This window comes from Patella vulgata, chromosome 4 (genome assembly GCF_932274485.2).
Source record: "Patella vulgata chromosome 4, xgPatVulg1.2, whole genome shotgun sequence".
Taxonomy (NCBI): Eukaryota; Metazoa; Mollusca; class Gastropoda; family Patellidae; genus Patella; species Patella vulgata.
In genome coordinates, this window is record NC_065882.2 from 41,903,459 (window position 1) to 41,964,640 (window position 61,182).

A 61,182-nucleotide genomic window follows, 5' to 3' on the forward strand; every position below is an offset into this window, starting at 1 on the left:
GACACAATGCTTATATATTGTTGTTGTTTTTTTTTAAATGGATCAAAGTTAATTAGACTGTACTCAACTCTTGTTTATAGAGAGACCGGAAAGAGTGGGGGTGTTCAAAATATCAAAATACGGGTATTAATACGAAATTCGAGTTATTGTGTTATAAATTACTGGAAAGTATATCTCTTGGGCTCTTTGAATCTGTCAATTATTTCCTGGCACATTCATGATTACGCACGGTCGTCTAGATAGTTTCTTATAGTGTGCCAGTTTGATTTACTGATATCGTGCGGTGAATATCCTTATAGTGTGCTGGTTTATAGTGTGCCGGGTTTCCATATATGTTAATAAGTCACGTGATATCCTACATTTGCATATGAAAGTTGATAATGTGCGAAAGATGTTATGTAGAAAGCTTGAAGGACAAATGGGACGTGGCAGAGCGCAAATGTAAAATGTAATGAGAGAAATGTAAAGTGTTGACACGTCAAAAAATTGTACATACCCGTCTCGCTAAATTGTACGGGATGCTACGTTTCGTGTGTGCAGAATGACTTGACCTGATGTTTAGATATTGATGCGTATCCGTTCTCTTATAAAACAAGTCCGTTTCTATTTCACCACTATCCGAAAGATCTTAGCAAATATGTAAATGTAAATAAAATACAGATTTTTCCATCCAAATCTTAGTATTTTTGGTATATAAACCTGAGAGTTGAATTTAGAAACTTAAATATATATATAATAAAAATAATACCCGCGGTCATGAAACAATAAACGAGACAATGGGGGGTAGCTCCCACCAAGGATATATCTCGAGAACAAAATAATACAGAGGGTATGCGAAACCTCTCCCAGAATTGTACACGATTCGAAAGCAGTATCATTTCTCGGACTTACCTATCCAATATTGTGCACAAAACAATAGACATGTACCAGTACTTCTAAATATTTCGCACACGTTATATTGGTACATTGTTAAAAATAATAAGGTAGTTTATACCAATTCAGTTGGAAAGTAGTTGCCACCTGATAACATCCAAATAGTGTGGACCATTACACCAATTCAAGTGGAAACTAGTAGCCACTTCCGTAATGTAACCTGCCTGATATACATGTATTACATTCGGATGAGTATAATGTTACACTTAGATTAAAGGAGCTAAATCGCTAATATTTGGGACCTAGGAATTTGACCCAAATGGGTCGCAACGCATATAATAATGTACTCTGATTGTATATAAACTGATTTACATTCAATTGTTTCCGTTTTGACTCTTAATTTCAAATCAGTTATGTCCAGCGAAATACGGCCTGTGTCTCAACCCTATAGCAATTTCTAGCGTCTGGTTATTCCAGTCTATTGAGCAGGTTCTCCAGTTGAATATGTCTAGCCTCGTTCTTTCTGGTCACTTGTTGCAAATGACGCTAAAACGCACGATGGTACACGATTCGTGTACCAATGGTAAAATGTTTATTTTGTCTTAAATATTGGATATCAGAAGCCTGTCTTTTCTTGGTAAGATCACAGCATCAACGTTGATTTGAATTGACAAATAATTCGTATTTTCAACGTGTATGACTTTGGATGATATTGAGTTAGAGACTTAATATAGCTACTTTAAACATTACCCCTTAAGGATGTATTGTAAATTACTTCTCCATTTTAATTATTACTCCAACGTTGGTGTAATTTGTTTTGCTGAAAACACTGTTGTAGAACATTGTAGGTTGGATATTTATTTCTATTGAAGGATAACGTTGCCAATATTATTTCAATGTTCACGGTACAAACTGAACATGTCAGCAGTTCAAAATACGTATTTTAGTTTTACAAATTGCTATTTTTATTCCTCCACAATACCATTGTCACAGTAAATACAAAGTACAGGGGCCTACACTTTTCAATAATACAAAATACAGTATAATAGTTATTTTGCACATTACATTCTGTATTTAAATAGACAAATGCATAATAGAACTTGGCGTATTAGAACATATACCTGATATGGGATCTACGACGAAGCTCATTTGCATATACGGAATAAAGTCCGGACTAGGACTGAAATTAACAATTTACGCGATCGATCTACAAGGTCAATGGGCAGAGATCAAACTGGCATGCAATAAGTCACCATATAATAAATCAGCTCACCATGCAATAAGAGCGAATCAAGCCAGCATGCAATAAGGAATTCGCTGGATGACCATGACTTCTGTGAAATCGTGCGCTCGGTATGCCAAATCCGAACCTTCGATAAGCCCCACATTTTTACTTCATACCCCCCCCCCCCCCCACACACACACACTTTTTTTCAAAGTAGGGAGAAAGAGGGTCGGATGTTACGAAAAACCGAATTCCCGTTTATACATTGTCATGGACGTAAAAGATCCCTTGGAAGTTGGAATTCGATATAAAAATAGGCCATAGTGCCACAGCCCGGGCAAAATTTCCCTTATAGTACACTGTATGGCGTATGTCCGTCTTCATTATCCCGGTCGGACCAGAACAGTAAGACGTCAAACACAATTTCATTTCAGTTCATTTCATTTTTTAAAAGTATGTAAATATAAATTTGAAAAGAGAAATAACTTGCTTTTTAGTGATACGCAACATGATATCTAGAATTCGTATTAAGACTGGTACATGTATGTTTACTTTAAATATCACCCACCCCCGTCATTTAATAGAGTTTCGTACCACCCGACTTTGATTGTTTTTCTTTCCCCTTATCAGTGATGCAGGACGGATGGCCTGACAGGGACAACTGTCTATTCATTCGGATGGGACAAAAAAACGAGGTCCCGTGTACACATTACTGTGCACGTAAAAGATCCATTGGCAGTATATAGCGCCGCTGTCCGGGCAGATTTTCCCAAATAGCACACTGCATGGCGTATGCCCGTTTTCATTAGCCCAGTCAGAGCAGAATAATAGGACGTTAAACCCCATTTCATTTTATTTCATTGATCGTTTTCCGAAGGTCTGTAAATATGAGTAACGCCCCCTTCTACTGATCTTGACCTTGTAGATTGATCGCGTACATTATTAATTTCCGTCCTAGCCTGGGCTTTTTTACGTATACAAATGAGCTTCGTCGTAGATCCCATATAAAGTATCAATCTGTTTCACAGAGGATTACAAAAGTCTTCTAACACGTGACTTTTCATCACGCGGCGCGATGCGACTTAATGAGCCACAATTAATATTAACTTTTTTCCTCCGACAAATTAAATTCTAAAACATTTTTTTTATGTATTAGAAAAATAAATAAAGACGTTTGACGTATTTGTAGGTAAAAATTATTTCCTATTGAGTGTAAATGGGTATTAAAATGAGTAAAAGGCTCCATTCAGCCCGAACCAGTAAGGTGTTCTGTGAACAATGCACGCGCCATTGAGCCAATGATTGACGCCGCGTGATGAGACGTCACGTGTTGAATGTAGTCATCTTTTACAGAGATATTAGAAGACTTTCGTAATCCCTTGTGAAACAGATTGCATTAAACTGACAAATGTCAAGCAGACTAATTCAAATTCAACTGCTGTTGGGCAATTAGACAATCAGTATCAATTTACAATAAATATAAATCATAAGGAAAAATCAATACACATACCCTTACAACTTAACTGAATAATGTGGTTTATTCATTTATGCACCTCATCTGAATTAAGAATAATTAATTACGATATAGTACTTGGTAATATTTTGGAACATTTACACGTCTTTAAGTTTAAACAAGCTAACATAATCTATACTTGAGGCGTTATTAAAAATGTATTAAGATTATTATACATGATAATATTCTGGAAGACTTATATTCGTTACGAGCAAACACTATAAAATGGGTTATACCTGTGCAATTAACGCTATATTTTACAAAAACACTCAAATTGGAGTACACAGAGACTTTGGTAACGCAAGATACAGTGGAAAATTGACACTTTATTCGGAGGAATGTTTCCCTAAATGCAAATGCAATAAAACACTTGTAGAAGTGTAGCTCACCACATACACCCTTTAGCGGCTACAATTACACCTATCCTCGTATTCAGTACTCATGAATATCGATTACTCTTTTGCAACCCAATAAATGGTGTAAAATTAACACTGTTGTAGGATATATTCCCCATTAATAGTTGCACCCTTTGGTGTAAATGCAGTATAGATTATCCAAAACACCCCACAATTACACCTATCCAGGTGTTCAGTGGTCATGAATATCGGTTACACTTGTTGGGTGTAGCTCTTTTAACTGGTTACCCTTGCAAAAGTGTTACAAGTTAAAAACGCTAGTTGTGGTGTCAAATTTACTCTTAAGTAACACTACGTATAGTTTTTAATTACACCCATTTCTAACAGTGTATAGGTGGTATTGTTTTAGACAGAACTTCCTTGTATCATATAATAACGTGTTTCATTCAAGTGAGGAAACTCTTTTAAACTATTGGTCCTAAATGCTCTAGATTTGGAAAATAGAAGTTTTAAAAAATATTGCTTTATTTCATTTAACACAATATACAAACAGAACAAATTAAATAGTTGGCTATGTTTAAAATATAAACAAGTATACATTATTATATGAAATTATGTTACTTGCAAGTTTATATGTTAGAAAATACCATAAAGCATATCCGTATATATGTTGTTCATGACATGGCAGTCTGTCAACAATTGCTTCACACCTAGAAATGATGCACTGGACCTACACCAATTATCACACATTACAGCGAATCATACCAGAAAGTCGTATTTCAATCACACAGCAGCTTCTTCCAGTGACATGTCCATAACCAAAGCTTGTTTTTTCATACCGTGACGGATTTTCACTACTGGCTTACGTTTTAGTACTGATTCATTTTTACAACGACCATCATCGTAGTCTAGTTCCAAAATCTCCCGAAAATCCTCTAATACTTCTGATGAATCACTGTTCTCCTCAATTTCAGTCACCGAATCCGTTGACGCACTGTTCTGTATATACCCGTTTGGAAGAATGAATGCCGATTCTGAAACAGAACTGTTTGTGCCGTCATTGTCTACAAAATCATTATCACTACTAAATGAACGATTTAAGTGCTTATTACCCAAAACACTGCCGTCTTCGTCTGACAGACTAATAATGTCGCCCGAGGCGCACACCAGTAGGTCAAGTTCTGCCCCTTCGTCGTCAATTTTATCCAAAGAACTCAGTGAACGATAGGATGTTAGACGACCAGAAACATCCTTATCTACATCAACAATACACTTATCATTAATGTCCGAACACATGGTATCCGTATCTGAATCCACTTCATCATAATCGGAATTACCATTGGCATTCATGCCTTTTTCTATATCGTTAATTTCTTTGTTAGCTGCATCAATTATTCGCGGTGCTGCTCTATTTAATACGAGTGTTTCGTTCTTATTCTTCACTGGTTTTATTTTCTGTCTCGTTGGTATTACAGGTCCCCAATCTTCAAAAAGGCTGTTTGTGGAACCCTTCTCGTCTACACCACTGCTAGTCCTAGTGATTTCATCTTTTAACAATCTTCCAGGAAATGTTGCTTTGCTAAGGTTTCCAATATATTCTATATTTATATTGTCCTGATTTGATGCACGCTGGCTTGTATCACAATCTGAATCAGTGGTGTTACCGTCATCTTTCAGCATTATTGAATTCTCAACGGTGCTCTCGTCTTCTGCCATAGATATCGAATTCTCAAAAGTACCGTTTTTATTTTCAACAGATACCTCATTAACGTCAATACTGTCTTCAAAAAGAGAAGAATCTACAGTCACATCCTGGTCTAAAACCGAATCTTGGCTTTCGGTACTAGCAGTGTACGCCGCGGCTTTTTTGATAACAATTTTATCGGAATCTTGTTCCAGCTCATAAGGTGATCCCATATCAACACTGTCATCATCTGGTGTAGCAACGTCTGACAGATTTGAAGCACTTTTCTTTTTCGATTGCACAAGAGCCTCTAATGCTTCTTTAGATTCTCCATTTTCTGGACCCCAATCAAAGTCAAATTCAGATTGGGCATCAACATCCTCTATGTCACTCCCATTATCATATAAAGAAAAGTCGAGTCCATCTAAGGTTGACATTTCGGGTTTAAGGGTAAATGATATTTTGATTGCTTTTGCGTACTTTTCACTTCTGTTACTGCAGAAATCAAATGCTCGTGTATACTCGCTAGTAACTTTAAAATCTACTTCATTTAGAGCTATGGAAAAACGTATTTTTGATTTACATTCGAGTTCTAATGGAATTGGGGACTCGGCGTCAATGGAACACGCCAGAATTGTCTGTTCTGAAAAAATATGATCACACTGAATAGTTCCCGTGAAGGAATAGTTTAAAGCCGGCAAGTCGCCCTGTATATGACGTAATGTTAACGGAAAAATAGAACCACCCGTTTCCATAAGTTGTGTCGTGTTAACCACACCTGGGGCTTCACTGTTAATATCTTTATTCACGTCATAAAACAATCCTCGATGAGAGAAGGGAATGATGTATTCCTCCTCCTTGCTGTCAGTACATCTCAGGTGGTGTTTATCCTTTGCTGCAAAATGATTATGACTAGGAGCATCTAAAGGTCCATTCACAAAACCGTCTTTACGTAAAACATCTCCTGGTTTAAGATAATGATGTTCTAATACCCCACTACTTTCTACGCTGCTCATAATAAACGCAGGTACCCGTGTAGCTGCCAGAAAATAATCACCATCACTTTCAGCTACTTGTTCAACATTGGTGTGACGTGGTAAAGCATCGGACTCACTGTTCACAATACCAAACCAGCCTAAAAAATACAATGAATACACATGCGGTATATAAATGAGGAATACTTGGTAATATTAAAGCCGAAATTAGTAGCCTACACAATTCTTGAACGGTGTATAGTTCGTCATTGGAGTTTTTAATAGTCAATAGATACACCGCCATATTAAGCCATCGTTTGTGAGTGTCTGACTAGTTCGACGAACTTTCGTCTACGTCCCCATTCTTGGAAAGCGAACTTCCGAAGAGAACTGTATTTAGAGAAATAAAACAACTATGGCAGTTGCTTCTTTTAAATCATCATTAGATTAAGGTCTTCCCCGTCCCTTTATTTAGCTCTATAGTCTATAAGGCCATTTAAATTAGTTTGTTGTATCAAATCACATGAAATAAACAACTAAAGAGAAAAATTCGAATTTATACCCAGAAGAGTATTATTTACGTCAGAAAAGTTTCTAGAATTAAACGACCATTAAAGAAGAAATCCCAGATAATTTTTAGTGAATAAAACCGGTCAATTCGTTGTGACGATTTTTTAAAACTTTATTCTAGTCCTAGTATTGCTATTTGAAATAAATATTTTGTCATTTGGTGTACATTTTATTTACGTTAAAATCGTGGACCACTTCGTCAATTCCTTAATGACATAGCCAAATTTACCATAATTCCATTACTTATAATAAAGTACTTATAGAACAATACTATTTTTATTATCATAACCGTAGTCTCCATTGCCCTTGGCTAATGGTGACCTATAAATATAGATAAGTAAACTATTAGTTTAAATGGTATGCTAAAGCCACACCCATTTATATCAATACTTTACAAATGGAAATATAATGGAGATGACCAGCATATATTATCATCTGTACACTGTCGTTATTTACACTACTGCTCTCTTGACTACGGGGGGGGGGGGGGGCGGCGAATGGTTAGTCGTTATTTACACTACTGCTCTCTTGACTACGGGGGGGGGGGGGGCAATGGTTAGCGCGTACGCGCTGGATCACAAGGTCTGTCATTGAGTCATCTGGCGTGGTATCGCTTCCCCGGTTGTACGTGACAAGGAGTAGGGTCCGGTTTTCTCCCACTGCTAAAGACCCCTACGCGCAAGCGAATTATTGAAATAAAATTTAACCATATTATGTTAATCCCGAAATGACCTAGTTTGTGTCGAGTGGACATTAAACCCGATTTCTCTTTCTCTCTGTCTTGACTACACAGGAATAACAAAAAACACTCTCGAAATTTACCCCTGTTATATTTTTAGAAACTATTTCATATCATGTTATGAACTGGGCGTGGGAATCTTATAAAACTAATTTGTAGGATATTTTGCAACGTCACGTGATATGACACGCATGTATATGGAAGGATATCGCTGTCAATATTAAATGCTCTGCTAAATTGCCCTTTCTATTGATTGCGTGTAAAAAGTACAATGTACGAAGTCTTAATACCGGTAATGATAAAGTCAAATTACATGTACCTCTAAGGCCAAGGTTTTGACAAATTGCATTTGACGTTTTACATTTAAATGCAATTTGTCAAATATCAAATGTTTTATTGGAAAATGCTGTTTTTGACGTGTCTACTATTGACATTTCCCGCATCAAGTTTTACAGTTGCGTTCTGCCGCATCTCATTTGTCGTTTACGCTTTCTACATAACATCTTACGCAGAGCACCAGCTTTGATATGCAAATGTAGGATATCACGTGCCTTAACATATACGGAAACGAGGCCAGATCAACCTGGCACACTATAAGCCAGCACACTATAAGATATTTACATTGTCTGCGATATCACCTCGGTGGAAGCTGGCGTTAATTAAAGCTATTTCTCACACACAAGACATTTACCCCACGATATTGAGGCAATCAACATGGCAACCTATAAGAAATTCACGGGACGACCGTGCCTGCAATAAAATCATGTGATTGGTATGTTTAATCTGAGCCTTTGAGAAATAACATAAATTATCAGTATAGTCTATATTTAGCAATTAGGTTATTGTCGGACAGCGACACATTTCTTTCGACAAAACAAAGAGGACTGTGCTTTTCAATGATATATAACATGATATCGTGAATATCGTATTATGGCCCATATTTTGACATTGCATACCCTCCTCCTATCCGTCCGTAAATCATGGTAATATAGTTTAGTACCATTCAAATTTGATCGTTTTTACAAGGTAAGTAAATTTCTTATAGTGTGCCAGGTTGATTTCCCCTTATCGTGTGCTGGCTTTTAGTGTGCCAGTTTGATCTCGGCCTCTTTTCCGTATATGTTAATAAGTCACGTGATATCCTACATTTGCATATCATAGTTAGTGCTCTGCGTAAAATGCTATGTAAAAAGCGTGAAGATCAAATGAAATGCGGCAGAACCCAAACGTAAAATGTAATGAGGGAAATGTAAAATGTAGACTCGCCAAAAAAACAGCCTTTTCCAATCAAACATTTGTTATTTGACACATTACATTTGAAGTTTTACATTTAACTTTGGCCTTACAGGTATTTTGACTTCATCATTACCGGTTTTAGGACATTGTACATTGTACTTTTTACATATAATCAATGGAAAAGACATTTTAGCAGAACATTTAATATTGGCGGCGATATCCTTCCATAAATATGTGATTGGAGGCGTTTATAAAAAAGGCATTTTACCTCATTATATATATGCTCCAATTGCCATGATTTTTCGCATTGTCCATAAAAAGGTGAATTGTATACATGTCGGTATAATTTTCTATAGACAATAAACACCCATTCATCCAAATAAAATGACGCAATTGATCAAAGACGACATAAACATGTGAAATACGGGATAGAAGAACACGGTACCACTCTCTGTATATCTCTGTATTGAATTAATCTAAATACTGTTGTTTAGGCACATTTAATCTGTTTGCTGCTTTCCCATACCCCACATCTTTATACTCAAAACTGCATAGTTTTTACAATGTTTAGGCGGCTATCCGAATAAGGGACGCCGGCCCTGAATTTCGATATAGGCTATTTCATCCTGACGATAAATTTTTTAAACCTCTTTAAATTTCAACAGAGTATAAGTTCGGCTAAAGGGGGTAGCGTTGTGACATCTATTTCGTCACCACGGTTTTAAGATACAGAACCAACCTACTGTGATGTTCTTGTTTACATTTCATTGGGAGTTTATTTCTCCACAGTTTACAGAATTTTCGTTCAACATTAAAATTACTCTACTCTATCCCACCGGTACCCAATAACAGCTGGGTACATACGAATAGAGGAATGAAGTTTCTTTTTCCAGGACACGGAAATTCGACATCAACGACTGCGAATCAGTAATGAAGTGTGCGGTTACAGATCTAGCTTAAATGAATAAAATATTTGTTTATTAAACTAGCTAGCTCGTTAACCGCTGCGCCATTTTCCTCCATTACAAACTGAACAACACCAACAAGTTTATTTTACAAATCTCCCTATCTAAAAATTCTTACGTAGATCTATTAGTAAACATACGAGTCCCTGTAGTTATTTTGATTAAAACATTTTCATCTAGGTTGTTCCATCAGATTTGGTTTTATTTTCAAGACTGTCATACACGAATCATTTCGGACTGAATGGAAAAGGGGGTTTTATACAGATCTTTCACATGTTATTTTAACAAGTGAATGTAGGTCAGTATTTCCACAATAAATCTTGTTCTTATTCTTTACATTTCAATTACGCCCTCTACAGTCCATCTTTGTACTAAACTAACCTTATAGGTTAAGTGTGACTAACCGTATGAAAACATCGAACCGTCTTAAGAAATTCTACTTCTCCTTTCAAAATATATTTATATAAGATAAAAGGCTTTTCATTACAAAGGATGCTCAAAAGAATGGTATCTTATTTCTGTATCACGAAACAGAGCACGCTAAAGCAGCTCGACCAACGTCATAAAAATACACACTGACTTACCTTCATAATCCTCTGGTATAACTAATGGGGGTCCAAATTCAATATACTCCGATTGTGTTTTATCTGGTCGAACTGTTCTAGCATATATCTTACTCACTGATCTTACAGTATATAAAAGTAATGGCTGTTTTAGATCAAAATGAAACTTTGACCAAAGAACTGAACAGGAATCTGCCGAACACTGGACAACACAGGGCAGTTTGAATTTAGAAATTATTTCCCGCAGAGTATAAGACTGAGTACTCCACTGAAAATCCACATTGGCTATCGATTCACTTCTCTGTATTGTTGGAGTTAGTTTTTTTGACAGTCCCATTCTGACGGGTGAATTGATTGACAAATTTATAAACAACACACTACATTTGAATTTAGATCGTTATGACATCAGCTGGAAAGACAAAATATTATCCACCATCCACACAACATCAGCCACCTAGAAATTGTTCATCCATAACATTGAAAATTGTTGACTTCAGATCCAACTGGCCTCTTCTGTATTAGAAGTGAGATACAGACGACGCATCAAACCGTATAACCCAAATCTTCTTCATCTTATTTATTAAAGCCAGGTATATCCACCTCACTATATTGCACGCAAAGATTGTTAAAACCGCCTGTAGGGCATAAGCCTAGATTATACCCTTTGCGTTCCGCTTCGTGAAACACCTCGAAATAGAGGTAGAGAAGACTTTATTGTCATGTTAATATGACCGAAGGAATGTAATGTATATAATATAATATATAGATATACATAAGTAATAGGAGATGACGACACTAATGTATACATAATCAAATATGGTGCACACAGTGGCGTTTGTGGGTCATCTTACCTACACTGAGAAAAAAAAAATTGTAAATACATTGTACGTGGTTCGAACAATAGAATTCAGTATTCTAGATACAAGACTTAAAAATTATGATATAGGGTGACGGTTTGATTAATGATAATGGACTAAAATTGAACACGCATTTTTGCTTGACGCTATTAGCAGTCTTAGGTTGGGCCAATGTCGGCAATGGTTGGCCAGCGAAGGTGTCTTTGTTTGCTGTCTTTTTGGGGCAAATTCCGGAACCAGAAGTGCGATAGGTCTGAAACTTGAGGCCGTGGCCCAGAACGGTCCCACAAACTGAGCCGCATAGTTCAAAGCCCCCAACCTCCGTCCCTTGGGGCTCCAGTGCCCCCTATGGTCCTATTTCAATCATTATTTTTTCTAATTTTTTTCTATCTTCCCCGAAACAAGTCCTCGCGGCTACCCCCACTAAATCGACCCTTGTGCGTCACGTGGTGCCCTTGAAATCTTCTGCGGAGGCCGGAAGTTGGTCATAATGGTGATTTGACCTTGACCTCTGATTGTCAAACCAAGGTCACCACGAGACTCCCAGGGGTCAATTTAGTTTAATAGGCCGCGACCTCAAGGTGGTCGGATCCGGTTTCGGATGGGCGAGTTATCTGCCCTTAGACCACATCGCTTCAATGCTCAGCTATTTGACTTTGTAGGGAAATTTTCCCAAAAAATGTCTTCCGATCACCCCAGGATTTGGCGACCCGATAGACCGACCCCACATTTGTTCTTCATTTTTTAAAATCGCCAACCGAAAGTCGTTACCTAGACCCACTAGGGGCCCCGGAAGTATTTTGGTTTTTAACCCCTAGGGCCCATCTAATAAAGTCAGGACCACTGGATCTTTACCTTTGGACATGTCAACTTATCCCACGTGACCCCGGTAGGTCAAGGTCACCAAAATATCTACTGACTCGGGTGCTCCCGGGCACATGGGACCCCAGGTCCTCGCGGCAAATCAAAGGTCATGACCTTGGATGGGCAATTCACTGACCTTTCGAATGGGACCTTGACCTTTGACCTGACCCTTGACCTTGGGATCGAAAAAGTCCCAAAACTTCATGTACCACCCAGACTTTCGCCAATAAATGTTAAGGCAATTTAGGTAAAAAGTCACATTCAAAATCCCCAGACTATCAAAAAAGAAAATGAAAGCGGAACTTTCAAAATGTTATTTGGAAGAAAATATTTTGCTTTCTTGTCAGTAAAATAAAGGGTCCGAAATTCGATGACTTTTAAGTATAATAAAACATTTTCATTTTCTTGTCATTGAACACGGTAAATTTGTACTGCATTGATTGCGGATTAAAACACTTCGTCAGGTCCCACTCGGCGGTGTGCGACATCGATCATTTATTTGTTTAATAATTTTCCGGGAATCATAGGCGTACGAGCTAGGGGGGAAGGGGGGGGGGCAGTTGCCCCCCTAACTTTCGGGCAAGCTGACTTTTCGGGCAGACGGGTAAAGTGAAAAAAAAATTGTTATTTCATCTACTTGGCAAAATAAAGTGCCCGAAATCTAATAAAACACTAATTTTACGGGCTGGAATAGCAGTAAAACGCGTTTGCGGCCGTCAAATATTCCAAAATTTTCTTCGGGGGTCCATACAAGGTCAGTTCAACTTCTTCACCTCTCGAAGAAAACCGGAGCCGCTGTCTGTAACCCTGAAATTTTTTCGGGCATTTCTAGTTTTTCTTCCCTAACTGTCATTGAGCCCTAATAAAACACTAATTTTACTTTTCTTTTAATTGAATACCACAAATTTGTACTGAGTTGACTATGGATTAAAAAAATTTTGTCTGGAGCCACTCTACTTTGTGCGACATTTTTCGAGCATCGATTATTATTTGTGAATGCAGCTGCAACGGTCTGATTGGATGGTTGGAATTCAGAATGGGATTTCGGTTACAAAACCATTGGATACTTTTAGAGTTGCTTACACGGGCTAGAATAGCAGAAAACGCATTTGCGGTGGTTAGATTTTCAAAATTTTGTCGGGGAGGGTGAGGCCCCGAGGGTAAGGCCCCCCATACCCCGCGACGATTGATTGGTTGTTTGGAATTCGTGTCAGCCAAGAAGGCTATATTGGACCAAATTGAAGTTGCTGTATTCACAGACTGGAATAGCAGGAAAACGCGTATGCGGCTGTTAAATTTTCAATTTTTTCTCCAAACGGTCCTGTCTCCGTGGACTGTAAACGATTGATCCTTTGATTGGAATTCGAGTCAGCCATCTTAATTAGGCTATATTAGTAGACCACTTTGAAGTTGCTTTGTTCACGGGCTGAAATCGCAGGAAACTATGTTTGCAGCCGTCAAATATTCAAAAATTTTCTTGGGGGTGGGGGGGGGGGGGCAATACAAGGGGAGCTCTGCTTCTTCGCCTCTCGACAAATATCGGCGTCGCTGTCTGTACACCCGAAATTTTTTCGGGCATTTCGGGTTCTGCCCCCCTAACTGTCATCGAGCCCGTACGCCTATGCCGGGAATCATAATTTCTTTTAATGCATTAAAGTTATTAATGTAATAAACAGGCGATACTGGCCTATTTCCATGCTGCTGAACACACGGATTTGGAAAGCAAGAAAAGGCGTTTGCGTCCGTCAAGTATTATACAAAACGTATAATGGACTATCAACGAGATGCCTCTTCCGCGCCTAAATGTCACGGTTTTTACATCCGGTGTTTTTCAATTGAAATAATAACACAAAGCACAGAAAATGGTGAGTAGTATACTGCGTTGCAGTGCGGCGTTTGCTACACACATTCAGTGCATAATACGGGCCTAAAACAGGAATTACAATGCGCTTATCTATAGAAATTGACGTATGATCTCGGGTACAGTTTTACTGGTTAACGACGTAGATCGAGATTTAATAACACAATACAATTAAGGCTTATTGTAAAACAACAGTGAAATTCAGTGAAAATTTTGCTCAATCTCACTGAAATGACCAAATTCCAATGAAATCTCACCAAAATTTCACTGAAATAAAAATATATTTTGGTCTATTACTGAAATATCACTGAAATTAAAAGTTTTTTTGGTCTACTGAAATTTCACTGAAATTACAAAACATAAAAATGACATTTTTTCATTGCAAATATTTTAATAACGGCATACATGGATTTTACAAAGAATTACAGTTTGTAAGTTGTGGAAGAGAGCATTTTGAAATTATGATAGTGTCTGAAGATGAAATGTTTTTAATTTCCATGTTTTTTTTTTCTTTGTATATGTTGAGCGCAGATTACCCTCCTCGGACAGATTACCCCCGCGCATGCGCTAATCTGCGTCTAATTTCCGAAGTGAACTTTGTCCGGACTATAAATTTAATGGATACCGCGATATCACTTAGGTGGAAGCGGACGTTAAATAAAGCTATTTCACACACATGATAATCCGCCTAATCTTACTCGGTATTCACCATGGATCAGTGTGTTAGTATTTGTCATTTTAATGATTACATTTTAATGAATTTTGTGACCGTCAGTTTACTGGTACAAGTACGAGAAAATTGATACGGAAAGAAAAGTATGACCGCATAGGTGACTACCTGAAAAGAAGAAGTAGTAGAACTAGAAGGGCTTTGAGTTATAAAGCAATTTCCGTCGATAGGTCTACGGTAAGATTACCAAGTTACGAATCTATTTTATCTGTTCACTGATCGTTTCCGACGTGAAACTGAAAGAAGAAGGTAGCCTAAATCAAAAGAAAATGCCTGGAATCGAGTGAATTATTGAATATAGTAGATTATCCAGTATTTTCATTCATTCACTCCAGGGAAACTGATAAGTGATATGGCATTAATTTCTAGTACCTAGTGCAAGGGGGCTTTTGAAATTTGCGATTTTTCCGTAGACAATTTCGGCCATTAATATGGATGAGCTATCTTGTCTTGCAACAGATTTTTATTCATTTTGATACAATAATAGGACACATATCTTGTGTCATCTAACTAGTCTAGGCTATAGTAATCCATTTTTTCTTGCACTAATAATAATAGTAATATTACTTATTAGTAACTACTCATAAGGAATAGCCAAAAATTGTATTTTAATCCCATACTCATAATACTATTATGAGGGTAACCCTAACCCAACCCTAACCCTAACCCTAATAGCAGACTAAGGCTTGCTTATGTTATTATTGGCATTTTAAATCACCTGAATAAAACCAATCAGACTGAAAAATGAAAGAACAAAAGATTAATTTTTATTCACCTGGCTAAAATATGTCTGACATTAGTGACAACGAATAGACTATTATTAGGTCCTATTTTTTTATCTTCACATTCATATTAACCTAGTAGTACTAGTAGGCCTATTTATATGAGCCCCTTTAACCTTGCAAAATCATTGACATTGAATTCTTAGAATGAAAATGAAAGGATAGTGTGCTCATTTGTTGGCAATAATAATAATGATTGAAATGGAAGATAGCAGGATAAAAAAATGTCCCTTCTCAGCCATCATTGACGAGTTTACCACAGCAGTGAAAATTTAACCAGACCCTGTTTCACAGATTATAATTTCAAGACCTAGGAATGAAAACAGAAATTTATAAATTAGCCTGTGATGGCTAATTTTAACGGGAGCAGGTCGTTTCATCCCACTACCGGTTCATCTTGGGCTGTTTCATCCCAATTTTACACAGGTCCTTTCATCCCACTTATAGCGGGTCCTTTCATCCCACAAATTTAAAAACAGGTATTACTTGAATTTTAATATTTAATTTATACATTATTACCAATAACAATTAGTGTTGTCACGATTAAAAAATTCTTGAATCTGTTAATCGGCCAGCCAAAAATCGTATCGGTGCCGATTAATCGTATGCCGTATAAATTCTATAATGTCAATGTCTGTACTGCCTTCCGAGGTTTTTTTTTCTTGTGATTGTTTGTTCATTACGTAAATTATAAAATGACGCGTGAACACTGAATAGCTGATGGTGCTAAAGAGATGTTGGAATAAATCGTTTAAAGTAGCTAAGTCTCTAACTCAATATCAACTAAATTCTTCGAAATTGAAAACACGAATAATTTGTCAATTTAAATCAACATTGATGCTGTGATCTTACTGGGTAAAGAAAGATAGGCGTCTGATATCTAATATTTAAGAAAAAAATAAACATTTTACCATTGGTACACGAATCGTGTACCATAGTGCGTTTCAGCGCAATTTGTAACATGGGACTCGAAGAACGAGGTTAGACATATTCCACCAGTCATGTCAAACGGTGACGACATGTTCTTATCTGGAGAGCATGCGCAATAAATACTATCGGTGTAGACTGGAATAACCAGACCCTAGAGATTGCCATTGAATTGAGACTTCTGGCGTATTTCGCCGCACATAACTGGTTTGAAATTAGAGTAAAATGGAAACGGTTGAATGTAAATCAGTTTATATACATGCATATTACATTATTATATGCGTTGCAAGTTGCGATCCATTTGTGTCAATTTCTAGGTCCCAAATATTAGCGATTTAGCTCCTTTAAATTGGCAATAAACAACATTTACTAATTCATTAGTTTTGATATTTAGTTACGTGGTTGAGCTGAGTAAGACATTCCCGTGTTCTGATTTACCCTTACAGAAAAATCAGATACTGGCAATAAATTACAATTCACTAGTACAACAATTCCCGTACATAATATTTTAACATATATAGCGATAATCATATTAACGAAAAACAACAAGAGAAGCCGCAGAAGACGGTACAATGTGTACACAGGACCTCAGTTTTTCATGCCATCCAAACGACTAGACAGCTGTCCTTGTCAGGTCCTGTGCCCATGGCCGAACTGTTTAGCCCGCAGACATGTTCTGTAGTATAGTCCTATATGAGTTACAGTCAAATAAGATCAACTATATTAATTATATTATGAAAAAGATTGTTTCTACTGGCTGTCACTTCTCTCCTGGTGCAATAACCGAATGAATGTATAAAATGTCAGAGCAAATACTGACATTTTAATGTCACATTGTAAAAACGGCCACATTTATTAGCCTATATGATAAGGTCTATCGGTACATAAGAAAAATAATGATGAAAATGGTCGAGTGTATTTAGTTTGAAAAAGCGAGTAGACAAAAAAGTCTATAAAACTTAGTGCACACAAAAAGATGTTTCATTGTTTGCCTTTCTCCGCTCACCCAGTAGGCCTACTAAACCTATCTCTTCGTTTAACTGGTCGTTCGTATCAACCTATCCATCGTCTGGTATCGCGTGTTCTTCCAAGCTTTGGGAAAGGAATAAAGGTTACCCTCCTGCCAGTCTCTCCGGACTGTCCGAATTACACGTTCGCCAAACACATCTCTTTACCATTATGACAGGTTGGTGGTTAACGTCTGCTGGAACTACCTTTCTTTACGTCAGACCATATAGATCTGATTGGTTGATTTATTATTTTGATTAACAGCTGCAATCGGTCTAGTTACATTAATAACGAAGTCTTAGAGATCCACAGTGCTCTCACTTCATATAGGGGTCTCTAAGACTTCGTTACTAAAGTAACTACGATCGGTCATACTATTACACTACAGCAAATATTTTTGACATTCAGTCACGTGGTCAGCTCCGATTATGAGATAGGCATAATGCGGACTCTAATTAAAAATCGTATTTTCTAAGCACACACGCTAATTATGCAGTTATTTTGAAAATCATTTCACCACAAAGACCATATATAATATAATATATAGTTGCGTCTGACACACTACAACATCTCTAAAAGCATCGTCAGGTAATCAGCCCAAAGTTTGCAATCTGCGCACCAGCTTCATAAGCGCAATCTGCGCGAGGGGTGAAGATTGCGCCTAACATATACATTTAAATTACAGTATCACAAATTCAGAAATGGGAGAGAAAAAAAATTGAAACCATTTACACTTTATTTACAGTAAATATTTTACGATGAATTAATATAATCATGTATTGAAATCAACCCTTTATTATAAAAACAGAGAATAAATCTAAACCAAATTTAATTCAAGTTTTTAGATCATTGTCTATTATTAAACCATACTGAGATTCCAACCAAGACTGGCACGAGACGATCGAGTGCAAGGTTAAAGACGAGCGACAATATTTATAAAAATTTTGGAATGCAAAACACGAAGAAATTCTTAATTCTATAATTGTTGTAAATTGTACGGAACTCTCACGCAAACAAAAATTAAAATCACCTCACATGCATGTTTCATGACTAAATTGATAAACTGGTGCTGCTATTTTATACAGATTAACAGGCTATTTAACCTACGTTCGTTTCACGGTTTCGCGTAAGGATTCCGCTTTTATAACACCTGTTGAATTTGGAATCATTAGGTTCTGTTTGTGTAAGTTATGACAACACCTCTCACAGAATGGTTTGTATGATAAATTATAATTTCGCAGTAATTAATTATAAAATGGATGTACCGATAAGAAGAAGGTCTACAGGCAAAATCAGTCATGGTGAGTATTTAAATTTTGCTTCTAGTAATCTGGCTATTAATTTTCGTAATTCAAATTATATGTGTGACCTGGTTACAAAGTGGTTATGTTTCGTTTGAAAAGAATAAGGTAAAACCGTTCTCTCTAAATAGGTCACGGATCCACGAAAAATATAACAAAAAATATTTTAAAAATGATTTATAGAAAGTATTAATCTTGTGTATTCAGAAGTAAATGCCTGCCACGACGGCACTAGTGTGACTAGTGACAGCCTATTCACATTTATCCCTATTCCCTGGTTTACCAAAATTTATTTTAAATTATGTGTGATGAACCATCATGATATTGAATTTTATACATGTAGTTTTTAAACTACCGGTATACAGGTTTACTTTGTTTTTGACAGGCTAATTTTGAAAAATCTTCACATGAAGAATTTTGTACTTGATTTGTCTGTATGAATTTGACAAATCATACTGCTGTATAGTTTGACATGGATAAAGAGCATTTTTTATTTGTTTATATTTAGAAAAGGCATAGTATTTTTTCAACCACAGTTGTCAATTAATTGTCACTGTCAGTGGGGCAGGACTGAGGAGCTGGCATGTGTAACAACGTCTAGTCATTCTGATGGGATGAAAAACCTGAGGTCCTTGACAATTGGAATTCAATGAAGAGTAGTAACAACACCGTGGCTGCTCTTATATAGCACACTGCATGGCACATTGTTTTGATCGTATCATTTTAGGCCAAATATTTTTTATTATGGATGAAAAAAGGACTACAGAGAAAAAAGAAATGAAATGAAATGGGGTTTAACGTCCTACTGTTCTGCTCCTAACCTGGGCTAATGAAGACGGGCATACGCCATACAGTGTGCTATGAGGGAAATTTTGCCCGGGCAGCGGCACTACGGCCTACTCTTATATCGAATTCCAACTGCCAAGGGATCTTTTACGTGCACGCCAATGTGTACACGGGACCTCGGTTTTTCGGTTTTTCGTCCCATCCGAACGACTAGACAGCTTTCCTTGTCAGCCCCTCCATCCTGCATCACTGACAAGGGAGAACCACGCCGGAAAATCTGGATGAACTTTCTCGGCCAATGCAGGGATCGAACACCCGACCTCCAGGCTAGCGAGCTAGCGTCTTACCCACTTAGCCACGTGATCCCCCAGAGAAAAAAGAAAATTTAGAACTATGAGTAGACAGAATACAGAAATTTGAGGAATAAGACATAATAAATATAGTAATATTGTAATTATTTTCAGGTTTTCAGAATGCATGTTAATAAATAGTCTACCGGATAAACACAGATTTGTGTTTTCCTAGAAAAAAGTCCCACCAAAGCAAACTTGGTCTCAAATAAAAGGTGGGGTCGGTAGGTACTCCAGAAAAAAATGACACATGATCGCTTGGGGAAAATGTTTTGGGCGGAGTCAAAGGTCAAGGACGACCAATCAGAAAAAAAACCAGTCAATATCTCAAAAATTATCAATGTTAGACAATATAAATATATTATCAACATCGCGTACAAAATATCTACTGTTCTAGATGAGTGGACAGCGGTGCCCGATACTCTAAATCTTGATTGTTAAGTTGCGAGTCCCCTTCCCATGGGGGTGGGAGGTCCGACAAAACGTCGATATTTCTAGTTTAATTCGACTTTGGCGTACAACAATCAACTTTTGTGCATAAGTCAACCAACCTCAGATGTCTCCAAAAACGCTGTTTAAGAACACCCCCGACCCTCCCTTCCACCCTTAAGAACACCCCCATTACCCCCTGAGAAAGGCGTCAATTCGACTTCCGCGTACAACATTATTTTTTTCGTTAAGTTTCACATTGGTTCACTAGAACATAACACTAACATAAGAGGGCGAAATCCCCTTCTATCTCGGATAAGGACGAAAAAGCGGGAGGGGGGGGGGCGCAGGGTGAAATGGCCCAAACTGACGATTTAAGTCAACTCCAGCCTACAAATATCATCCTTCCTGCCTATGTACACTTACCTCAGATAACATAAAAAAACCTGCTTAAGTAGATCCCCGACCCATTCTTCACCCCTTAAGAACGCCCCCTTTACTCCCTTCAGAGATGAGTTAATTTAACTTCCGCGTACGACATTATTTTTTTCGTTAAACATTTCACTATTGGTCCACGGGTTAGTATGGGTTTTATATAGCTCGGCTCCCGGAGAAGGGAGTTGATTTAGTTGGTGAACCTAAAAGCTCCTGACGTCCATTCTGTTTCACCTAAATAAAATCTGTAGGATTCGTCATACTCATGATATTCCTAGATCTTCCAGACATAGTGATATTTTCATTAAGAACTCCAATAAATTGCTCTTGTACGGTTTTGTCGACCTATATACTCACTAATGTGCCAAGAGAAGAAGTCTTGATTTCAGAGTTCTTGAAACCCGTATTCGACAACTTTCTACACCACTGGATACATCACTACAAGTTGATACCATTATTCCTTTGATCAAGCAATGCCTGGAATCTATTATGGACAGATCCATGGTTTACTGATGGGAAATCCTTTATCCCCGCTGATTTCCGAAATTTACATGATGTCACCAGGAGAAGGCACTCTAACCGCTCCTTTTCAACCTATTTTCTGGTTCAGAAAGATGGATAACACCTTCGTCATGTTACAAAAAGATAATACTGTCGCCCCCTGAATCACTTGAATAACCAACATCCAAGAATGAAGTTCACAATGGAGAATGAAACCAACAGCAGCCTCCCATTTCTTAATGTAATGGTAAGAAGAGATATCTCCAATGTCACCACCTCAGTGTACAGAAAACCAACACACATGGATCAATATATCTACTACAAATCTAATCACCCAAAAGCATAAAAAGCAGGCATTATCACCACCTTTACTAAAAGAGCCAAAACCATTAAAATTTGTGACCCCGAATCCCTCAACCTGGGAGTACAACACCTAAAAGACGTATTCATCCAACACAAGACTATTCAGAACATATGGTAAACAAATTCATCAACCCGACATTATCCAATCTTTCAAAACTTGATAAACCCAAAAATCATACACCCCCAATACGAGTCTTTATACCATTCCGCGGCAACATCTCCCACTAATTTAGAAGGTTATTTAAAACAGAAGCAGGCATAGAAACCACATTCCTCAAAGGCGCATCATCTAAGGTATTAGTAAATGCTAATGGGAAGTCAAACCTCACAAAGCCTACCTTCCTGAAAGGCTGTGTCTAACAAATTAACTGTATATGTGAAGAATATAACATTGGTGAATTCAAACGACCCTAGATCTCCGAATTAAGGAGCATGTGTCCAAAGCCCATACCAACGTCTTTCATAGCTCCCTTAATATAATCTTACCTAATGCTCCTTTAAATTTTTTAAAATAAAATATAATTGCGTTAAACCTTTCGTCCACACATTACCTCGGTCATTTGGGACAACCCCATAGGTTATCTTTTCCATGGTGGAACCTTGCCCAGGCACTCGCATTTAAGTCCATTAGTATAAAATGAGAAATCTGTATAATAATATAAAACACGACACTTCGACTGGTCGTTATCAAGCAAACAAATTTACAAAGGAGGAAAAAGGCGAAAGTGTTATATATTATATGTACATTCAACAATAATAACAGATAGTGATTGTTATCTATAGAACTGTGTTGTGTTATATTATGTTCAAAGACATTCAAAGATCGTGTATAATAATACGTGGCCATCTTAGTAGTGTGGTTGGTGTGTGGGACCCCCCGATTTCCTCCCCCTGCTTAAGACTCCTACGCGCAAGCGCATTGTCTTAATCAAATTGATAGAATTGGGACAGGTCCAAGGCAGATCATCAACCTACACACACACACACTCTCTCTCCCAGTCTCTCTCTCTCTCTCGCGGTAGTTTAGTAATTAAATGTTAAATATGTATTATGTAAGATTTAGATAAAGAGCTGGCCGTTCTTGCTATACAAGTTTAAACAAGATAATGCAAAATGAATATATTCAAAATTTCATTCAAATTACGTTATTCTGAGCCAAATTATCACTGTTTGTAGTTTTGACAAGATGTGTGCCACAGAGTAAGAATAACCAGAGTGGCAACTCGCATTACTGCAAATAGAAACACAAAGTGCGCAATGCATGAAATTACCGAACTGTTGCGTCTAGGCGTTTATCACATTCGCAAATGGTCATCAAATGAGCTTGCTGTAGTATCTGACATTCCCCAGGAAGATCGAATAGGAAGCTTAGAGATTACCGACAAATCGGGACCGCCGCCTTTAAAAACTTTAGGTATTCTATGGATTGAGTAAACTGACTGCTTTATACTTTCGATATAGATGAACCATAATATATGTTAATTCCGATTTGACTAAACGTATCGTCGTGAGCAAGACCGCCAAACTCGTTGACCCGTTAAATCTCTTGGCTCCTTTTACTGTACGTGCCAAGATAGGTATTCAGGAAACATGGATAAAAGGTCTTGACTGGGATGCTCCGTTGCCAAGAGACCTACTAAATTCATGGAATAAGTGGTTCAGTGAGCTACCACAACTTCGGGATGTGAACATTTCAAGATGTCTAATCAATAAGAATCTAAAAGTTGTTAGTAAGGCCGTTCATACCCTTGTCGATGCACCCGAAGTGCCGCAGCAGTTTATTTGCGTTCCGGATAGGGTTAACCTAATCGTCGTAAAAACTAGAATAGCGCCGCTTAAAGCACTATCGATACCGAAATTAGATTTATCCGGCACTGTAGTGGGTTTACGTCTAACAGACTGTTTGTCGAGTTTTAGACATTTGTACTTCGACAGTAACTTACTGGAGTGACAGCCACAATGTATTGTTTTGGATTAAAAGTGAATCCCGGAAATATAAGCCCTTTGTTTCCCATCGAATTGGTGAGATCCAGTCCTTGTCCGATCCGTGCCAATCGCATTATGTTCCATCGAAACAGAATTCAAGCGATCTAGCCACGAGAGGTTTATCTGCCGCTGCGTTAGCTGATTGTGAAATTTCTTTGTCAAAATCCAGAATTCTGGCCTACTGCGTTCTCCCCTGAACCGTCACAGGAAGGACTTGAAGAAATTAGACGTAAACAGGTAGCATCATTTGTAACGCAGCGTGTACAACGAGATTTTGGAAGATTAGCGTTATTCCAGTTGGTTAAACTTAACACGGGTAACAGCTTGGATATATCTTTTTTTTAAGAAACTGTCGTACTCTTGTACAACATAGGAACTCGAGTAATGGACTTTCTGTTCAAGAACTAGCACAAACTGAATAGTTATGGATTTGTATCGCGCAGTGTGATGAATGTCATGATGAACAAAAATCCTTGGTTTTGGGTCAACCTGTAGACTGTCGTTCGAATTTAGCTTCGTTGAACCCTATTGTCGATAACGATGGTGTTATCCGCATTGACGGACGTTTACGTCAAGCCAGTCATCTTTCATACGATTCTCGATTTCCTGTGATCTTACCTAGGATCCATGATGTTACACGTTTGATAGTAACTTTCTTTCATACAGAAGGAAACCACGATTTAGGACTTTCGCATACGTTGAGTGACCTTCATTAAAAGTACTGGATTAAAAGGTAATTATAAGACTGTTGAATTTCATTGTGCCGAATGTAAAAGGCGTAAATGTAAATCTGCTAAGCAGGTCATGGCGCCCCTTCCTTTGATTTGTTTAGGACAACCACTTCGAGCATTCGCGAAGGTTGGGATTGACTTTGTTGGTCCTTTTATCACAAAACAAGGGCGAGGCAAGATTCAGACTAAGCGTTATTTGTGCCTATTTACATGTTTAACATCAAGAGCTGTACATTTAGAAATAGTTTGAAGTGGACACGCAATCGTTCTTGATCGTATTAGATCGCTTCGTATATAGACGGGGAAAGCCGACCTTATGGGACTAATTTTGTAGGTGCAAATCGGGAGCTCCGTGAATTATACAAATTAGATACGCAGAAAGTCAGTGATAATCTGGCATCTAAGGGAATTGAATGGGGATTAAACCCACCCTTAGCGCCACATTCGAATCACTAAAAAAATCCGCTAAGCGCACAATTAAAGCGATTTTAGGCAATGCTGACATTAAGGATGATCACTTACTCACCGCGGTTGACCATGCCGAAGGAATGTTGAATTCAAGACCGAATCATTTCTTGTTTGGTCAAGTAGGTGATCATTTAGTACCACCTCAAGTCATAAATGATGTCCGCTTTAATCCTCGTAATAGATGGCGTCGGATCCAGGATCTAGTGAACCAGTTTTGGAAATGTGAGATTCGCGAATTTCTTCCCATGCTTATAATAGGTCTAAGTGGCAGACTGCACATAATAATTTGTGTGAAGGGGATATGGTTCTCTTTATCGACCAGTCGAACCCTAGGGACAAGTGGCCTTTGGGTCGCGTAGTGGAATCGTATCCCGGTGTTGATAATAAGTACGTGTTGTGGATGTTAGAATTGGAGATTCTGTTATCAAAAGACCGATTCATTGTTTGTGTCCTTTGGAGGCATAATATTAAAGAACTTTTAAAGTGTTCTGTTGTATCGACTATCGCATCGTCTATTGATTATCGTTGTCTCTCGCATCGTTTATCGAATCATAGTGTATTAAGATAAGAGTTTTTGAATTGTCTTTTGACTATCGTCTATTGCATCGAATTTTGGAATATTATGTATTAATAGTGTTGTATTGTGTTTACATCGTGTGTGAATATTTGGAATTTGGATCGTCAATCGCATCGTTTAGTGTCCAGTAATTTGGAATTCCTATAGTACATCGTGTTTCTATCGAACATCGAGTGTTTCCGTGTTGAAAAATAGCTTAGAAATTAGACTTTGGACGGTCTGTGATGGACCTATCGTATAAATGTCTTCACCGTAATCGCATCGGTCATCGGTAATAGTGGATGTTTTGGATATCGTCACACCCAGGAGGGAGATTATGGACGAAACGTGTTTGGGGACAAACTGGTTAGACATTTTGTGTTTGTGGTACGAACTGGTGATAGTTGGAATACGCTGTGTTCTGATTGGTTGTTGTGTGGTTACTTTTGACGAAGTCGTCGTTGTTGGTTGTTTTCTCTCTCCCAGACTGGCTATCGCATCGAATGTTTTGTTCATCGCTTTACAGGCCATGATATATAATGGAATTTTTATGGGCCCAGCCTTTGCATCGCCACCAAACACAATCGTGTATAGCAAGATATTGTAATAGATTGTGGAGCAAAACTAAATGGCATAAAATATAAAGTACTTGATTTAAAAGAGTATTTAAATATTTTATTTAAAGTATTCGTTTAAACAAAAATACACTTTGTTTATCGCATCTCAGTTTGTTCTTGATTAACCTTATAGTTCGTTCAATATTGAAAGTAATATATTGCCTGCACGGGGACCGTATTAACAACTCGATAATGTAGTTTTACTACTGCACATGGTCCCAATCTAAAATACTTAGGCTACTTACAGAATAATATGTAATGGTTAAAGCTAAACAACCTTGAAGATGATAACTTCATGTCCTTGCGCGCCAAAATATCAACATGGCAGTCGCGTCGTCATCTGGATGTGTCTCCATGGGTAGTAGAGTGCAACGGGTGAGGGGGCGACGACCTCGGTCATCCATTTCTGGTGAGCATCCAATCAAAGAGTAACATTAAGTTTTTTGAAAATTGAAATTATCGTTGTTAACTTTGTACAAGATACGTTAGATAATTTGACAAGCAGTTGCCATGCAAGATACGCCCACATGTTGCAAGAGATGGGCAGAGAACAAGCTGAAAAAGCGATTTTCGTATAAGGGGCCATAATCCAAGATGTTACAGTCCGACATGCGTCATTATCAAAAGGAACCGAGATCTTTGGGATATAAACATATATTTTAAGTTTCATCAAAATCGGATAAAATTGTGACCTCTAGAAGGTCCAAAAACTTGGTATTACATACTTTTATACTACTTGCGTACACGGAACGTCATTTTGTCGGGCAGTTTCGGTCCGATTTTCACGAAACTTATACGTCATTATGGTGTAGCGGTGATATATTTGAACGGTTTTTAAAATCGGATAAAAATTGTAACCTCTAGAGGGTCCGCTAGCTAAAATCGCGATTTTTCCTACAATCAGGAATCACAATCCAAGAAATTGCGGTCCGATATGCTCGAATATCGAAAACAACCGCGATCTTTGGAAAATAAGCTGAGATCCTTTGGTTATAAAGATACATTTAAAGTTTCCCCAAAATCGGATAAAATTGTGACCTGTAGAGCATTCTATATTTCGTTTCGGTTTTTTTATACCTTCGATGGCCTCCACTACATGAAGATCTGACAGGTTGTAGTGGAAGGTCGCGTCAGGGGTCAAACGACTGACTTTTGATCCTATGACGTCAGACATTTGATTAACCAATCAGCGTTGATGTTTCTAGTGGGATACCCACAGTTCCGTGCACCACTCGCCAAGAACTCACCGTAACAGACCGTTTCATTTGCTAACTCCACCCATCAACCAGAAGGCGGATTATATACTCTTCAAAAAAAAGTAGGTGGATATTCAGAAACAATACAAAACTGCGGAAATGCACTGCTGTTTTTATTAAAGGTAACCAGTGTATGTTAATAACAGGTCAATTGCCTACACATGAACATAAACAGTTCATATGGGCGGCTTATCTGACAGCCCCATTTCACTCGCAAAGATATACACTGTCAAAAGTGAACATGGACGTTTTTGATTTTTGTCTTAATAATGAGTAATTGCTCCACCAATCCTCAGACATTCAGCAATTCGTCATGGCATGCTCCTAATCAACCGTCCAATCACGATTTGGGACAATCTGACCCACTCCTCTTGCGGTGCCACGGCCAGTTCTTGCAGTGTTGTCGGTTGACATTGACGTCGACGAACAGGTCTCCGGATCAAATTAAACGTAATACACTAAAACAAAGATACGCTAAACAGTAAATCTTATGCAAGAACCGATAGGAAAGCAAACATGGATAGGACAAACCAGCAAGCGGCAGTTTTCATCAACCCTTCCTTGAAGTGTCAAATTTGACAATGAACCCCTCCCACGTGTATGGCACTATTGCGTGTCGCACATGCAGCTCAGTGGTTCTGTTGGGGCGATAAGTTCTTCATCTGTGAACATACTCTCAAAGCATGTCAAGTGTCCATGACTATTTATCATATTACAACCTGCATAGGTATTTGCATTTCAATATCCCCTACTTATTTTGAAGAGTATATAACACGCTTCCAGATCCTAGTGTAGTAAAGACAAGTAAATCGAAATTTTGAACTATAAAAAACGATAGGAATTTAAAATGCCCCCTGTCTCACATTTCTGATTACTAGGCCCTATACTTGAATCTTGGTGCATACAATCAGGGAGTTGGCCCCATGCATCACCAAAATTCTGCACGCCACTGTCCATGGGGAGAAAATATTCATACAAATGACTTAAAGATACATTATGGGAGATAAGATAAAGAGCTGGCAGTTCCCACTATAATAGTTGAAAACTAAATGATGTAAAGGGAATTTGCTTTGAATTTAGCGATGAATTTTCGGCCTAACCTCGATTATCATTACTAAAGTCGGTACGATTAAAACATAGTCTCGATTATCCATTTCATGATTAAATAATGAATAGAAGTCGAACAGCAAATCGGAACCTAATCTAATAAACATCGCAGGCTAGCGATGACATCGAGAGTTGATTATGGTCTGGATAAGTTAATTAATGTCTAATTAATAATTTAGATAACATTTCAGGCCTAAAGAAAGACCTGCAATAGGCAGAATTGGCTCTTGCATAATGTATGTTTAATTAAACATATTCATCATGTGGTGTTTTATTTTTTCTACGTCTAATGTTTGATATATAACGACATTTAATCTGCTGCTCCAACGGTTGTCCCAGTCAACCACCATCTGACCCCGGGTCAGTTCTCCTTTTAATTCAATGGAGGCAGAAGCTTCCGCAGATTCCAAAACCACATCGCTATGGATAAAAGCTATCATGGCGAATAGATCACATGATCTGTACCCCGGTGTTCGTAATGTAACTTCAGCTAACATCCGATTGGCGGAGTTGCGACTGATCTTCTTGTTAAATGTTCCTTTAGGTGTAGCAATATTCGTCCATTTTTCATAAAAATCCTGAAAAAATAAAACATTGGTATAGAGTGATAGTGTTTAGGAACTTCAACCAGAAGTCGCGGTGTCTGCGCTTGAATTTTAGCTTCTGAAATCCAGTAGAAATAACTAGAAATAATTACTCAATAAGTTTTGAGAAACTTATTTTAAGAAAAATATTATATACCATTTGTTAGAAAAAATTTGGTCATGAAATTCTTAAAACAAGATTATTATACCCAGAAAAATTACCTAGTTTTAAGAAATATTTTCCTAAGAAAGAAAAACTTAATTTAAGTTTTGAAAATCTTATATTAACAATAATTTTCTTGACGATTGCAAAGAAAATTGTTCCCATATGATTTTTAAAATCATATCTATCACTCATCTTCTTCCAAATTTTATGATTTTAATATTTCAGAAAATATTTGTTTTTTATAGATTATCTTTTTATTTTATGATTAATTTTAAGTAACAATATCTTGAAAAATAGCACACCAAATTTAAACAAACATATACTAACGAGGATCTCACGCAAGAACAGCTACTCCTATTTACAGATTGAAAAGGAATAATACAAATTATAGATTATACCATATCAAAACTGGAGTAGATGAATGGATTGAACGACGAACATGGGTGACAACTGTAAGTCCCACTTATCACAAGTGGATGTATAAAAAGGAATAATAAAAGTCTAAATTATTCTCAAAACAATTTTATTTTCTTCAAGATGTAATTTTTCTATATTTTTGAAAATAGACTTGTGAATTGTTGTGTACATCATCTCCCCAAATATCCATCTGGACCAGAAGGGGAATACTAAAAGTGTAATATATATACTATTCAAAAAAAAGTAGGGGATATTCAGAAACAATACAAAACTACGGAAAAGTACTGCTGTTTTTATTATAGGTAAACAGTGTATGTTAATAACATGCCAATTGCCTACACCGCATAAACATAAACAGTTCATATGGGCGGCTCATCTGACGGCCCCATTTCACTCGCAAAGAGATACACTGTCAAAAGTGAAAATGGACGTTTTTGATTTTATCTTAATAATGAGTAATTGCTCCACCAATCCTCAGACATTCAGCAATTCGTCGTGGCATGCTCCTGTACCGTCCAATCACGATTTGGGACAATCTGACACACTCCTCTTGCAGTGCCACGGCCAATGCTTGCAGTGTTGTCGGTTGACGTTGACGTCGACGAACACGTCTCCCGATCATGTCCCAGACATGCTCTAGGAGGTCAGGACTCGTGGCTGGCCAAGGCATATGGACAATAGTATCGCACAATTCTACATGAAAATAGTGTTGGATTTTTATAAATTTGTGTTGGATGTGACAAGAAATGATTTCTTTTGGCGACCAAAGAAGAATCACGGTGGAAAATAGACGGTAAGGGTTCCAAAAAAGCCTTAGAACCGAGATGGGGGAAAGCCTTAATTTCATATTAGTTGTCATTAGGAGCTGATAGTAACGAAGTAGAGAGAGAGCAGAGCCGATACAATTTAAGTTACTAAAGTAACTAGGTCTACACAGTCTTTTCTGATCACAAGCATTGGATTTTCGAATAGGCAAAGTAAGTGGCTAGCTGTTATCGGCGGTAAAATACATAGTATAGTAGTTAGTAGGAACCTTGCTATAACATTTTTGTGTAGTTCGGTTGTTTACAATTATATGAAAGTAATAAAACAATTTCATATTTGTGGGACAACTGATGATAGGGGCCGTTTCAAAATAACACGAATAGTTAAACCGATAAGAGTTACAGATGATGAATAGACTAGTTAAAGTATCCAAATATTTGCGAACAGTATAGTAAACGGATATTCGGATACAAATTTGAACACTTTTCTGTACTCTGTGTCTGTACTTATATTGACTAATATTTGATAACCATTGGCATTAAATGTTTGGTTTAATTTTACAATTTTTATACCCCTAAAAATGTATTTTGGGACTCGTTTGTGTTGCCGGGGTATAATTCGCCTCAGCATTTTCTGATATATTTTCAAAGCAGAAGGTCCAGGTGGGAGCAACAATTAAATAACTGAATACTAAGATTTCTTGTCCCGTTTTTGACACTGCCAGAATATTTATGTAATTAATCAAAATCATTTTTTTTTTTTTAAATACAAATATATTCGACTGGTTGTTTTAATGATAATTTTAAATCTTATGAAATTGAAATTCCTTTGCTGAAGCTCATATAATCAAGGAATTCGAAGATAATATAGATCAAAACTCTTATTCATCTGTGTCCATCAATGATAAAATTTCTATGTGGGCGTAAAAAATGACAAGATGGCCGCAGAATGCTGAATATCGATAGGTTTCGTCCTCTCCTGCGCAATATAAGAATCTGTTATCTTATTTCAATGGAAACTGAACACAAAAACTAGATATAAGAAAATTATTAGAAATATACATTTTATGAATTATAATCTTAATTGAGTATATATTTCTTGATTTAAAGGAGCTAAATCGCTAATAGTTTGGACCTAGAAATTCGCACAAATGAGTCGCAACACATATAATAATGTAATATGAATTTATATAATCTGTTTTACATTCAATCGTGTCCGTTTTACTGTGAATTGTCATCAGTTATATTCGGCGAAATACGCCAGAAGTCTCAACCGAAAGTCAGTTTCTAGCGTCTGGTTATTCAAGTCAACACCGATATTATTTATTGCGCATGCTCTCCAAATAAGAATATGATATCACCGTTTGACATGACTTGTGGAATATGTCTAGCCTCATTCTTTGAGCACCTTGTTACAAATGGCGCTGAAACGCATTATGGTACACGATTCGTGTACCAATGGTAAAATGTTTATTTTGTCTTAAATATTGGATATCAGCAGCCCATCTTTTCCAGGTAAGATCACAACACCAATGCTGATTTAAATTGCAAAAAAAAATCGTGTTTTCAATGTCGAAGATTTTGGATGATATTGAGTTACAGACTTAGCTACTTTAAGTTAATCTTTTGACTTTCAAACTATACTCATATTTTCTTATTTTCAGAAAAAAATTCTAGTTACAAGATTTTTTCTTATTTTTCTTGAAATAGGAAATTGATTTTTTATAGTGTAATTAAACTTACTAGCTATATTATAGTGTTATGCACGTGGCATTGTTCGTTTGTCCATTCTTCTCAAAGACACATTTTAAAAGAGACGTCTATAGTTCGCTCCTGATTTCGCCCAACAAAAAGCGGGTTTCAAATCAAGCTCAGCGCACACTTCTAAAAGAATAACATTGGGTCGGTTATAATTTCAATTACTTACCCATGGTAAAATGGATCTAACGCACGTTTCTAAAGGAACAATATATATTTTGCACGACATATTTAATAAAACTATGTCTGCTGCTTCAGGATCAACATAAAAGTTGAATTCTGCTGCTTGGATCGTATTGCCCTTTCCTGGAGAAGAAAATAAAATTTAAGATATCTACCCTTCTGCATAATTAGTTTATCGGAAACGAATTAGAAAAATACGCCAACAGCAGCCAAATTGACGGACAGTGTTGAAATTCGACAGGCTCGTTCGTTTCACTAATTTAAATGATGATAACTTTTGTCGTTCGAGCATCCACAAGGTCCAACAACGTGAAACACGGACCATAACTCTAGAAGTAATTAGCGGGAATTGTTGAAATTCAATCGGCTTTTTCGTTCCATTAATTTAAATAATACATATAAATTTCATACAGATCGGATAATAACTTGTGCTGTTAAAGCATTCACAAGGTCTAACAAGGGCCATAACTCTACAACGGAAACTGCTGAAATTCAATAGGCTTATTCGTTTCACTAATTTAAATGACGCATATAAATTTCATACAGATCGGACGATAACTTTTGTCGTTCACAGGGGTCAACAAAGTGAAACAATGACCATAACTCTAGACGTAACAAACAGAAATTGCTGAAATTCAAGAAGCTTCTTTGTGTCACTAAGTTGATTGATGCACAGACTTTTCATACAGATCGGATGATAACTTTTGTCGTTAGCGCGTTCACAAGGTACAACAAAGTGAAACAAGGGACATAACTCCAGAAGAAATTAACAGAAATTGTTGAAATTAAATAGGGTTCTTCATCTCACCTATGTAAATGACATATATCAATTTCAAAATAATCAAATGATAATTTAATGTAGTCTAGACGATGGACGGACGGACGGACGGACGGACCGGGGGGGGGGGGGGGCGACGGCAATATACGACGTTTAAAAATATAATTATCGTTTCAAATTACCTTTTTATAGACCATGACCACGACCTCGCATGAATACCCCGTTTCAGGTTGAACAATTATGTTAGCATCATTAAGTTCTGTACCCACTGCCAACATTTTCGGTAACATGTTGAGCTTGACCAGGTGCGATGTTAGTGAAAAAGTTGATAGTGTGTACAGTTCGGACACATTCGGTAACATTCGGCAACATGTTCAAATGTTGCCGAAATAAATACAGGATCGATTTTGTTGCCAAGATGCTAATGATGTTGCCGAGTTTTACCCAATCAAGTGGTGTAGACAAAATGGCAGCTACCAGCAATGAATGGTTGTTAAGTTGCTCACCATGTTATGGAACTGTTGCCGTGTATACTGGGCCAAAATTTTGTTAACCAGGTGTGTTGCCGAGATGTTTTCGAAAATGTTACCGAAAATGTTGGCAGTGTGTACAGAGCTTTATCTAAGTCATAATATTGTATAAAATTTTTATAAATGCTTGAATATTATATTCGACAGGGTTTAGTCAGCTGCTCTCTCAGTAAAATGGCATGGCACTATTTATTTTATACGTCCACATTCAGAATGCAAAAGTATTAACTATTATGCCATCACCCCTGTTTGTGTGTATAAGGTAAGTGTGGGTGTGTGTGTGTATGTGTGTGTGTGTGTCTGTGTGTCGCCTACAGGCCACAATTCTTAAGTGATCATCTTCAAACTTTACATACTTATTCCTTATACCCTAAGGATGATCCCTATTGTTTTTGGTGCATGTCCAACCCCCAGAGGCAGAGCCACGCCCATTTTTGTATTTGTTTGTTTGTCGTCTACAGGCCACATTTCTTAACGTATCATCTTGAAACTATGCATACTTAGTCTTTGTACCCTAAGGAACATCCCTATCGTTTGGGGTGCATGCCCGACCCCAAGGGGCAGAGCCACGCCCATTTTCTTTTTTATGTCTGTGTGTCGCCTACAGGCCACAATTCTTAATCAATCGTCTTGGAAATTTTTCATATGAATTGTTTATACCCCAACGATGATCCCTATTGTTTTTTTTACCCCCAAGGGCAGAGCCACGCCCATTTTCTTTTCTTTTTATGTCTGTGTGTCACCTACAGGCCACAATTCTTAATCAATCGTCTTGAAAAAATTTCATATGAATTGCTTATACCCTAACGATGATCCCTATTGTTTTTGGTGCATGCCCGACCGCCAGGGGCAGAGCCACGCCCATCCTTTATATTTATTTATTTGTTTGTCATCTACAGATCGCATTTCTTATCGTATCACCTTGAAACCTAGCATACATATTCCTTCTATCCTAAGGAACATCCCTATTATTTGTGGTGAATACCCAACCCCCAGGGGCAGAGCTACGCCCATTTTCTTTTTTTATGTCTGTGTGTCACTTGCAGACCGCATTTCTTAATCGATCATCTTGAAAACTTTTTTATACTTATTCCTTATAGCCTAAGGCTACTTTTTATACTTATTCCTTAATCCTAAGGCCGACCTCTATTATTATTTTTGGTGCATGCTCGACCCCTTGGGACAGAGCTACGCCTAATGTTTGTGTGTCTTGTGTTTTGCCTACAGACCGCAATTCTTAACAGATCCTTTTGAAACTTTGCATACCTATTCGAAACGTCATGCTTTTAGAATAAAGACATCGATTGTTTTAAAATAAAAATTGTGTTCTGTTAATGTAAACGAAGTGTTAAACTGATAGCAGTCCTACAACCCAGTTTTATTTCACAGACCCTCAAAGCAAACTGGACCATATCAAACAAAACAGGAATGTGGACGTATATTGCTGCGTTAGCGATGCTCTTGTTTGAGTTAGATATATGTCTGATGGTCGGTCTATCCGTTATTTCAGCTGTTCCACTGCGACTAGTTGGAGGATCTGGGCGACATGAAGGAAGAGTTGAAGTGTATCATTATAATAAATAGGGTACAATCTGTGATGATGAGTGGGGCGCTACAGATGCATCTGTTGTATGTCGACAACTTGGATATAGCCCGTAAGATTTGTCTACTTTTCCAAACACCATTGTCACTTGAGTTGAGTGGAAGTGGAGGTTAAATAAAGCTGTTTAACACTCTCAAAACAAATTATCGCTTCTACAAATTCTGAAATGTTTTGGTATCACACCAAAGCTTAATTAATCACTAAGGTTTAATGGCAAGCATGGAACAGCGCATCCTTACCTCTGTTCGTAAAACATGATAATTGGGATTCCTAATTAAGTTGTTTTGTGTGCATGATGTCTTATCACGTTTTTCGTTAGACATGTACATGCAGTGCTGAATTTACATGGAAGAGAGTCCCTAAGGCCAATCCCCCATCCTCAATGCTAGGGTGGTGGGGTGGGGGTGCGAAGGATGTTGTCGGATGTTTTAATACTACAGTACGTGTAAAATAGTCTTAGAACAGTGTTAAAACTATCGCACATCTTGTCAAACCAAGAGGTAAATCAGCCACTTTTATATGAATTTAAAGGTGTAGCTTTTTAAAAAGTGATAATTTGTATACAAATGTAGAAGTGTTATTTCAGCACCATCTACACATCGGGTATCTTATATATGCTTTTATATTTGCATTTTTTGTATTAATTAATTTTGAAAATATGTAATATGGGACTATTTTTAGAAACGGGGCGATGGCGTTATCCGGAGCCTTTTTTGGACGTGGTGTTGGTCAAATTTGGTTGTCTGGAGTTTTGTGTCAATCATCTGACATGACAGTAGCTGAATGTTATCATAGAAATTGGGGATACAATCGTTGTGATCATGGCCAAGACGCCTCGTGGTCTGTCCAGGTAGGTTCAATTTAAAATTTTGAATCAATATGATACATGTTTATAAATAAAGTGATACTGACATGACACTATTTCACATTCTTTTACGATTTTGAAATGGAAATCAGATATGAAGCAACCTGATTAGCAATTTCTTTTGGGGGATTTAAAACATTAATCATATTGCACGAGATGTGTGGATTGCTTTTGAAAATTGGCGTAAATTTTGAATTTCTACGATTGTTATATTTATTACAGTCAAATATGAAATGGTATTCGTCTTCTATTTGATTATTATTACATTGTTGATCAGTAACTATTAGGAAAAGATCGACAAATTTCTTTTCGGTGGCGAATTTTATGTCACAATTGTTTTAGGTCATTTTGTTCAAGTTCAAAATATCTGGTTAAAATCCCTATGCTATGACAAAGGGATTTTCTTGAACCAGCAGTTTCACAAGAAAGTTCATAATATGCTACAAATCACGTATCAGGAGTTTCTTTTTATTATCCGATAAGAATCTTTTGAAGTAAAGAAGCATACGCTGATATATGTCCAGAGATAGTGGATGGATACCACATTCAGCTAGACACCCAATGTTAATGGCACGCTTAGGCATATTCAGAATGGATTTACAAATGTTGATCGTACTTCTATTTTCTACAAATTTATCCCATCTGTCAATCATATCTGCTTAACAATAGAATGATAAAGTTTTATTATTACTGTAGACGGCAGGGATTCGGTACAGCATAGTTTCTGTCTTATCGCATACCACTCGCGTCGGGCTTTTTTCATATGACTTAAGAAAATACCACTATTATCTTAATAAATATATAGATAATTAATACAATTATATGGCTTAAATATTTCTAAGCACAGGGTAGGTAACTCAGTAAGAAGCTGGCTCGCTAACCAGGATGTCGGGTTCGCTACTGGTGTTGGCCGAGAAACCGGTGTGGTTTCTCCTTGTTAGTGATGCAGGACAAAGGACCTGGCAAGGATAGTATTTAGTTGTTCGGATGGGACGTGCATGTAAAAGAGCCTATGACAATTGGAAATTTAAATATCAGTAGGCAGTAGCACAATAGTCCGGACACAATTGCCTTATGGCACATTGTATATGACATATGTCCGTCGTCATTAGCACCGTCGTTCCAGAAAAGTTGGACGGTAAATCCCATTTCATTTATAAGCACGAGAAATCTGTAGGAAATCGACACATATTATTAGCCATTAAATTATATTTTGTCCGCAGCTATTAAATTAGCGGGCAGACCCAGTGGGTTAGAAGGACGAGTGGTGGTATGGCACAATGGTTCATTTACACGAGTTTGTAGTGATGGTTTTGGACAGGATGAAGCTCAAGTAGTTTGTCGTCATCTAGGATTTAACAGGTATGTATAGAAGCCTATAACTACCATTCTTAAATGTGAGGCGACAGCACGCTATACAAGCCAAAATCGAATTCAAAATAGGAAATTAAGAAATAATACACTGCGATAATAGCACCCCTCATTTTTCCTAATTTCTGATTTTCGACTTGCATTTTGCCCTGTGTAGTGTCTTGTCGACTTTCGATTTAGTCCTATTTTCTTGAGTATTATTCGTTGTAATTTGCAATACCAATTGCTTCATTAATTTTCAGTTTGAGAACATTTTGATCTTGTTTTATTCCAGCTATTTCTCATTATAAATTTTTATTTTCAGCAATAACTTCATTATTTATAGTTTTTGATTTTGCATATTTTTCTTTCAGGTCATTGGATTCTTCAACCAAGGCTGTTATATTTTGAATTTCAGTTTTTACTTGATGAAGAATAGTAATAGTAGTCCTTAACTGTTCAATTACATCTTTTATGTCGTCTTTTGTTTACATGTCAGATTCAGGTTGGAATTTCGATTAAATAATGTCAACTGTGTGTATTATCTTTCTATTTAATAGTGATGGCGGGGATCCTGGTGTTAATGTTGATTTTGGTAAAGGTTCGGGCCCTGTTCTGGTATCTAATATTAATTGTAACGGAACTGAGTCGTCACTAACAAATTGCAAGGATCCAGAATTTAAACCCGGAGAATGCAGTGGTACATCTGATGCTTCGGTGGTTTGTAAATGTAAGTCTATAACAACATAACATTGAATTAAATTTAGGTTTTAAAATGTTACTAGTAGTTCTCAAAGGACATCTAAGATATAAAGTATTTTAACAATCTGTCTGTATATCTGTCTTTTACTTTAAACTAATGATATTAAAAAATTCGTGGGAACATTTTTCTTACCAAATGTACATGATATTGATAACTTTGTTCATATAAAATAAACGGGCGAGCAAATTTGATAATAGTCAGTAATGGAAAACGGATTTAAATCCTAAAAAATGTGTGTGGATAAGAGGAAAATATAGAAAATCAAATAACGTGCATGATATAACGAGTGTGAGTTAGGTCTGTCATTAAATCATGTGACATAGTCTCGATTCCTAGTTTAAATCGAGTTATCTGCCCGCATGATAAGCTACATGTACAGTGTTTAAGTCACATTTGTCAGTGCTAAAAGATGTTGACTTTCAGACTTATTTTTAAAAGGAAATAATAAAGTTAACGGTCACATTGTTACAATGTATTATAACACACTATGTAAAAACGTTTTAAAATAAATCATGTTCAAGTACGAATTGTTTTTAAATTCTATCATTTCCATTAAGTATTTTATGTTGCATTTTCAGCCCATTTTTATACGTCCTCATTCATAATGTGGACGTATATTGCCGTCGCCCCTGTCTGTGTGTGTGTGTGTGGGGGGGGGGGAGGGTTGACGGATCGTCTTGAAACTCTGCATACTTATTCCTAATACCATAAGGATGACCCCTATTGTTTTTAGTGCATGCCCTATTCCCAGGGACAGAGCCACGCCCAAATTGTGTGTGTCTTTTTGTCGCCTACAGGCCGCAATTCATAACGTAATATAATGTAAGAAAATTTTAAACGATTACCTTCGAAATTTCCACCCATCATATAGACTGCTTTAAATTGTTCACCAAATGATGAATCCATCCGAATTGCCAAAGCTATGTTTGTCAAGGGACCCAATGTAATCAGCGAAACGTCGCCTTGAAAGATAAGAATAAATACAAATGGTTATATTAGCCCCCCTATAAAATGTATTATTTGGTATACAATTCGAACGTTGATTGTTTTGAAATTGATATATGTCATTTACATTGGTGAGATGAAGAACCCTAATATTTAGGTCTTGGTGCTTCTGAGCTTGGTTATTTTTTCTCAGTTTAGTTACGAATACAATACAGGGTTTATTATCATAAATATTAGGTTTTTAACTATGATAATTTGAAGCTGTACAAAAAATATCCTACCCGAATGCTTTCTCGCCATTCTGGTTAGTGCGTTCACAGCATGTTCAGGCTGGATAAGCTCCATGTCAACTTCATCAGACCAATCTACATCTCCTAGACCGTCATTACCATGAAAACCCGCAGCATCGGTAGTACCACCCATCAGGAATTGGTCTGCTCCTCTATATACAGGAATCTAGAAATAAAATGTTTCACTGGTTAATGAATAGAGCTTATTCCATATCGGATATTTGAATTTGTATATTAGTTAACATTTTATTTACCTTCGTGACATTAGTGGTCCACAATTAAAACCAATTCTCCTAAATGTTCACATATTTTGTGCCGTGCTTTGAAAATCTGAAAGCCGTGCTTTGAAAAAATGTTATGTAGCCTTGTGAATCTGAGAAGATTGTATACGAGCAAACTGGGCTATCATTATGATCATCCACCAATTTCGATTTCTGTTTCAAACGTTTTATATTGTTAAAGTATTCCCACCACCACATTGTCAGGTGCAGGTGCCTTTTGATCGACTTTGGACTGCTAATGATACTGAAACGCGGTTATAGATATAAATACATGTATATTAATCCTGTTATATTTTGGTTATAAAAGTGTAAGCGTGATATCGTGTTATGGGAGGCAAAATTTTGGAAATTTTCACGAAACCCTAAAACATCGGAAAACGTGCTTTGCCAATAAAACCTTAAAATAGGTCCTGGTTGCAGACGTGAAGGTCTTAACAAGTTAGAGTGTGAGTTGATAAAATTCATAAGACATAACTATCTTTCTGGGGCCTACATAATTTTAATCCGGCTCTGCATTTCGTAATAAATCTGCATAATTTCAAGTAAATCGCAATAAAAAGATGAAGATATTTGAATTTTTTATATTTTAGTTAGTGTTTCACACTGTTCGGATTATTATTTTTATTATTATTATTTTTCTTCTTTTATTTTGATTAGATCTCAGCAACTATTCGTCGCATCGTTACGAAGTCTTCGGTTTAACTGGAAAAGTGGGTGTGACCTAGAGGATAGAGGTGTTTTGAACGTTCTGCGACAATACGAAATGCTCGAAATCACCGAAATTGTCGTTTTGAAAAATATTGCCTTGATTTTCGGCAAATCTTCGTAGATATTAGGCGCCAAATTTAGAAATTTTAAATTTTTACAAAAAACTTTTTTATTTATGAATATTTGTTGATGGTATTTTACACGGGATTAAAGAGTCGTCTTACTTGAGCAAAAATGTGAAAAAATGTCTCGGTAATTTGCGTTAGCCGCCATTGGTAATTTAGCTTTTCGGTCCTAGATTTATTATTGATTGTTCGATTTGTATAAAACAAAGTTGATATGCTCCGTGGTCTCAATTGTCATTTTTTTGTTACCGATAGAGTTTCCTGTCGGCACAGGAAGTGACGTAATTTTACCAAAATCTACAATTAGGACAGTTCGGTACCACTTTTTGAAAGCAAATATTATTTTGTTCAAAATTTGATATAACTAAAAGGGTGCACCCTGTAAAGGCGCACAAAATCCTGAGCTCAGATTTTTTAATTTCGATTTCATTGTCGGGCAATTTCGATTAAAAGGTGAAAAAAGGTGTAAAATTAAGCTATTTACAACCCGGTTAGCGTCTTCATATTTTAAAATATTTGTTCGTAACTTTCATAAACTTGTAGCATTAATCCATACGAAGACAATGTATGTTAAAATTAGTTTGTAATAATAAATGAGTAGTTGCCGAGATATAGGCAATTTTGCATGAGTCACTCTTCATGTTATGTTTCCAGTAAAAAAGTCTGTTATTATTGGATTTTCATAAAAGTGACACCACTTGAGGCATAAACGAATGTGCTTTATATCAAATTGATTACAATTCAAAATTGACACCGGAAGTGGCGCAATTTTATCAAAAACTGTATTTTTAAAATTTAAAATCGATATTTTTTTTCAACTGATAATTACTAACTACGTTGTGAAAACTTTAACTTTCAGTTTAAATCAACAGATAAATAAAAAGAATACGGTCATATAGATATCACAAAATGGTTTCTAACTTGTACGATTGCAGAAAAATAGACGATTTTCTACTAGTCACTTTTCAAGATTTTTGGTCCATAAAAGTATCAATTATTTTTCGATTTTCATAAAACTGTCATTATTTTCACAATATCGCAGTAATTTTAACAATAATCGTCGAATTTTAACTTTCGATGCATTTTGGCATAGCCGGAGACAGGGAACATAGCTACGCTACTTTTGATTTTCGGCAAATTTCGTAGATATTAGGCGCCAAGCTTAGAAAATTAAAATTTTTACAAAAATCATTTTTATTTATGAATATTTTTTGGTGTGTTTTACACAAGATTATAGCGTCATCTGACTTGAGCAAAAATGTGGTCCTTCTATTGGCTTATTAAGTTTTTCGGTCCTAGATTTTAATCTTATTTATTGTTCGATTGGTATAAAACAAAGTTCATATGCTCCATTGTCTCAATTATCATTTTTATTTTTGTTACCGATAGAGTTTCCTGTCGGCACCCGAAGTGGCGTAATTTTACCAAAAACTACAACAAAATCTGATATAACTAAAAAGGTGTGCTCTGTAAAGTTGCACTGGATAGTGAGCTCAGTTTATTTAATTTCGATTTCATTTTCGGGCAAATTCCATTTAGAGGCGAAAAAAGGTGTAAAATTGAGCTATTTACAACTCATTCAGGCTTTTCAGATTTTCAAATATTTCTTCGTAACTTATATAAACTTGTAGCTATAATCCATACGAAGAAAATGAATGTTATAATTAGTTTGTAATATAAGCAGTTCCCTAGAAATAGGCAATTTTGCATAAGTCACTGTTTTCGTTATTTTGCCTGTAAAATAGTCAATTATTATTGGATTTTCATAAAAGTGGCACCATTTGATTCAAAAAGCAAATATGCGCCATATCAAATTGATTACAATTTAAAATTGACACCGGAAGTGACGCCATTCCGTCAATAACTGTATTTTTAACCTTTAAAATTACTATTTTTTTCTCAACTAAGAATTATTTAATATGTATTAAAAACTTTTAGTTTAAATTAACATATCAATAAAAATGATACGGTCATATAGATATTACAAAATGGTTTCTAACATGTTCAGTTGCGGAGAAATAGTCGATTTTCTACTAGCCCTCAAAACAGATATTTTATTCAAATAAATCTGATTTGTAATGTTTTAAAATATTGATATTTGATTCCAATCAACTAACAGAATGAACCCATAAAAACGATCATACAGATACCACAAAATGGTTTCTAACGTGTTCGGTTGCAGAGAAATAGACGATATTCTAGAAGTCGCTTTTCAAGGATTTTTGGTCTATAAAAGTGTCAATTTTTTTCGCATATTAATAAAGTTTTATAAACTGTTGATTTTTTTCAAATTTTAATCAATTTTCTGTCACGCAAAGGACATTCGAAGTGGTTGTTTCTGTAATCGAAATTAAATATTTTTTTGATAATGGAAGTGATGTCATTGTGTCGAGTCTTCTTTCTATAAATGGAATTTATATTGCTGGATTTATCGGCATAATTCTGCGTCCATTTTATTACACGTGGGCAATGCGTAAGTGGAAATCTGTTTAACGTTTCCATTGGTACGGAAAGTCGGGTCAGTTCAAGGTTAACGTGGCACCGGTGAACCCCGTCATTACTGCATCGCAGTTCTAGTTTTATATTTAGTTGGTTTTCACAAAGGGTGCCAACGGGAGTGGGGATGAATGGCGTGGCTACCCTAGACAGTTAGATGCCTTCGGATGTGTTATATGTATTAGCCTCCATTGTATGGAGGAAACAAACGTTCTGTAGACAGTAGTTTTTGTTGAATTTATATATACTTACATCAAGTCTACCACATACTTTCAGTATTCTCAGAATGTTAACACAGACTTTGTCCAGCTCAACATTACCACGAACACAAGTTATACCAATGATCTCTATGGCTGGGTTGTTGAGGATGAACATCAAAGCCTGGGCATCATCATCGCCAGGATCAACATCAAGTATCACCTTCATCTTTAGCATAGCCTATGCCCTGATCTCTAATGGTTTTATGATTTCTAGAAACGACGAAACAGTTTGAAACATCAAGGCGTATTGGTCATAAACAGCTTGGGATTTCAGAATGACTTTAAGGTTGGTCAGAAAACAGTGGTACCGTGCACTAATGAATATTGGCAATAATCCCTTAGACATTTGGAATTTAAAATTTGCTTCAATAAATGCCACCGTTGGTTATATCTGAAACCACGTAAACAAACCCATGTGGATCTGCCGAGAAATCCGATAATAAGGCCCTTGCTGGCGTTATAGTGGTACCTGGGTGTCCCAATTAGAGCGGGAGCCCAGGGGGTTAACCTAGCTGAAAAGTGTACCAATTTTCTCCTATATGGTATCAATGCATGTATATCTGGTATCATCAGAATGTAAGTCTGCCGGGTTTCTGGTGGTGGGTGTGGTATTCCACGCCCAAAATGCCATGACCCCCAAATAGGCTAGATTAGCTCAAAAGTGTACCACGTGAAAATCGCACAGCAATGTACCGTACATCTTCAGGTATTACAAAAACACTCTGACAGACATTTCTAGTGATGGGGTACCCCTGACAGAGCTATGTAATTGCCAGACATTTGTAGTGATGGAGTATCCCTGACAAGAGTTATCTAATTTCCAGACCAAAGCTAGGCTAGATTAGCTCAAATTTTTACCACCTAAAACAGCTTTGGAGTTGTTCAGTACCACAAGAGGAATCGTGAATGACCACTGCCAGACAGTTTGTGCGGTGGGTTACCCCTAATAGACACGCCCAAAATGCCACGCCCTCCAACTAGGATAGATTAGCCGGCACTGTTCCCGTGGTCCAAAAATTTAAAAATTGTGTCAGGATGCGTAGATTACTAATACCTAGCACGTATTCAAGAGGCGATAAACTGCGGTTGCAGGAACATTTTTTATTTCAAAAATGCATTTTTAGCCCCATAAAACGTTTTTTTCCCCAAAAATCAATTTCTTGCAACCGCAGTTTATCGTCTCTTCCATACGTGCTAGGTATTAGTATTCTACGCATCCTGGCTAAAAATTTAATTTCTTAAAACACGGGAACAGTGCTTGCGAAGTTAGCCTAGTTGGGGGCGTGGCATTTTGGGGCGTGTCTGTTAGGGGTAACCCACCACACAAACTGTCTGTCAGTGGTCATTCATGACTCCTGTGGTGGTACTGAACAACTCAAAATCTGTTTTAGGTGGTACAGATTTGAGCTAATCTAGCCTAGCTTTGGTCTAAATATTAGATAACTCTTGTCAGGGATACTCCACCACTACAAATGTCTGGCAATTACATAGCTCTGTCAGGGGTACCCCACTACTAGAAATGTCTGTCAGAGTGTTTTTGTTACGATAGATGAGTAATCAATGATCTCTGTGATAAAATAATATTTGGAACGTGTTTAACCAGTTCTATCACATATGTGATAATGACTGGCACCAATATTGTCCTTTAAACTTAGACGAAATCGTGTAAAATCAAAAGTTATTTTTGCAAGCTTACAAAGAGTTCCTTGTGTAGTTTTTATCTTTAGTGAAAGCATAATTAGAATCAGTCCTCTTAATGGTAGAACAAGTCAGATATGTATTTTCAAAGTGAACAAACCCCCACAGGTACAATTTTAAAGTAAAGGCACAAAAGGTACCAGGTACAAAAAGATACCACAATTCGCATTACTATATTTCTTATTGAGAGTTAAAGAATAAAGATATCCCCGTGACATCAATCACCTATGTTAGAATTGATCGATTTAAAACTCTATAAATGTAACCTTTATTCTGGCACGTTGGGGCTTTAAAATAAACCATAATACACGAGTAAACAATGGGGAAAATATCAAATATCCATTAATAACCCTCTAACACATTGGCTTACCTAATTATTGCTCCTTCAATTGGTTCTCAACTATATAATTTCAACTTAACCTGCGAACATAGTGGTCAGATATCATCGATTCATATAACGGCGAGTTACGTGAAGGCTGAAAATTACAAATGCGACAGATATATTATCTATTTGATAACGAATTGACATTGATACGAAAAACATCGACTGATTCTTAACAATATGAACATTACGGAAGACCATTAGGATCAATCAAATGAAAAAAAAAGAAATATTCTGACTATCTTGTAATTACAAGATAGCCTAATATAGCCTATCTTGTAATTATTTTGTCGTTTGTGAATCAGCCTTTACTAATTACTTCCACATTATGTTGTAGGATATGTTTTTATTTGTTCATTACAAATTGGCACCCGAAACCATAGGGTACTGATAATAATTGGATATTAGGATCATCTAGTTTCACGGCAAGATAACAACATCAATATTGATTGAAATTGATCAATATTGAATTCTAATTCGTGTTTTAATTTCAAATATTACGGAAAATATTGGGTTAGAGACTTAGCTCCTTAAAACATACATTATGCCAGAGCTAGATCTGCCTATCGGAGGTCTTTCTTTAGGCCTGAAATGTTATATAAACTATTAATTAGACATTTATTAACATGATAAGACAATAATCAACTCCGATTTTCAACAGATTTGAATCATATCTGCTGTTCAATGGCCGTTGATGATTAACCGTAAAAAAATTTTTTGTTTTAGTTCGTTTTGACTTCGCATAGTTTTTAATTTCCTGTTGAATTGAAAACAGCCAAAAATCAAAATTTAAAGAGGTTTTCCGAAAAATATAAATAGCGTTCTGTGGCTTTAAGGAGGGCATTGAAATTGATGAATCATGATATTAATATGAAGTTGGTGGGAGTATGAAGTTAATGAGAGTATGAACTTTATGATTTTAATCGAGGCATGAAAATAACGAATGATATTTATGGTAGCATGACATGAATGTGCCAATTCTGTAACATAAAATAAAGTACGGCGTTGGCCTAGCTATTAGATAAATCGGTGTATGTCGACCTTAAAATGGGTTATTCATGGGCTTCTCCGTATCTTGTAATAACAAGATAATCAGATTTTTTTTTTCATTTGATTGACCCTAATGGGCTTCCGTAGAACATATTATAATCTAAGAGAAAATAATCAGGACTAACGATCGCGAAATGAACGCACTCTGTACTCTCATACATATAAGAAATGAATTAGCCGTTGTAATAGATTTCGTTAGTATCTAAGCAAACCTAAATGTAGTAAAGCAAAGACATTTCATATTAATATGGAGAAATGAAGTGAAATGGGGTTTAACGTCCTACTGTTCTGCTCCTAACCTGGGCTAATGAAGACGGGCATACGCCATACAGTGTGCTATGAGGGAAATTTTGCCCGGGCAGCGGCGCAACGGCGCAACGGCCAACTCTTATATCGAATTCCAACTGCCAAGGGATCTTTTACGCGCACGCCAATGTACACGGGACCTCGGTTTTCCATCCCTTCCGAACGACTAGACAGCTGTCCTTGTCAGGCCCTCCATCCTGCATCACTGACAAGGGGAAACCACGCCGGAAAATCTGAATGAACTTTCTCGGCCAATGCAGGGATCGAACACCCGACCCCCAGGCTAACGAGCCAGCGTCTTACCCACGTGATCCCCTTCCTATTATTATGGAATAATCAAGACTTAATGAATACGGGCAAATGCCATGCCGTGAGCTATGTGAGAGTTTTTTTCCCAGACAGTGGAGTTTAATTCTGCTTACTCTAGAATTCCAAAACCAACTTGTCAGACCCCCTGTCCTTGCACAACTGACAGGGAAAACCACATTGAAAAGTATGGAAGACCAAACAGCTCTTTATTCAGCGTTCTTAGTTCTTAATTCATAGTCCTTAATTCATATTTCTTCATTTGTTGTCGTATTTCGACATTTGTACGCTAAAATTAACATTTGTATCTTAAAATCAATATTTGTTTTAAAAATCAGACATTTTAATAAAAAGATAAAATTTATTTTAGCAAATCAAAAAATTAGCTTACATTTACGTTTCATCAGAGAAATACAACGAAAAACAAACCTCGAACAACAAATTTAATTTTAAGATACAAATGTTAACTTAGTGTACGAATGTCGAAATACGACAACAATGTAGACATAAGTACTATGAATTAAGAACTAAGAATTAAGAACAATGAATAAAGAGCTATTTGGTTTTCCATAGAAAAGTGCTCCAACCTGAAACCAAATGTCTAAAAAAAAAAACGCCGCAAATTTGGGGAGAAATATTGGTAGGCAATAAACCCATATTCTGTTTTCTAGGAATTAAAATTTAAAACGGTTGATGAAATCCATGATTTAGTTCCGATAATAATAATAATAATAATAATAATACTTTATTCAGTGATACAAGGTCATAGACCCATAGTACATAGAATATAACATACATATATATATATATATATGTCTATAATAAATATTATTATTCTGTTATTGAGTATATACATGTATATATCAATAGGTAATAACAAGATGGGGTGCCATTGGAGTTAATAACGAATAACAACTATACCTGTCTAGAACACAACGCCTCCTCTATATACAGTGCTATAGATATCAATAATGATCTATCTCTAACAGTGCATAACTTATATAGAAGATTTACATCATAATAGTCTCTAATGTAGTCTGGTGGAAGGTATTTAACTCTTAAATCGGTCAGATTGTTACAAGTAAACATAAAATGGTATAAGTTTTCATTCCCTTCATTACATAAAGGACATATTTGGTTCTTAAGAATACCTCTTTTAAATAAATTTGCTGAGAGTGGTAACAGGTTTAAGCGCAATCGTGTGATATTACGCCTCAGCTTTATTCCCACATTACAAGATAAATAGTGCTCTTGTCTGAGCTCAAGTTTAAAATTACTGTATTCAGTAAGACTATCATGTGATATTAACTTAGCTGACCAATCTTGAATATCAATATCCTTAAGCCTTAATTTCACTGATTGTGTAAATTTTCTTACATTACCAATACTTTCAGAGTAGAATATAAAACTAAAACCAAGTGAGAATAACATCATTCTCAAATGAGTAACCCATGTTTCCCGGCCCAAATTAAAATCTAGATTTTTTAACATTAGATACACCTGTTTTGGATAACGGTCTATATTCATATTGATTAAAATGCACCAATATTTTATACAAGACAGTATGTAATAAACACTGAGGCTATGTCGTCCACATTCTCCTACTGCTCCAGCACTGGTAGAAGATTTATGTATACCTAACACAAACTTACAAAAGCTCGTATGAACACGTTCTATATCAGGTCTGTACTGAAATCCCCAAAGCTGTGAACCGTACAGTAGAACCGGCTTGATTATAGCATCAAATATTTTAAAGGATACCTTCGGATGAGGGTGACCTGTTTTTGCAATGAAAGACATAATAGGAATAAGAGCTTTTTCGGCTTTAAGTGACAAGTTCAGAAGACATTTACCCCAGTGCAACCTGGAAGAAAACAAGAGACCTAAGTAACTGTAATATGTGACACAATCAACCTTTGTCCCTTTAAAGTACCACTTTTCACTTTTCTTTATTATGCCCCCATTTCGGAAAACAATAATTTTTGTTTTATCAATATTTACAGACAGTTCAGAGTACTCACAAAAATTTTCTAAGACATTGATTTTCTTTTGAAGGTCACCAATTGTGTCAGCCACAAGACTGAGGTCGTCTGCATATAAAAGTGCTAGAATATCATTCACGTCACTAACAGTGAATATTCCTCGTACATTACTTTTCTCAAGCAATTCTAATAACTGATTTAAATAGAAGCAGAATAGGATTGGGCTTAAAACACACCCCTGCCTGACACCAGTATGACAGTCAAAAGAAGGTGTGGTTTCACTGCCTAACTTGACAGATGAGGTCACTGATTTATACATATTGCATAGCGCTTTATGCATATTACCTCGAATGTCCTTCTTGAGAAGTAAATTCATCAATTTGACCCGATTTACGCAGTCAAAAGCTTTAGAAAAGTCCACGAACATGCAGTAAAATCTGTCCTTGGATTTGGAAAGATACTTCTCAATTAGGCCATTCAATGTAAATATGTGGTCAACAGTTGAGTAATGTGGTCTGTATCCAGCTTGCGCTTCGTCATACTTATCAAAACACTCCGACCAGTCCTTTAACCTACAATTCAGAACTGATGCATAAATTTTACCAATATTATCTAATAGGGATATACCCCCTGTAATTACTGGTTACAGATTTGCTACCTTTCTTATGTAAGGGAACTATCAAAGCATTTGACCAAGAACTTGGAAAATATGAATCTGAATTAAATACAAAGTTGAACAGATTTGTCAAAATATCTGAGAACAATAATGGACATGACTTAATTAAATCAATACAGATCCCATCTGGTCCAGGGGCTTTCCCTGACTTCATTTGCTGAATACATCTGAACACCTCATCTTTAGTGATAGGCACATTCAATACCTCATAACCATCATTATTCCTATCAACGTCATAGTCAAGGTCATAATGACCTCTATCATGGGTATCACCAGCATTATTATTTAGTAATTTTTCAAAATATTGAAACCATTGGCGTGGTGTTATCCCAGACAGAGATGATGGCCTTGTTCTAACATTTCTAAGAGTTTTCCAGAATTTTGACTTATCTTGAATATCAACTAACAGATCAGAATAAATATTTTGAGTATGCTCGTGCTTTTTCTGTTTGCATAAGTTTTTAAATTTACGTTTTGCTTCCTTGTACACACACAGAGATTGGTCTGTGTTCCGGAGTCTAAATTTATTAAGACAATCATACTTTATAGCTTTAAGATCATTACACTCCCGGTCGAACCACACAGGCTGTTTCCTCTGATATTTTACCCTAGTGTCACCTGGAGGGTTATGTTCAACACAGTTGTTAATATGGTGTTCTAGAAACAAGACTGCATCATCCGCATTTCTCTGTAGATGCTCTGAAAAATCTGTATTAAATTTATCAAATCCTATTGTGAACCTGTGGATAAACTGTTTAGACACATTCTGATTCCATTTAATTTTTTGATAAGGGGTTGTTTTAATATCATCACGGTCAGTCTCATTCCCATGCAGTATATGGCAGTTAACATCAAACAACAATGGCAGGTGGTCTGACTCCGTACGAAGACCAACACGAAAGTTTGTAATATTTATGAAAAATTCTGAAGAGACTATTACATAATCGACTACGCTAGCTCCGTTGTATCGAATACAGGTAAATTCGCCGTTTGAATCGCTATTACACCTACCGTTAACAATGTGAATGTTGTTGTAAGCACACAAAGACAACAGTTTCCTACCATATTTATTTACTTCGGTATCTTTAGATATCCTACCCTGACTAAACGAATCTACATTGTAGTCCGCATCATCAAGTCCGGGAATATATTTTACAGAGTCATCATACACAAAATCGTGTAATGTACCGTTACCTGTCCGAGCGTTGAAATCACCTGTTAGTACAATGTTTTCAACCAGATAATCACTGCGTACCTTTAATAAATCTTCTTCCAGTAAATCAAGTCCGTCGATTTCCTTATGTATAGGTGAACATTCAGGTGCGATATAAACAACACCAAGCACAACATCTTCATTCCAGCCGAAAAAAGTTCTGTCAAATTTAAGGAATATTTTTTCACGAAATTTGTAGCTTAGTTTCAGAATACCACATGCTATTCTATGTTGAAATAAAACACATATACCACCCCTATTACGCCCACTATCCCTCACACACCAAACTGCAGAGTAATTGGAGAAAATAGACACTAAATCGGCCTCGCTGCCACACCATGTTTCTATGAGACATATCACATCAAATTCTAATAAATACTTCAGAAAATCTTTATCTAATAATTTGCTTTTTAGTCCGTTAACATTCCAGCAGACACATTTTAGTTTTCCAATTACAGTGTTGTGACAGTCGTTATTGTCATTGTTTATACAAAGCCTATCATCAAAAACAGGTGTGTGACTGGTCTGACCTACATATCACTGATTTTGAAGTTGCTCTAGGGAGAATAATTTGCCGTCGATTTCAAGTTTATCAGATTTTAGTCCCGCTGTTTTACCACCTTCCCTGGCATCTAGCATGAATGGAATCAGTTCCTTACGTTTTTGTCTGACAGAAAAAGAAAAATCATTTGCTACATGGACAGAAGAAGTGTTACGAATTTCTTTCGCTTTCTCGAAGATCAATTGTTTATCTTTCAAATTCTTTAGTTTAACCAACACCGATTTACGGCTGTTGTTCAGAAATACCGTATATTCAAACATAATATTTGGCAATTCAAGTTCAGTATGAACATAATTTCCCACCTTCAATTCTCTGATGTTTCGGCTGTCCTGTTTGGTTACATCTAACCCTGTAATAATCATGTTGTATCTCTTGTTGTCATTCTCCATACTTTCTATCTTCTTCTCTAAATCGCAAATTTTCTTCTCGTTTCTATCTCTTTCTTCCTTCATATGTATATTATCATCTTGTAGGCTTTTCATCTGTACAGATAGGACATCTACATTATCAGAAATTTGAACCATTCGTTTGTTTATATCGGCGATTTCTCTCACAGACACCTTGATGTCGACCATTTCACGATGAAGATTTTTGATGGCTTCGAGAATATTCATGTCGTCATTTACAGAGGGGTCACTATTTACGTTGTTATTTCTTGACAATTATTGAACTGAGCGGTTTTGTAGTATACAGACAAAACAGAGGAATACAAGATGGCGTCCGTGGAGGCAACACGGTTTTTGCTCTCTCAAGAGAATCTTAAGTTTACACAAAACAGAGGTAACTTTGACTTTAGTTCCGATATACAACTTTCAATGCTGCCTTTTGGAAAATCAATGTTATTATTTACAAGTTTAAAAGTATAAATGTGTGTCATCTGCGTACAGATGGAGCAGAAGACCATATTTCTTGACAATTATTGAACTGAGCGGTTTTGTAGTATACAGACAAAACAGAATTGGGCCTAAACAGATCCTTGGGGTAATCCTTGAAATGAAGTGAAATGGGGTTTAACGTCCTGCTGTTCTGAGGTACTCCTTGAAGCAGTCCAACCTTCTTTGATTTGAATTCATCAACAAAAACACATTGTCCACGGTTTTCAAGTTATGGTTTCAGTATTTTTGCAGAAGAGTCAACCATGCCAAATTCAGCAGAATTTTATGGTCTACCTACAGTGTCAATAGAGAGAGAAGTGGGGATTAATGTCCACTCAACACAAACGATGTCATCTTTGCACTAACATATGATTAAATTGTATTTCAATAATTCGTTTGCACGTAGGGGTCTTTGGCAATGGTGGAGGAGGAGGAGGAGGAGAAGGAGGGGCGGGGCGGGGGGGGGGGTACAGGCGACCTTACTCCTTGTTACGTACAACCGGGGAAATGAAACCACGACACTTGACTCAATGATAGACCATTTATATATACGGCCAAATCCTCAAAACATGCTCAGAGTGCAAACGAAAACTATATACAACAGTTCATTGGCTCTAAGTTTTTTTGCCAATTTTTGTAATAAATTTCGAAAAGATAAGTTTAAAAGAGGACCCACCCAACACCAGCTACAGTGTCAAAGGCAGCTAATATACTAAGCAGCAAAAGAAACGTCAGGTTGGTATGTTACTCTGAATAGACGCATTGCATAACACTTGCCAAATGTTTTTATTCTGAGATGGTTATGTGTTCTCCATGATTTTCATGTAACTCATGCTGCACGTGCTGTTCACCGGGACCAGCCCTATAAAATGCACCCCCATACCTGGTTGAATCATTCACACTATAACGTCAGCAGCATGCCACGACACACGACAGCTTAGAGGAACCAGGCGCTTGAAAGACTCGACGCTGGCCACACTGCTCAAGCCGTTGCCAATCACTTCCAGGTCAATGTTCCAACCATCTACAGGCTTCAGCAACGCTTTCGGGCCACCAAGGGTTTCCACAAGGCGACAAGGCCGCCATGTTGTGCGACACCACGCGCAGAATCCCTTCACACAGGCATCTGAGATAGCACGTCAGACAGTGAGAACACACGGAAGACCCATCAGTACCGATACAGTACGACGACGTCTCACCAGAGAGTACATCCATTGCGGTAGACCTTACCGTGGACCGATCCTCAATCCTCGCCATCGACGTGAACGTCTACAGTTTGCCCAACAACACGAGAACTTGCGACACAGGCAATGGAGAACTGTTCTGTTCACAGATTAGAGTCGGTATTGCGTATCAACTGCAGATGGCAGGACCAGAATATGGCGTCGACGTGGCCAGTGTTATTCTGGGACGAGATTCATGGAGCTGTCCAAGCATAATGGTTTGGAGTGGAATCGGCCTGAACCAAAAAGTGGGTCCTGTAGTGTTCCAAAATCTTGGTCCAGTTAGAGGAGGCGTCATCACAACAGTGCGCTATATCGATCAAGCTCTCCGACCCCACGTCATACCATATTTCGCACGTCATCGAAACAGCGTTTTCCAGCATGACAACGCCCGTGCCCACACCGCCAGAGTTACTCGGGACTTTCTACAGTAAAACGGTGTCAACGTTATGCACTGACCAGCCCTTAGTCCGGACTTAAACTCGATTGAACATCTTTGGGATGAAATTCAGAGACTTAGTAACGTCGTACCGAGACCAAAAACAGCCGATGGATTGCGCCAGGCTTTTCTGAGAGTGTGGTTCCAGGTGCCAATTTCGTTCATCAATCGTCGGGTCCACTCCATGTACAAACGCTGCGCTGCTGTTATTGACACTCGCGGTGGAGACACCAGATACTGATGTATAGACTGCGTACAGACGCTAAACCTTCTCGTAATGTCTTGGAATTGTGATGAAAGAATCACTAATGTGTCAACATACAGTTCACAAAAAATCGCTTTGATCCATTTAATAAGTCGTTTCCTAGAATGATTTAATTAAAGTGCCTCTCTGATTTTGAAATCGTACTGACGGGTTTTTTTTTTGCTGTTTAGTATAGAGTCAAGAGAATTAAGAATTCTTGATTGTTCAGTAAGAGAAGAATATCATTGTGAACTCGTGTAAGCGTGGTTTTTGTGCTGTGACATTTTCTGTGATATTGTCTATCACATGCTGTTATAGCGATGAGTCAAGATTGATGTCCCGAGATCGATCCCGATGTTGGCCGAGATAGTTCTGGTGCGATTCACTCTAACCGGTGGTGCAGGATCGAGTGCCTAAGCAAGGAACGAATAAACATTGACAGCTGAAATTCGAAGAAGCGAAGGGGCGGGGCCTCATAGTACATTGCATCGCGTACATAGGGTACGGGCTTGACGACAGTTGGGGGGGGGGGGCAAGAACCCGAAATGCCTGGAATAATTTCGGATTACAGACGTTGGTGCCGGTCGTCCGCGAGAGCGGAGGAGCAGAGCGTTCCGTGTAGAGGGAACCCCCCAAAGAAAATTTTAAAAAATTTGATGGCCCAATCGCGTTTTCCTGCTATTCTAGCCCGTAAATACAGCGGCTTCAAAGTGGTGTAATATAGCCTAATTAGGATGGCTGACTCGAATTCCAATCAACCAATGAATTGTTTTACAGTCCACGGAGAAGAGATCGCCGGGAGGAAATTTTGAAAATTTAACTGCCACAAACGCCCTTTCCTGCCATTCTAGCCCCTTATTAATACAGCATCTTTAATGCGTTAAGCAATTCCAAAGTTATCCAATGGTTTTGCAACCGAAATCCCACACTATGTCGACCTGAATTCCCACGATCCAATCAGACTGTTGCAGCTGCATTCAAAAAAAAAAATAAATAATCGATGTCCGAAAAATGTCGCACACAATAGAGTGGCTCCAGACAATTTGTTTTAATCCATAGTCACTTCAGTACAAATTCATGGTAATCAATTAAAAGAAAAGTAAAATTAGTGTTTTATTAAGGCGTTTTATCGACCACTGATTAGTCAAAGTGATTTGCATTCAACCAAATTTTCATCTTTAATGTCCACCGATTTCCGAAGCAATTACGTCAAATCACCTCTTGGTGCGATTGACGATTTGGTCGTGTTTTTATCAACATGGTGTCCATCCAGAAGAACTGGTGAGTTTGATGGGAAACATTATCATATGACTGCACGACAAGTAACTTGTCGTTACTTGAAGTTGAATTAATTACAACAGGTAAGACCATGAGCGTTTCTCTTGTAAAAGTCGGCGAAACCAATTACTGTGCTTACTTCTTTTACCACTGACATTATAAATAAGAATTATGTTTTAAATTCAATTTTGCGCGTTGCCATGTACACACTAACCTAAGGCGTTTTTGTGAGTCGATTAGATTAGGTTTTGATTTGCTAGTACGATTTGGTATGATTTCGATTTGATTAGCTATGGTCCACAAATGTGAAATTTGATAATTACGATTTGGTAAGATGGCTGCCACCACGGACACCGATCAGAAAAAAAATTGTCTCTGCTAACATGACGTGGGGGGCGTGTGTTTCACGTGTAGTCCAAGTTACCTACAGATTACAGTGACACTGCTGGCACCCAGAGGGCCTAAAATTGCTTAGAGCCAGAGGTGATCTAACATTCTTGTGGACTATAAAGTTAACATTAAAGGAGCTAAATCGCTAACATTTGGGACCTAGAAATTGACAAAAGTGGGTCGCAATGCATATAATACTGTAGTATGAATGTATATAAACTGATTTACATTCAATGGTTTCCGTTTTTACTCCAATTTCAAATCCGTTATGTTCGGCGAAATAAGCCAGCAGTCTCAAGCGAGTGCAAATTTCTAGCGTCTGGTTATTCCAGTTTACATACGCCGTTTGATTTGGTGCAATGTGTCTAGCCTCGTCCCTCGAGTCTCTTGATACAACTAGGGCTGAAGCGCATTATGGTACACGATTCGTGTACCAATGGTAAAATGTTTATTTTGTCTTAAATATTGGATATCAAAAGCCCATCTTTTCCCGTTAAGATCACAACATGAATGTTGATATAATTTGACAAATAAATCGTGTTTTCAATGTTGAAGATTTTGGATGATATTGAGTTAGAGACTTAGCTACTTTAAACACATCAAATGCGTTTTAAAAAAATATTTTTAATGGAGAAAAACAACAATAAGCATTGAAAATTACTTACGATGTCGAACATTCCGCCATTTTGAAAACGTCAAATCTAATCGCCTAAACACCTCCTGGGACGATTAGGTCGATTTGCCTAATCAGTTGAGTTAAATCGTCTCACAAATGTAACGATTAGCATAATCAACTTGGTTCACAAATGCGTATAATAGCTAATCGGTCTAATCTAATCGGTTCACAAAAACGCCTCTAGTCTACCGAACTAGCCTTTGACTTCCTACAGAAATCCTGCTCTACACATAAACTAAAACACCTAAACCACAGAGTAAAAATATTTTTACTCTGTGACCTAAACGATGACGTTCATTTGCCGCAAACTAGGTCATTTCGGAACTAACAAATGGTTCAATATTAGTTAAGAGTCATTCCATGAGAAAACCATGCAAAATCGTGCAGAATCGGGAAGATGGGGGGTCGGCAGATCGAGTTCATCTCCGGGGGATTTTATGGACTCCCCCTGACTACTTCTCAGCCAGAAGGGCCGATTTCAAAATTTCACCGTTAGTTAGAAACAGCCTCTGGATGATTTTTGGCCAATTTTGCCATTTTTCAGGTCATTTTTTGTCAATTTTCAGCCACCTATGGTGCCGAGTCTAGGGTTTGGATGAAAATGGTGGTGATTGGTGATGCTAGTGGGGGTCTTCCCGTGCCCCAGTGTGAAAACCATGAAGTCGCATCTATTCTCTGGGAGCAATGATCAGCAAAATTGTAAGATATGGCGACTAAAACCGAAAATATACACCTGCGGAAATTAGCTCTATTTTCTATGATGCGGGGTAGGTCAAAATATCGAAATGGTTTTATGAATAAAACAGAAAATATACACCTGCGAAGATTAGCTCTAATTTCTATGATGCGGGGGTAGGTCAAAATATCGAAATGGTTTTGTGCACAGCTTGACTCCCTCTATCGATATAAGAAAAAAAATCTCTGTCACCTCTCTTCAATCAATGCGAAATCATAAATCAAAGTGGTGAATTTTCCCTATTGTAAATCTCTCATTCTCTATGAAATGGCCAACTACTTTCATTCAGGGTAAGCCAGCTCTCTCCGTTTCTTCACCAAATCATTCGCCCGTGCTCACTGGTAGCAGCTTGAAACCCCCTCGAGCAAAACTAGTCTCTTTGATGAGGTTTGGTATCCAATTCGTGCCCGAAAGCGCACAAAATTGCGGTTTTTCCTCATGTTTGGCCATTAAATGTGGTACATATCCCAGATATGACCAAGAGATTCACTTCATACGATTGAAAAAATGTACTAAGGGCATTAAGGCCCACCTTTTAGCACATCACATAGCAATAAGTGATGTGAGAACCGAATGGGAGTTGATTTCTTGACGAAGCTGCATTAAATGGAATATTCCAAAAGGATGCATGCTGCCACATCTAAGGAGAAGCCATACAAAGACCTCGTTGTGTCACTTGGAATCAACCGATTCCTATTGGAATGGCTAAGTGAAATAAAATACTATTGTGTCTTTGAAATATTCATGGAAACCTTGTGTGTGTGCTCGACCACAATCAAATTAGCAGAAAACAGTTGTGCGCTGATGCTTCAGAAGTCCTCAAACCAGCTGCATTGAATCTAATATAGCTGTAATACCTTTACTAAAGGCCAGCTCTCTGCCTTTTTTTAACTTTGGTGTCACTCACTACCAAAAGCTGTTACAGAAGGAAGAGGCAGTGTGGCAGTTCCAACACCCATAGCTGCAGATGATGTAGTAGCAGTAGATTGATGATGGATGTAAGCAGCATTACCAGTAGCTGCAGATGATGTAGCAGTGGGAGGGATGTCATCAGTTCTAACAGTAACCTGAAACAACCAAACCACATAAAATAATTTACTAAAATTATTTTCTAAGTATTTGCAGGAGTCCCTGTTACCAGCCAGTCCATCATTCGGAGACTCGATGCAAGAAAATTTTCAATGGCCCATATATGTTGGGGTTGATATCAACAATATTTTGAGAGGTGGCCCCTGATAGAAATGTCCTTCATATACAAATTTAGTTTTAAAGGGCATGGCAATATTTATTTTGGGCTCTGAAAATGATCCCATGATGAAGTTTAATTTTTGACCCTAGTCATATCATTTATTTGAAGAACTAACCTGAGGCGGTGTAGCAAATTGGCTCTTTTGACAGCCCATTTCCTCATTATTTACAGCATATTGTTTACATCCTTTTGGAATATTCCATTTGAGACCCAGGCGGTAGCGATGGGCCGCACATATCACCTTTCCATCTAGAATCGACTTATTAAGATCAAAAAATCCCACTTCGTCAAGAAATCAGCTCCCATTCGGTTCTCAATTCACTGCTGTCTGGCGATTGCTCACAAATATGATAGTTTTGTTGCTTAGGTTTTGGGCCTTTAATTATCTAATTGGTCAAATATGATGTAAATAATTAGAGGGATTGGTTAATTGAGCCAAATGACGTCGAAACCCACCCTTATATGGTAATGGAAATTTACTGGAGAAACTTCCCATGAGATATGTTATCAACCTAGAATTGAATGTTTACCATATTATAACTCTTTTTTATGTAACCATCTGTCACTCATTCGCTAACTTGATTTAAGTACAAATATGTGAATCTACTAACTATCATTAATTATAAGAGCAAAAATTCTAGCAATATTAATACATACGGGTGCCCCATTAGTTGATAAACACCGTGGATTAGTGTACAAGAGCGAAACTTCCATATTAATCTGAATAGATCAACAAATATAGATAGTTTGGTAGTAAATAAACTAATTTAGCTTAGGGTTTTTTTGGGGGGGGGGGGGGGCGGTGAGCGGGGAGAAATTAGGGACGTCTGGCGGGGTTACCTCACCACCCAAATAGTCTGGCGGTGGTCATTCATAATAGAGATGAATATGCTGAACATTATGCAACAAATTTCATGCGGTTAGTAAATGAGCTAGTCTAGATTAAATATTGGGGTGGGGTAATTAGGGATGTCTTGGGGGGGTATTCCATCACCGAAAATGGAAAATGTCTGACGGTGGTCATTCTTGATACATGTGAATATATATGCTGAACATTTTGCAACAAATTTCATGCGCTTAGTAAATGAGCTAGTCTATCTTAGCTTTTGGGGTGGGGCAATTAGGGGGCATCTGGCGGCAGCACCTCACCACTGAAAATGTATGGATATGCTGAACTGTTTGCAACAAGTTTCATGCGGTTAGTAAATGAGCTAGTCTAGCTTAGATTTTGGGGTGGGGCAATTGGGGACGTCTGGCGGGGGTACCCCACCACTGAAAATGTCTGGCATCGGTGATTCTTGATACATGTGGATATGCTAAACATTTTGCAAAAAGTTTTATGCAGTTAGTATATGAGCTAGTCTAGCTTAGCTTTTGGGATGGGGCAATTGGGGACGTCTGGCGGGGGTACCACACCACTGAAAATGTCTGACATCGGTAATTCGTGATGCATGTGGATATGCTGAACATTTTGCAACAAGTTTTATGCGGTTAGTAAATGAGCTAGTCTAGCTTAGCTTTTGGGGTTGGTCAATTAGTAATGTCTGGTGGTGGGTACCCCACCACTGAAAATGTCTTGCATCGGTGATTCCCAATACATGTGGATATGCTGTACGTTTTGCAACAAGTTTCATGTGGTTAGTTAATGAGCTAGTCTAGCTTAGTTTTCGGCTACGTACCTGTTTTTTTAGTCTGGCGGACACGCCCCACCGCCTAAAATGTCTGGCAGTGGGCATTCTCAATACATTTGGATATGCTTTACATTTTGCAACACCTTTTATGTGGTTAATAAACAAGCTAGTCTAGCTTAGTTCTTGGATCCAATTCTTTTGCCCCTCTTGACCACACCCACCACAACGGGCGCGGCAGACGTTCATATCCTGTGATAGTGACCCATAGGGAACCTAGTGACACATATAAAAATTGGTTAGCTTTTCAGCTAGGTTGAATCCCCCGGGCTCCTGGTCTAAATATACTATCGTAGGCGCAAATGAATGCCGTTCAATTTGGATTGTTCGCATATTTCACCAAACATAATAAACATGCATTATGCAGGAGCTAAATCTGTCAGCTGCAGGTATTTCAGTAGTTATATGTTATATAATCTATTAATTAGACATTTATTAACATGACAAGACCATAATCAACTCTCGATGACATCTAATTGGTCTGATTTTACACAAATTTAAATCTGATCTGCTGTTCAACAATGCTTGGTGATTAACTGTAAAAATGGATAAGCGAGACTTGTCTATTATCGTTACAACAATAACAATGACAACTGAGGCTACAGTGTTATTGAAATGAGTTTTTTTTTCTAGGCTCCGAGTTAAGCAACTTTACTGAAATTTTCAGCTTATTCTCTTTACATTATATATTTTTAACTATTAAAGCGAGAATTGTCAACTCCGAGTTAAG

At 37.3% G+C, this 61,182-nt stretch overlaps 2 protein-coding genes across 2 annotated transcripts; both read right to left on the reverse strand.

Annotated features, from left to right (window-relative positions):
* Nucleotides 1-1,741: 1,741 nt before the first annotated feature.
* On the reverse strand, nucleotides 1,742-11,346 carry LOC126819213 (uncharacterized). The gene is made up of 2 exons (XM_050547120.2): nucleotides 10,720-11,346; nucleotides 1,742-6,786 (listed from the first exon to the last, which is right to left on the reverse strand). Exons 1-2 carry the CDS (start codon nucleotides 11,033-11,035, stop codon nucleotides 4,751-4,753), a joined length of 2,352 nt encoding a protein of 783 aa, XP_050403077.1. The 5' UTR covers nucleotides 11,036-11,346; the 3' UTR covers nucleotides 1,742-4,750.
* Nucleotides 11,347-26,354: 15,008 nt separating this feature from the next.
* On the reverse strand, nucleotides 26,355-48,191 carry LOC126819232 (nucleoside hydrolase). The gene is made up of 7 exons (XM_050547162.2): nucleotides 48,143-48,191; nucleotides 45,548-45,653; nucleotides 43,472-43,689; nucleotides 39,601-39,775; nucleotides 39,220-39,336; nucleotides 32,472-32,608; nucleotides 26,355-29,191 (listed from the first exon to the last, which is right to left on the reverse strand). The coding sequence occupies exons 3-7, from the start codon at nucleotides 43,652-43,654 to the stop codon at nucleotides 28,856-28,858; spliced, it is 948 nt and encodes a 315-aa protein (XP_050403119.1). The 5' UTR covers nucleotides 43,655-43,689; nucleotides 45,548-45,653; nucleotides 48,143-48,191; the 3' UTR covers nucleotides 26,355-28,855.
* Nucleotides 48,192-61,182: the final 12,991 nt, after the last annotated feature.

What these genes read in the sequence shown, in the direction of transcription:
- LOC126819213 (XM_050547120.2), bottom strand. Translation starts at nt 11,035, where the DNA reads ATGGGACTGTCAAAAAAACTAACTCCAACAATACAGAGAAGTGAATCG. An exon ending in TATACCAGAGGATTATGAAG is followed by an intron (nt 6,787 to 10,719) that starts GTAAGTCAGTGT and finishes TGTATTTTTTAG; the next exon opens with GCTGGTTTGGTATTGTGAAC.
- LOC126819232 (XM_050547162.2), bottom strand. Translation starts at nt 43,654, where the DNA reads ATGCTAAAGATGAAGGTGATACTTGATGTTGATCCTGGCGATGATGAT. An exon ending in AATGGCGAGAAAGCATTCGG is followed by an intron (nt 39,337 to 39,600) that starts GTAGGATATTTT and finishes TTATCTTTCAAG; the next exon opens with GCGACGTTTCGCTGATTACA. An exon ending in GATGGGTGGAAATTTCGAAG is followed by an intron (nt 32,609 to 39,219) that starts GTAATCGTTTAA and finishes TTTCTTCTCCAG; the next exon opens with GAAAGGGCAATACGATCCAA.